Source organism: Enhydra lutris, unplaced genomic scaffold (genome assembly GCF_002288905.1).
Source record: "Enhydra lutris kenyoni isolate GAN:26980312 unplaced genomic scaffold, ASM228890v2 scaffoldscaffold28, whole genome shotgun sequence".
NCBI lineage: Eukaryota > Metazoa > Chordata > Mammalia > Carnivora > Mustelidae > Enhydra > Enhydra lutris.
In genome coordinates this window covers 3086026-3158114 of record NW_019154112.1, presented here as the reverse complement: position 1 = coordinate 3158114, position 72089 = coordinate 3086026, and the positions used below count along the sequence as shown (strand labels likewise).

General features: G+C 38.9%; 4 protein-coding genes across 4 annotated transcripts in view; 2 read left to right on the top strand and 2 right to left on the bottom strand.

The window, feature by feature from the left end:
- LOC111152200 (HLA class II histocompatibility antigen, DR alpha chain) overlaps positions 1-508 on the bottom strand; it is a 4546-nt gene extending 4038 nt beyond the window's left edge. Inside the window, exon 1 of the mRNA XM_022510595.1 lies at positions 339-508. Within this exon, the coding sequence (XP_022366303.1) occupies positions 339-420 (82 nt within the window). The 5' untranslated portion in view covers positions 421-508. The remainder of the gene's footprint in view (positions 1-338) is intronic.
- Positions 509-26903: 26395 nt separating this feature from the next.
- On the top strand, positions 26904-40850 carry LOC111152484 (butyrophilin like 2). Its single transcript, XM_022510960.1, has 6 exons — positions 26904-26982; positions 28705-29052; positions 30647-30928; positions 32316-32336; positions 39187-39534; positions 40561-40850. Exons 1-6 carry the CDS (start codon positions 26904-26906, stop codon positions 40848-40850), a joined length of 1368 nt encoding a protein of 455 aa, XP_022366668.1.
- A 9787-nt stretch (positions 40851-50637) lies between these two features.
- Positions 50638-64160, bottom strand: LOC111152446 (butyrophilin subfamily 1 member A1-like). The gene is made up of 9 exons (XM_022510943.1): positions 64082-64160; positions 63178-63525; positions 54591-54872; positions 54306-54473; positions 53948-53968; positions 53826-53852; positions 52983-53009; positions 52747-52773; positions 50638-51293 (listed from the first exon to the last, which is right to left on the bottom strand). Exons 1-9 carry the CDS (start codon positions 64158-64160, stop codon positions 50638-50640), a joined length of 1635 nt encoding a protein of 544 aa, XP_022366651.1.
- A 6212-nt stretch (positions 64161-70372) lies between these two features.
- Positions 70373-72089, top strand: part of LOC111152445 (butyrophilin-like protein 1) — an 8273-nt gene continuing 6556 nt past the window's right edge. Inside the window, 1 exon segment of the mRNA XM_022510942.1 lies at positions 70373-70454. Coding sequence (XP_022366650.1) covers positions 70373-70454 — 82 coding nt within the window.

The following is a 72089-nucleotide window of genomic DNA, read 5'->3' as shown; positions in this document are numbered from 1 at the left end:
TTTCAAAATTTACTAATTTTCCAGAAAAAGAAATTAAAGCACAGAAAATAGCTTGTTAATGCCTCTCAGAAAACATTTCTACTTTAAGTTAACTTTTCTCAAAGTCAATGGTATTAATCAATACCATTTTCCCCTCTTAACTAAACGTGACTGACTTCAATTTATGAAAAGAGCAGAAATCCTCCAAACTACATTTTAAAAAATACTTTCAGATTTAGACTACATGATGCCTGCCACAATTTTCCTTCACTCCAAAGACTGTCTTGCAAATATTTACAGTTTATTTCTCCAATGCTCTCATAGATTATATCCCAAGTTTTGCTTTGCTCAGGACTTACCTTTGATAGCCCATGATTCTTGGGGACCCATCAGTAAAGTCATGATGAAAAATCCTAGTACTAGGACTCCATTTATGGCCATTTTCTTCTTTGGAGATTTGTTGGGGCTCAGAAGAGCTTAAGAGTAGGGTAGAACTGACAAGAATAAAAGAAAAGAGAATATAGGGTATGGTAGGGCCTGATTGATAAAAATTCAAATAGGTTCAGCTGAAGCCAATCAGAAAAAGTTTTGAGATGACACATCTGTTGCTAAGGGAAGAGCTCTTGTAAAGGGTCAGTAAAGGAAACACTTCATACATTAGATAAATAAGTAAAGTTCTTAATCAATCAATGAATGAATTAAAACAAAAAATAAATCACACACAACCAAACAGAAACAGCAAAAAATCAAGTTTTTGAAAATAACATTCACCCACGGACTGTTTGATTCCAATCCAGGTTCTAGAAAGGGATATACTTGAAGCACATTAGTGAGAATAAAATCAATAGAAACACCCTACATGACAGTTAGTGACCAATTATGCCCTTGTATTGTGACAACTGAGGAGTTTATTTAAGGGACAACAAATCATCTAAAGAAAAGTTGAATTGTCATGCTATGGAGAATGTCTTATTCTTGGCAGCAGTAGATGACAGAGTTTCGTGCCAGAAAATTCTTAACACTCTAGGTTTGTCTTCCAGTGTCCTAGACTCCCAGATGGCCGAATCAGCCCAAGAGCTGGGCATCCCTGGCACTGTGTTATATTGAGAGAACAATAGAGGAGAAACTCTGAATGCCAACACTCCTAAAGCTGGAGAAAGATGGTAGAGATGCCATAGGTAGTGTTTACTGGAAACAGTGGACTACAATCCCTACCATCTTAAAAATGACCAGAGATTGGGGGAGACTGCTGGGGACCCTTATCTGAGGACTCAGATCGATGAATAGGGTGGACTAAATTGGGCAGAGCTCACTTTACTGGGAAGGTTAGAGATAATAACCTGCAGGAGGGCTTTATCATAACTTTCCTCATGTCACAACGTTATGAAAGCTCTCATGTCATTAATTATTGAAGTTTCAATCCTAAGAATTTATTCTAATGTTCACCATTGAGAAAACTGAAAGTTAAGATACTCTGACCCTCATGTTTCTGAAGGTACAGTGCAGTAGAAAGGAAAATTAAACCATACGTAGACAGGCCTGGAATCTGAATACTTCCAATGAAGAGAGACCTGGCAGCGAGGCAGCCCATGAGATGATGAGTTCACTGTTTAATATCAGTCATGACACATATGCTCAGGGTGGATTTTCTGTGCTCTTTTGCTGAGATCTTATCCTGCTCCACAGCTCCCCTCACAAATCATAAGGGAAAAAAACTCTACACATTACCGATTATCTGATCACCTCTAAGAGCTTTGAAGATTCTCTGACACTGACTTCTAGATCACTTGGAAGAGACCCACGCAGCACAGTTTTGCCCTAAGATTGTTAAGGAATACACTTCTTAGAGACAAAGTGTGGGGCAGATGAGAGCTCTACAGTAACACTTCCTGCTGAGAGTCTGGTCCTATGATTTAGGCTTGCCGTCTCCTCTTTCATAGGAAAAAACAAGTATAATTTCTCTATGCTTGCCCTTTGCTTGTTACTATACTGCTTGGTTCTTATAAGTGGCTCATTGAATATATGGTAAACTCAGAGACACTTTACAGAAGAATATTTTACTTGTCATAACAGCACCTTCAACCCAAGGTGTTGCTCAGCAACTTATGATATGGCTTAGTTTTAAAACACTGATTGGTTCTCCTCGTGAGATTACCAAATTTGGGAATCTTTAGAAAATACTTTCATTTCCCTTTCCCTGTGACAGGAGAGAAGTTCCTATCCAGACACTGCTCGTGGTCTCCTGTCCCTATACTCTAGCTTCCTACGTCTGAGGGGATTTCTGAGGGCACCTGAGTGAGGTCTTCTCATTGACATCAAATGGTGAGGAGCCACTGCCTTAGTCAGAGTTTAGTCTGAGAATAGAAGGTCCTATAGACACTCTAAGCAGAATTCTTTACTACAATCTGTCTATATTACAGGGAATTATACCTTTAAAGTGTTAGAAAGCTGGAGGAGCACAGGTCAGTGCAGAACCTTAACTCCAAGAGGTCAGGAGTCTGTAGGAAGGCACTACCGACATCACAGCTCCTCTAGAGCCCCAGGGAAAGGACTGTGTTGGCAACCCAAGGCTGCTGCCAAGAGTCCTTTCTGTGACACCCTTATGTCCACTGCATGAGATGGCTTCAGCCTACCTGCCACCTCCCAAATCTCATAATACTTTCACTGGTAGTGTGTAGGCCACGTCCGGATCCTGAGCAAGAGATTCTGGGGAATGTAATACTCTTAGACTCTATTCCCTGTGGTGTAGACAAGACATAAAAGCTAATGGGAATTTTTGAAATTATTAAATGCAAATATGTATACCTCACTCTTGCTCCTCCCACAGTACCAAACCTAGAACCAGAGGGGTATTTATGGGTGATAGGTTAAGCCTTGGAAATGAGATAGCTTTCACATGGAACCTAAAGCCACAAGTGTGCATGTATGTATGTATGTGTGTTGGGGCAGGGGGAAGTTGGTAATTTGGAATCTACATTTCAGAATATTTTCCTGTTAGCTGACCACAGGTTCCATTGTTATGATCTGAGCAACTATAGTCAGGCTGTTTTATAACTCCCCAAGTTTTTTGTCTGTTCTAAAAGGCACAAGCTGAATTCAATAACTGAGACATTGTGAAGGAATAGATCAGGTTGGAAAATCACCACAGAAGGCCAAGAGCCGTTGCTTCCAATAGCTGTCCCCATCTGGCCAATTAATGGTTTGACTCACTCACTCAGCACCAGTTCCTGTATTTTTACACATACTGGAGACTTCTTTTCAGGGTCACTTCTAACTCCACATATCATCTTTGGGGCTCCAAATCCAGCACAAATACAGGACATTCCATTTGCAATGCAAATGCTGTTTTGCAATGCAAAGTTTTCATCTTCTGAAAATGTGCCTGCTCTCACCTGTGAATCCTCTTTTCAGCTATTCTTCCAGAAATAGGGAGACACAGTCAAGACACGTAAGACAGAGTCAAGAAATGGCAATAGAGTATAATATAATATATATTATATATATAATACAATAAAGCATAATATAGTAATATTATACTCTATTGCATGAGATCTAAAGTGCAGAATCTCATCTAGGTCTGAATGATTTTATAGAACATAGATGATGTGGTTGCATGCATACACCTATATTGTGTGCATCTGTTTGGAGGTGAGGAGAGCTGGAAAAGTCTGCATTTTTGATCAATCACATTTATATAATTTTTGAACAACTAATACTTGAAGATATTTTACTGATGAGTTTGGTCAGCAATCATAGCCAAGGAGTTAGGTTCTAAACATGCAAAACACTCAGAATTTAAGAAGACAGAGTATGAAGGTGAGAAGTTAAGAAATATGAAGAATGAGGGGCCCTTGGGTGGCTCAGTGAGTTAAACTTCTGCCTTCAGCTCAGGTCATGATCCCAGGGTCCTGGGATAGTGCCCCCATCGGGCTCCCTGCCAGCAGGAAGCCTGCTTCTCCTTCTGCCTGCTGTTCCCGGTGCTTGTGTGCAATCTCTCTTTGTCAAATAAATAAATAAAATCTTAAAAAAAAAAAAAAAGGAAATATGAAGAATGAATCATTAGACCCCTGACCTACTGGTTTAGGGGAAAGTGGTAGAAAATGACAAAAAACAAACAAGCTAAACCCAAACAAACAAACAACAACAACAAAACAACTAGTTAAAGCTTCAAGTCTATGTGTTGTGAATGAAAAGAAAAATTTTTACACAAAAATAGAAATAAGAAGGAGGTGGCCCTTGTTAGCCCTGGATGCGGCATGGGTCCAGCACGGAGCGTGAGGGGAGATGTTAGTGAACACAATAGGGTGGGGGATAGCATGAGTGGATAAACGGCATCTCAAGAACAGATCATTTTAAGAGTTAGGATTAATACATGAGAAGTGGTTAATGTTGAATAAGGTGTTAGAAAAACTTAGAGTAATGATAGAGAATAACTTGTATTTTAGATTTCTGAGGGTTTTTTTTAACTTTGAAATTTTTAAAGAGAAAAGAAAGGACAGAAATAGGCCAGAGGATTGTTCATAATTTTACTGGAATTCTTCTTTTTGGTGCACTCTTCCTCACCAATTGAAAATATTACTAATAATAGCTATATTAAATCTTACTATTTTATTTGCTAGATAATAATTATATTTCTAATTTCTTCTGAGAAACCCGAGTTTTAAAGAAATCTAGTCTTTTGCTCAAGGTCCCACTTAGGAAGTAGGCACAGTGCTATTGCACCCTGGGTTTGGATGGATCCAAAGTACACATTCTTCAGTGATACAGCTCCTAAAAAAGGATTAATTAAAGATAAAAATTAAATGTGCAAAAAATAAATTGAGTCTCTAATTGTGTAACAAGTAACGTGTGGCACCAAGAACAAGTCTATTCAAAACACTGAAACCACTTCAACCCCCCAACACAGTCTTGTTGTGGGGGTTCTTTTCTCTTGTACACTGTACTTACAGGTGAATATTTCAAAGGTTCTCAGGAAACATCTTTCCCTGGCTTTTCTAAGCCACGGTAAAAGTGGCTCTAGGCTTCTCTCTTGTGGCCAATGGCATATATTTCTTCATATTAGCATTTGAGTATTCAGGCAGCTTATGAAAGGTCAAAGATAATAATTCTGGATGCTTTAACTTTTATTCCTCATGTACATATTCAAAAATACCCAGGTGTGTTGACCTAATTGAATGCAACTTAATTGCTTAAATGCAACTTTAAAAATTTAAAGTCTGTTTATACTAATTATCACCATGCTTTTTAAAAATTTCATCATTTATTTATTTATTTTATTTATATATTTATTTTAATTTATTTTTTAAATTAGCATATATTATTTGTTTCAGGTGTACAGGTCTGTGATTCATCAGTCTTACACAATTCACAGCACTCACCATAGCACATACCCTCCCCAATGTCCAGCTCCCAGCCACCACCTCACTCCAAAACCCCTCCCCTCCAGCAACCCTCTGTTTCCTGAGATTAAGAGTCTCCTGTGGTTTCTCTCCCTCTCTGGTTTTGTCTTGTTTCGTTTTTCCTTCCCTTCCCCTGTGAATCTCTGTCTTGTTTTTTTTTTTTTTTTTTGAAAAGCACACAAACAATATGGAATATGCTGCTTTCAAATAATTTGAAGAATGAAACAATGTCTAAAAAAGAAAAAAACCAACTGTAAATCACTTTGATTCTTCTGGGTAAATACTCAACACTCTTTCTACTTCTCCATGACAAATTTTACCTTCAGCTAATTTTCTAGCTATTTTCTGGAAATCTGATGAAGGATCAGTGTCAGGTGGTAAAAAGGGACTTTGCTTGGTAAATTGTATCTTGCCTTGGAATTCTTGCTGAACTGCAACGAATGGTGGGAACCCAGAGTCTGAGCATCACTGAATGCAGTGACTGTTGTATTGGGCGTGCCCCTGCAGGGGGATGGAAAGTTATGCCCATGGAGGTGCTATCAGAGGGACTGGCTCCAAGGGAGATAGGGTGCTAAGCCAGGGCAGAATCCACTCCCATAGGTGTAAACTCTAAACTGTCACTTGTGGATGGGTGGGCAGGAACCAGCACCTGGATTGCATTTTGGACTTTCTCAAGAATATCTCCTACCCAAGAGAAACATCTGCTGCTCCCCACCTTGGCATGCTTTGATTCCTGTCTGTCATCCTACTGAGTGAATCTGAGGGCCAAGTATGACCGAGGGTTATCATGTGATCTGAATATTCAATGTAAGAAGATCCCCTGGGTCTTGATATATGAGAGTTTTGAGTTTATTTCTTTTATTTTTGTCCATATATGTGTGTGTGTGTGACACTGATTCTTTATGAGATTTCCAGAAAATAGCTAGAAAATTAACCTCAGGTTAAATGTGTCATGGAGAAGTAGAAAGAATGTTGAGCATTTACCAAGAAGAATCAAAGTGATTTACAGTCATTTTTTTTCTTTTTTAGACATTGTTTCATTCTTCAAATTATTTGAAAGCAGCATATTCCATATTGTTTGTGTGTTTTTCAAAATAAATAAGACAGAGACTCATATTCTTATGATATCCATGAAAATGTATATATATAATATACAAATGATGTTATCTTATAAATAAATATAGTTTCCTATGATATTTTGAAATATGCATATTTTCACAACTTTGACATAATTAATCTCATATCTGCTGTTTTAGATTAGCTTTCTTTTTGTTAATCAACAATTTACATTAAATAAACATAACATACTTATCTAAGGATAAGTGTGTAGAATTTTAACGTATGTTTTAAAAGATGTCAAAATGAAATCTTGCCATTTGCAATGATGTGGATGGAACTAGAGGGTATTATGCTAAGTGAAGTAAGTCAATCAGAGAAAGACAATGACCTCACTGATGTGTGGAAGTTAAGAAACAAGGCGAAGGATCACAGAGGAAGAGAGGGAAAAAATAAAACAAGAAGAAACCAGAGAGGGAGACAAACTGTAAGAGACTCTTAACCATAGGAAACAAACTGAGGGTTGCTGGAAGGGAAGAGGGTGGGAAGATGGGGTAACTGGTTGATGAACATTAAGGAAGGCATGCGATGTAATGAGCACCGGGTATTATATAAGACTGGTAAATCACAGACCTGTACCTCTGAAACCAAATTACATTAAATGTTAATTAATTGAATTAATATAGTTTAAAAAAAGCAACCCCCCCCCCCCAAAAAAAAAAGAAAGAAATCTTACAGAATAGCAAAGGAAGGAGAGCTCCTATCTGGCTGGGTGATCAAAATAAGTTTTATAGAAATGACTGGGGGCGACCTGGGTGGCTCAGTGGGTTAAAGCCTCTGCCTTCAGCTCAAGTCATGATCTCAGGATCTTGGGATCAAGCCCCGCATCAGGCTCTCTGCTCAGCAGGCAGCCTGCTTCCCCCCTCTGTCTCTGCCTGCCCCTCTGTCTACTTGTGATCTCTGTCTGTCAAATGAATAAATAAATTCTTAAAAAAAAAAAAAAGAAATGACTGGGAGTAAAACTATGGATCTACTCTTCTTTTCTGTGGCCATTTTAATAGTAGGATGCCTTCTTCTTTATCACTAGTTTCTCTCTTAGCATTGTAAGTCACTGCGCTATTTTTCTGAAAATGGTATTTGCTTACTGGATGTCTTTTGCTTTTGTGAAGTGTGTTATCTCATGGAGGTTGGACTGTTTCTAATGTTACCTTTTTTCTTCCCCAGGTTGGTGCTTAGTTCATTCCAGCCCTAAAAAGTTTATTTAGGTCTGTTCTAAACTGCCTTGCATTGTGATGTCCAACAACTCAGCTCATCTAGTTTGTGTGTGATACATCAGTCTGGCACTCTAGAGAGTTTGGGGGAATTTTTTTTAGCATATTTATTTATCCCTTGGTATATGGTGCTGTGTTTATGCCTCATGTTGATGGGTTGTGTACCGTTTTTTAATGGGAAAAGCATGACTTTACCAACATTTTCTGAACAACTACATTTACTTATGGCTGGAGAAAAAAATGAAAGATGTCAAAATTTTATGGTGAGAGATTTCTGGTTTTAGGACAAGACAGAGTAGATACAATTTTACCTATTCTTTTTATTAAGTACAGCTAAAGACGAGCAAAAGGAGACTCCAAAAGGTGGAGAGAAGAAGGCAGATTAGCTGTAGTCCTTGGGACTAAGGAATGACATATGGTGAGTTCCTTGGATTTGCTTTTTGCCTAATATATTCAGAAGCAGATGCTGGAGAATGTGGAAACTAAGAAACACCAATAGGCAATACCAACAGACAAAGATATCCTAAGGAAATGATTTTTCTCCCCCCACCCCCCACATATAGGAAAGGGCAGCCTAAAGGCAGAACATGCAGGCAATAACCACACTACTCTACTACAGAAAAATCTGTGTCCCATCCTCCGATTTCAGGTAGCAAAGGCTGAGTGGGGAGCCTAGACTACCACCCATCCTGACCTTACCCATTGGGATTGTGTCAGGGGAAACCTACTTGGAATCTAGGACTTTCACCACTGCCTATCAGTAATGGACCACCTCCACACTGTGGCATTAGTGAAGTCTCTACAGGAGGCCTGGACTTCTACCCAACCCAGTGTTGATGAGGCAGCCCTTGCCTTCTCCAGGGTATTGTCACAAGAAGTCAAGTGGAAATCTTGGACTTTTACCACTACCACCTGCAATGCAGTACTCCTACTGTCCTTGTGTCAGTGGAAGCTGTGTGGGGACAGTGACAAGATGACCCTCATCCACCAGCCAGGGTAGCAGAAGCAGAGGCCTCATGGGGAGCCTGAATTTTTATCCCAACTGTGATGTCACAAGTCATTCCTAACACCTCAGGAATCAGTGGAGCCAGATGGAGAACGTGGAATTTCACACCCATCTGCATGTAATGAGGTGGCATATCTTCTCCTCCTGGCCTGGTATCTGGGGAATGAGGGTAAAATGAGATCTAAATAAGATCCAGAGTCTTTTAACATAATAACAAAATGTCCAAGACATGCTAAAAAACCATTTGTCACGTCAAGAACCAGAAAAATCCTAACAAAAATAGGAAAAGACAATCAACTCACAGCAATGCTGAGATGACAGGCATGTCAGAATTATTTTACAAAGATTTTAAAGCTATCATCATAAAAATGTTTGGATGCATAATTATAAGCAAGCTTTTAAAAAGTGGGAAAACTAGAAAATCAAGCAAAGAATTAGAAGATACAAAGACCAAATGAAAAAGTTTGAACTTAAAATAATGATTGAAAATGAAAATCTTGGGTGCCTGGGTGGCTCAGTTGGTTGAGCAACTGCCTTCGGCTTGGGTCATGATCCTAGGGTCCCAGAATCAAGTCCCAGGATTGAGTCTTGTATTGGGCTCCCAGCTCTGCAGGCAGTCTGCTTCTCCCTCTGACCTTCTCCCCTCTCATGCTCTCTCACTCTCTCCTTCTCTTAAATAAATAAATAAAATCTTAAAAAAAATGAAAATGAAAATCTCACTGGATGGGTTAAACAGCCGGATGAAGATAAGAGAGTCCAGTGAGTTCAAAGACTGAACAACAGAAATTACCCAATCCGAGCAAGAGAGAAAATGGACTGTCGTGAAATCGGTCATGTTAATACTTGTTAAGCAGAGCACAAGTTGCCCTGTTTGGGGTCCAGGTTAGGGGTTTGTCTAGTCCAAATGAGACTCATGGTGCTGGAGGGAACTCCAAGGCACTGATCACTAGGAAGAGCTGCCGGATGATGTGTGGCTGTAGGTCAGTCCCTGTGTGGTGACAGCCCTAGCATCATTCTACTTGCAAAGCCTGGGCGGCTATCTTGGGGTATGTATGAATCTATTTGTCAGGTTGGTTGTGGTATGGGGCAGGGTTGTGTTAGAAAATGGGGAGGGGCTTATGGACAAGATGTAGAGAGAAGTGCAGCTGGTAATTTCAGGTCTGGAGAAGGTGTTGCTGCTGGTGGTGGGAACAAAAAGGGGAATAGAGTATGTTGAAGTGTTAGGAGGAAAACAAAGCTGTAATCTGGTACACTGAACAGTGAAAACAGCATGGAGAGGTCACCAATTATGGAATTGAGCAAATCAAGCTAGGGGTGTGGTGAGGAAGTACTTATGTAAATAGTGCAGTTTAGAATACATTGTTTGGCTTCATTGCCATAAAGGTGAAATGCTGTCTAAGACGTCCTGCCAGGCAGAAGGCAGATGACGGGGGATCTACAGTTTATAGGCATCTTACTAAAGGTTAGCTTTCTGAGGCAAGGGCTTAGCTCTTTTTTTCTTCCTTTTTTTTTTTTTTTTTTAAAGATTTTTATTTATTTGACAGAGAGAGATCACAAGTAGGCAGAGAGGCAGGCAGAGAGAGTGAGAGGGATGCAGGCTCCCCGCGGAGCAGAGAGCCGGATGCGGGACTCATTCCTCTCAGGACCCTGAGATCATTACCTGAGCCGAAGGCAGAGGCTTAACCCACTGAGCCACCCAGGCGCCCCGGGCTTAGCTCTTTCAAGAAAAAAACATCAGAGTCACCTGGGGGGTTCAGCCGTTGATCGTCTGCCTTTGGCTCAGGTCATGATCCCAGGGTCCTGGGATTGAGCCCCACATCGGGCTCCCTGCTCAGCGGGAAGCCTGCTTCTTCCTCTCCTACTCTAGCTGCTTGTTCTCCCTCTCTAGCCATGTCTCTCTCTGTCAAATAAATAAATAAAATCTTAAAAAAAAAAAAAAAAGGAAAAAAAACCCCACAGTACACTATAGGGTCCTTAGTGTCAATCATTTGGAGGCATGTTTGCAAATCAGGCTCCAAGCTGACAATCAATACAGTCATTTCCCTCCTGGTGCAGAGACAATCTGAAGCAACCTGAGGGAAAACATCCCAATGTCCCAGGAAGTTGGGACACATTGTCTTCCTTGTTATTCTCTTGGGTTGTGGTGTCACCATCTGAGGTAAAATTATCTCCAACAATACGCTTTCAGGCTGGGGTGGTGTTGTCTGTGGAGTTGGTGTGCTTGGGGGTGGTGGAAGCCAACCTGGGGATGTGGCTTTCCCAAAAAAGAGATCCATGAAGAGTATGGGTGTCTGGCTGGTGTTTAAATCTGAGTATGTGTGCTAGAGGCTTGGCTCAGGGTGGAACTACAAGGATGGGCTCTACTGCTAGGTGAGCAGTCTCAGTGAGCTCCACCAGATCACGAGGGCGCACCTTACAGAGAAATATGCAGTGTCTATGACCAAGCTTTGTTGTGACTCCATTAATAATGTTTATAGATTCTGGACACATTGATATGCTAATGATAGGGACATTTATGGATGCTAGCTTCACAATCCAGATGGCACCCATTAAAATTATAGTAAACTTTTAGAGCACAAACCTATTGGCCAGATGGGTCTAATTTGGTCACATTGGGAGAGCCTTTCTTCTTGGGATATATTTTGAGACCGGTTTAAGGACAATGTGATTCATTTGAGCATTACTCCTTTTGGTACCATTTAATGTAGAAGGAGGTGAACTCTTGGTCAGAATTCATGGCCAGTGGCACACTGGCTGAAACCCTTCTAACCAGCCCCAGGAGTGCCTTGAGCTCAGCCACCCTGTGGTGCAATTGTATCTCTGGCTGGATTTGCTACAGCATATCCCCGAGAAAGCATGAGGCCCAAGGGGTCTACTAGCAATCTTACTATCCTGCTCTACACAATAAGAGTAATAACCCCATGGCCAAAAAGTGTACTTGCACTTGAGTAGCTTGTGGAGGCCTCCTTCAGGGTGATCAGTGTGGATACTGAATGAGGTCGAGGCATATCTCCTTTGGAGCAAGAGCTCCTTTACCTCTTCCTCTAACGAACCCTAGGGACCTGGCCCACCTCTGCTGAGAGCAGCTGCTAAACACCAAGGTTCTTATACGAAGTTCACTTTCTAATGTGGCTGGCATGCACTAGGTGCTTGTTTTCCTCTCTGAGAACCACACAGTTCCACTAGTGGGTCCTGGAACTATAATTTCAATCTTCTACAAAAATTCCAATGAATTTCGTTTAATTAACTAGCCTTTTAAACCTGAATAGTGAGGCAAACCCAGTGGCCTTAGCCTCATGGCTGGCACTGGACCATCATCTGGGCCAATAAATCTGTATAATCATGATCTCCAACAAATTCGGTAGGGGTTTGTGTCCTTGGATTCTTTATTACAATAGGGTCATACTGCACAATCCACCCTTGATAGGATAGCTAGGATGTTGAAGATGGCAGATGATCAGACAATAAAGGGTAAAGGACACATTCATCTGATGAGCAGATATGAATGATATTTTTGATGTCATAGGAGTAGGAGTTTACAAGGAATTGGTATAATTTCATATTATGTGTGAAAATAGGCACCATTATAAGAATTTTTTGAAAATCATTAAACATGAGAATTGTTTTATTTTATTCCCCATTCCCTTTCTTTCTCTTTTTGATTCCTTTTACTTTTCCTCCCTTCCTCATTTCTCCTCCCTTCCCCCTTCCTTCCTTCCTTCCTTCCCTCCCTCACCCCTTCCTCCCTCTTTTCTCCCTCTTTCCTTTCCCTTCCTTCCTTCTTCCTTTCCTTCTTCCTTTCCTCCCTTCCTTCCTCCCTTCCTCCTTTCCTTCCCTTCTCTCTACTTCTCTTCTTTCTTTTACTCTACACATTCTTTTCTATACTTGCTTCATTTTTTAAATTAAAGGTCTTGTCTAGATAACGATTTCAGAAGGCAGGGGGAATGTACATGACACTTAGAAACTGAGAGAGCTGCACTCACCCATTAATTCAGTGTGGAAAGAAAAAGGGAAGCATCCAGCCTAAATCCAAAACAACTTGCTATAAAAAATAAATATTCCCTCTAGAGGCCAGTGATCTCTTTATTCCATAACCTGCTTTTCCTAAAATCTCCATCTCTTTAATTCATTACCTACAAATAAATAGCAGGTGGAAAATATTGTGTATGACATAATTCACACAGGATGAGTTTTTGTTAATGATAATTAAAACTCAATCACACAAATTTGTTTGTCAACATGGAATGGAAATTTTTCTACAGACAAGGAAAGTTTACAGCTCACTTCCTAGGCAGGGCTCAAATTCAGCTGATGACTCTTGTCATGGATTCATGCATGGCAGCCTGGGGATGGCACCAATTGTGGGCACAGACCACCATCTGAGTCACATTTGGGGATCCCCACAGAATCTTCTTCCCTACCCCATCTTTATCCTGGCCAGAGAATTGAAATGGTCCAACAATGGATAGTACAGACTGAGAAGTAAAGCTCTTAGACCAATGGAAGAGAGACCATCCTTAAATAGCCTTAGTATCAGAAGGAACAGGAAAGAGAGGGGGAGTGGTGGAGACATGCAGTAGTATGAAACAACAGAAAACTTCAGCTAAATGGGCTAAAAGGACTGATTTTAAACAAGTTACAAGTGTTTCGATTAAAGGGGAATTGGAGGATGTCTCAGAAATGACCATGTTACTCCCATATTTCTAGAGCAAAAATACCTGATTTAGTGCAGGGCTTACCAACCTCTGTTTACTGCCTCAAGAGACAATGTCATTTTCTGTCACCATCTATTCCTAACGGAAACCTTTTTTCTAGTATTTGTTCCTAGACTGAGGCATTACGAGATGCTTACTGGACAGGTCTCAGTTCCAGAAGCAGGTCACCTCTCAGAGTATCCATACATGCAGGGAACTACACTCAGGGTCTAAGATATAGGGGTTCACGGCCTGGAGCCCGGGGGCCCCAGAGCTATGATGGTCTTGTCAGCTGGAGGGACATGACTTTGTCTGGACAGGGAATTAGCTTTTGTTTAAGCTGTAAATCCCCATCCTGCCAACCTTCAGTGATTTCAGCCTCCCTGCAGATACTAGCAAAGGAAAATCAATAACATCTGAGGCCAGTAGTATAAGAAAGTTCCTTGTTCCCCTTTAGTAGAAGGGTTGCAAGTGCTGTGACATCCGTGTGTCACTTGAAGACACCCAAGTCTATGTCTCCAGCTCTAAACTTCCCCTGTGCTCTCTGTGACTGGATTGGTTCTGTCATGCCTTCCAAATGGCTTCTGGTCTCACTATCTAGATTTTCAATGTCATTAAAAGGCTCCCTAAAGTGTCTGTTTCCACATTTACATAAATAAAGAGTATACTAATGTCCCTCTTACTTTGATCACTTTTTCCTCATTTTCCCATAGTAAGATCGTAACCAAAGGCAAGTCTCCTTATCACCACCATTTGGTGATTCATCAAAGTGACAGTAAATTTGGGGGTGGCTAGTTCCCCCGTATGTTCATAATTAAGTCCAACAATCGATGGGTTTAACTTCCATGTGTCATTTAATATTTGTATTTCTTCTGACTTATCCCAATCTCTATTACAGAAAACATGGAAAGAGAGAGAGAGAGAGAGAGAGAGAGAGAGAGAGAGAGAGAGAAAGAGAATTAGTTGTTAAAAATCCATGTAATGGCCTTAGGGTGATATTTCTAGTCTTTAAACTGTCTTATAAATTTTATTTCTTTGCTGAAAGTCACTCCTACTGCCTATAAATGTTACTTTTGGAATCAAGAAGTCCTACTACTTTGTTTTGCTCCTGACTGGATGGGTAATTTAGGTTTTCAATATATGTGGATTGAAGAAACATTGATTGTCTTTACTCTGTAAGTGCTCATAACACCTGCTCCTCTGGTGCTATCCTGTCTGTAATGTTTTGAGGCCCAGTGCCAGGGAGATGTGCTCCTGCAGCCTCTTATCCCAGTACAAAGCTATGAGTTTCCCTAAAGGGCCCTCTGGACTTCAGCTAGCAAGACATTGGCAAAAGGGACCCCCACGTCTTACATGGCTTGATCCTCACTTGGGCTCTGTGGCTATTCCTGAGATTCTGGGGAAAGAGGTAAGGATTTAGAGAGCAGTGAGTCTTCTATGAAAAAGTGAGAGAAGGGTTAACATCTTATCCCTTTGGGCACATGTTGTCCATCATTCAGAAGGTCTAGTCTTGAGAGGATCTTCAGTAGCATCAGGAGTCCCTGATGGTGACCTCACATGAATGGTGGAGATGTGTTCAATTTATTTCTGCTCGCATCATGTGACACATGGATCATGCAGAAGTGTACTCATTAAACAACAAGTGCATCATTGAACAATCAGGCACCGGATGATAACACTGTCCCCATGCGTGCCAGACACTCCTTTTCCTGTCTCATTTAGGCAGACTTTCTGTCAGGCTTCTGTGAGACTGATGTCATGTGTGGTAAAATAAGCCAACACATCCAGCTACAACACCATGTTTTGCAATGGATGAGACAGCAAAGCAATGGATGGTCACGGCCAGCAGCTAGAAACCCATACCTGCTTTTATGCAGAGCTTTGTATCTGTGTCTGGAGACCAAAAGGGAAAGCCGATGGTGAAAATCAGGTCCTTAATCAAACTGCACAGAGTCAGAGTGTCTGCTTTATGCTGGCTCCCACCTAGTCAAGGTGTAAAGATAAGCTTTCAACCAGGATGAATGTGCAGTGACTGGTGGTGAAATGAGGATGGAGGGTAGGTGATAAGGTTGCCAGTGGCCCCATCCTTACCAGAGGTCCAGTACCACAATGCAAGAGACACTGGAGAAGAGGTAGGAGACTCGGACATATATTCTTTTTTTTTTTTTTCTTTTGTGAAGCATTTGGTATTTTATGGTGAGTTTCCCCGAGAGAGAATCCTGTTCTTTGGATAGTATTCAAGTTCTAGAAGCATCTCTCACCCTTGAAAATCTGAGAAGGAAGGTGGCACTACTCACATGCTCAGCAACATTAAGGTGAAGGGCTTTGGCAAGTTGGAGCAATACTGGTACAGAAAGTCAGTCTATAAATCCATAAAAAAATGGCTCTAAGATTGTCTCCAATGTGCTAGGGTGCATGCTAGGGTTTGAGGGGGCTCCAGTATTTTCTTGACGAAAATTTCTGCAATACTTCTTCCTTATTTTGTTTTATTGCTTCTCAGCCTACCACAGTGAAAGCTGCCCAAGGTGTACGTGGAGCTATTCATGCAAAATTATGTGTAACAGGAAAAGACTGAAAACAGTCTGGATGCCCATTACAAGTGACTGGCTGAGCAAATGTAGCCCCACAATGCAGCATAGTGCAGCTGTTAAAGTAACCAATAAAGGAAGGGAGGGGAAGCAGAGAGGTCTTCAAATAGAAGACTTTGGGCCGGGCTGTGCAGCTACTGGTAATTGGAGCAGCAGAAGCTGCAACAGAAGTCAGAAGCTAGAACTGGTTCCAGAAAGAAAGTCTGACTGGGCACTGGAGCAAAATATATATTACTGTGGAGAGCTGCCTAATTTCTCCAGCCATTCTTGGATTTCTGTCCATTGTTAATCTCTGCTAATCTAGATGTTTCTTCCTGATCCTTATCCTCATCTCCAGGTTGCCAATTCTGCTGAGACTGAAGCATATTGGACAGCAGAAATTCTCCTATACTTGCCCCATTCCTCACAATATATGAAAATAAGAGTTTGGAAGTGAAGATCTGGGACATTTTAGGACACAACTTTGTTCCTTACCATCACTTTGAAGTCATTGTGCCTACTTGAAACCTAGTGCATGTTCTTGGCAAGCTCGCCATCTACTGGTCATATGAGGAACTGCAATAGCCCGCTTGGACGTGGCGTAGAGGGTAGAGCGCTGAAACCTAGGAAGTTTGGCAGGGCAAGTGGGTGCAAATTCGAGGGATTTGGTAGGTTGATGTGCTTTTCTTAGCCCTCTTTCTCTCAGTCTTCAGAAGGTTCTCCTCTTTCCAGTGGAGGACATGCCTCGCTATCTCTGGGGATGCATTCTCTGGGTGCAGGAAGGGGTGGAAAGGCATTAACACACATTCATGATTTTCCTAATTCCCCAAGTGAGGCATCTGTGCTGCTTTGGTAGTTGACTGGTGTGAATTTCATCCATACTTGTATCTCTTCTCAGGACCTGACTCCTACAGGCTAAAACCCACAGTGGAATCCATTTATTTTAATTTTGCCATTTTCAAAAAAATCATGGTTTTTATATTAGTGATTTTTTTTAAAACTTCTGCCACTTTTTCATAAAAGTAAAATTAGAAGTAAAATTTTAACTTAAAAGTATATAAAAATTTTTAAATTTGAGAGGAATTGGTTTGTCAGAGATGTTTTGGATTCTGAGCAGTGATGGCTGGGACAGTACTTCTTTTCAGACTGTAGGTCTGTCAGAACAAGGATATATCTCAGTCCCCCATCCCTAAATGTCTTTCAAGTACCACTATGCAGAAGTTCTATTGCCTTTTTGAGAAATTCTACTGACTTCTCAAATGAAGATGAAAACATGACAGTTCAAAACCTTTGGGATGCAGCAAAGGCCGTCCTAAGAGGGATGCATATAGCAATACAGCCCTTTCTCAAGAAACAAGAAAGGTCTCAAATATACAAGCTAAATGTACACCTGGAGGAGCTAGGAAGAGAACTGCAAATAAAACCTAATCCCAGCGGAAGAAGAGAAATAATAAAGATTAGAGCAGAAGTCAGTGACTGTAGAAATTAAAAAACAAAAACAGAACAGATCAATGAAAGTAGGAGCTGATTCTTTGAAAGAATAAAATTGATAAAGACTTACCCAGACTTATCAAAAATAAATGACCCAGATAAATGCAATCATGAATGAAAGAGGAGAGATCACAACCAACACTGACAAAATACAATCATTAAGAGAATATTATGAGTATTATATGCCAACAAATTTAGGCAATCTGGAAGAAATGGATGCATTCTTAGAGACATATAAACTACCAAAACTGAAACAGGGAGAAATAGAAAAGCTTAACAGACCCATAACCAGAAAAGAAATTGAATCAGTAATCAAAAATCTCCCAACAAACAAGAGTTCAGGGCTGGTTGGCTTCCTAGGGGAATTTTACCAAACATTTAAAGAAGAATTAATACCTAGTCTTCTGAAACTTTTCCAAAAAATAAAAATAGAAGGAAAATTTCCAAACTGTTTCTATGAAGCCAGCATTACCTTGATTCCAAAACCAAAGACCCCACTTAAAAGGAGAAATACAGACCAATATCCCTGATGAACATGGGTGCCAAAATTCTAGTAAGATACTAGCCAGTAGGATCCAACTGTACATTAGAGGGATTATTGAGGCATTTGTGTGGCTCAGTGAGTTAAGCGTTTGTCTTTGGCTCAGGTCATGATCCCATAGTCCAGAGAATGAGCCCTGCATCGGGATTAGTGCAGGATCAGTGGGGAACCTGCTGCTCCCTCTCCTTCTTCCTGCGGCTCCCCATTTGTGCTCTCTGTCAAATAAGTTAAAAAAATCTCAAAAAAAAAAAAAAAAGAAAAAAGGATGATCCACGACAGCCAAGTGGGATTTATTCTTGGGCTGTAGCAATAATCAACATTTGCAAATCAATCAATGTGATATACCACATTAACAAAAGAAAAGACAAGAACCATGTAATCCTCTCAATAGATACAGAACAAGCATGTGACAAAATCTGGAATCATTTTTAAATAAAAATCCTCCAGCATGTAAGGATAAAGGGAACAGGTCTCAACATCATAAAATATGTCCATTGACAGATGAATGGATTAAGAAGATGTGATACACTCACACACACACACACACACACGCACGCACGCACACACATACACACAGTAGAATATTACTCAGCCATCATAAAGAATGAAACTTTGCCACTTATAGCAACATGGATGGGACTAGAGGGTCTTATGCTAAGTGAAATAAGTCAGTCAGAGAAAGACAAATACCATGTGATTTCACTCATATGTGGAATTTTAGAAATGAAACAGATGAACATAGGGGAAGGGAAGAAAAAAAAAAGATGAAGTCAGAGAGGGAGACAGACCATAAGAGACTCTTAACTCTAGGAAACAAATTGAGGGTTGCCAGAGGGCAGGTGAGTGGGAGGATGGGGTAACTGGGCGTTAAGGAGAACATGTGATGTGATGAGCACTGGATGTCATATGCAACTGATGAATCACTAAATTCTACCTCTGAAACTAATAATACACTATATGTTAATTAAACTGAATTTAAATAAAAAATTTAGAAAGAATTCTACTGATTTCTAGTAACAAATCTATAATGTGGGGAGATTTGCTAAGAAAGCTAAGTCTGGGGACGCCTGGGTGGCTCAGTTGGTTGGGCGGCTGCCTTCGGCTCAGGTCATGATCCCAGCGTCCTGGGATCGAGTCCCACATCGGGCTCCTTGCTTGGCAGGGAGCCTGCTTCTCCCTCTGCCTCTACCTGCCACTCTGTCTGCCTGTGCTCACTCTTGCTTCTCTCTCTATGTCAAATAAATAAATAAAATATTTAAAAAAAAAAAAAAAAGAAAGCTAAGTCTGGAGGAGTGTCCTTGAGGACACTGCAGTTACCCTATTTTTCTGGCATGAACTTTAGAAATCACAATCTTCATTCCTCTCTTAATGCTTCCTCAGTCCAAAGGATGTCATTTTGTCACTGACTCTTTGTCTTCCTTGGCCAGATGGCAATGCTGTGCTTCCCTTTGATCTGAAGGAACATTGTCATAGTCTTTTATTTTATTTTATTTTATTTTTTTAAATTTATTTGACAGCTAGAGATCACAAGTAGGTAGAAAGGCAGGCAGAGAGAGAGGAGGAAGCAGGCGTCCTGCGGAGCAGAGAGCCTGATGCAGGGTTCGATCCCAGAACCCCGAGATCATGACCCGAGCCTAAGGCAGAGACTTAACCCACTGAACCACCCAGGTGCCCCACATTGTCACAGTCTTAAGCCCTGGAGGTCTCAGGAGGGGAAGCCCAGTTCCATGTCCATTGTGTCCCCTGATGAGGCCAAGGTGACACTGGGTAAGGTAGGTAGGAGGAGGAGATGTACACAACAAGGAGACCTCATAGCTCTTTCCCAAGAGTTTATTCTCAGATCACCCCCATCTTGGTGGCCCGGAGATATCACAGAGGGTCTCCAATATAGTCATGAACACAAAAGAACTTGTTTCTATCCCAGCAGTGCTTGAGTTGATCTTCAGGCTCTTTATATCTTGGAACACAGTGCTTTGGGGTGTAAGCTGCCCAGAGGTCAGGGTTGTTGACTGGATTCAGTCATTCTCCTGCACCCTAACCCCAACCCTAACCCTAATTTGACCTCTGTCCTTGCTGATCCTATAATGGGCAGCCTGAACTCATCATTTAAGCCTCAAATATTACTTTAAAGTGAGGGAATCATTCCCTTTCTCAAAGCCAACTATCTTCTATCCTGTGTCAGAAAAAATACACTTGCAAGAGGAACAAATATAAGAAATATTTTTAAACAGTATTTCAAAGCCTCAGACTTCTAAATAGCAACAATGAGAGTCAGGCTTTCTTGTCTGTTGCTGTTCCAAAGTATAAAGGGTGGTGGAGGAGGGAGAAAGAGAAGGGCATGATCCCCTTCCCAAAGTGCGCACTGAACTGCAGTGGGTGCACATTGAACTGCGGTGGTACTTGTGAAGAGAAGCCATCATCCAATTCCCAGCAGCAGCCCTCCCTCAGTTTTCCTGAGTGCTCCCTCAGGGAACCCAGCATCTGGGTGGGATCTCAGGGCTCTGCCAGTGCTGTCTCTCCTCCTGTCAGAAAACAAACCAAGAAGACTATGAAATGACATATTGCTGTATCACCAGGATATGAGAGTTGATCATTTTTCTTTCTTTTCCCTGAGAGAACTCTACAGTTATAAGACCCATTGTTATGGGACGCCATGAAATAAATAATTATTATCTTTCTGGTGAATTGAACTGACAATTCTCAAAAAAGATTTCTATCAGGCCATCACCTAAATTTCTCCAAATTTTTAACAAGACTCCGTACTTCTCTTGCATTACTGTTTTCTTGTCATTTCTTAACTCATCTGTTGTCTTATTCTCCCTTCTTTCCACAACGCCACTCCCAATAATAAAATCTATACCTAAATAGGAATTTTGTGTCATGATTATATTCTCACACTACCCTTTTAGAAATGTTTTAATATGAGGAGCGCATATATTATCCTTATTCTTATCTTAAAGCTAAGGAAATTGAAACCCCAGAAATAGACTTATTCAAAATAAAACTTATCCAAATTTATAGCAAAATTATAAATATATACAATCTCAGACATCATAATCTCAGAGTTCCTTTTGTCATACTGGCTGAGGAAGTCATTAATGTGGGTCCCACATGACAGCAGCATTTGAAGGAGGAAACGTTTGAGTGAATAATGCCTTGAAGAAAAGCCTGTGAAGGTGGAATGGAGAGCATATCTCTGCTGCCCTCTGGTGACCATGTAGATGCATGACTTGCCTTCCCTTCTGTTCTCCCCCTGCCTTCTCTGAGATCCTTGTTCTGCCTTGTCTTCTCAGTGTTTCCTGCATTTTTCCCCCCACATGTCAACATGTCCCTACAAAAAAATGGACATCCGTAATTCATAGCATAATTCAGGACAAAGTTCTTATTTCCAAAATAGAAGACCATTGAGAAAGTAGATGTAAGGGCTTTTTGAGAAGAGATGTACAAAAATTGAAAGGAGCTTCCTTAAGTGGACATTTGCTACTACTGTGACTGACCACAAACAAAATGCGAAAATGGGTATTAAAGACTCCCAGGGGAATCCCAACATGTTTTATAATTGAGGTGATGCAGAATATCTGCAATGGGTAGAATATTTTCACACCACAAATTTGGGTGTAAAAATAATTCTGTAGTTTCCTATTATTGGTTCCAATTTTTACAGCAAGCACTGTAATGTCTTACAGAAGAGGAATTAAGCTAGTAACTGCTGGGGAAGCTCAGTGGCATTCACAACAATTAATAATTTAGAAACAGCCCTCTGCCTAGGATTATTTCTAAGTCCTGAGGTAGAGATGATTCAGGGTTGGTATGGACGGCTGTCCTCGTATTTCCACCATGATGCCATACATCTTGGTCACATCTTGCGTCCTGGTGGTCATTGTCCATCCCACACTGGTGATGGCTATTTTTTTCACAACATCACTCCCTTCTTGCCGTATCATTCCACACCAGCGTTCTAATTAGCAAACTTTCCCTCCATATTTGAACCTTATAAGGCCCATGTCTTCTTGCCTTGGGTGCCTTTCCTTTGCTGCTTCCATGTTATTATGGGAAAGGGAAGTGTGTGGCACTGCAGCCATTCTGGGAACCAGAGGTAAAGTGGGCCACTTCTCCCATCTACCTAATTGAGAGAGAGAAAGTGTAAAGAGACAAAGTCCTCTTTCTCCACAGTGGGAAGGGACTTTGTCTACGTTGAAGGATAAAGGGTAAAAAATCTTACATCAAGAATAGCAATTTCAAGTTAGGTGCCCAATAATGGGCTTATCATAACAGGGGAGGGAAGACACTTTAGGGAAAAAAAAATCAGCTGAAGCCATATCACATTATAATATCACAAATGCTTATATTTTATATTGAAATGGACATCTAAATTAAATTTTATTTTATTATTTTTTAAGATTTTATTTATTTATTTGAGAGATACAGAGAGAGAGAGCCAGAGTGGGGAAAGGGGCAGAGAGAAGCAGACTCCCTGCTGAGCAGGAAGCTTGACTCTGGACTCAATCCCAAGACTCTGGGATCATGACCTGAGTTGAAAGCAGACACTTAACCGACAGAGACTCCCAGGCCCTCTAACATTAAATTTTAAATTATTCTGGAGAACTCTTGAATCCCTGAGAGTATCTCTGCAGAACCTCAGGGGGATGTGCTCTCTGATTCAAGAAAATTGACTTAAGGAGAATTTAAGGGTAAATCTAACCTAAACAAGAACCCCCCCCCCCCCCAAAAAAAGTGCCTATAGCCTTAATCATTATAATTTTTGTGCCCAGTTTGTTAAGAAGCATATTAAATTTCCATAGTATCTGAGAGTCGATATCTAAGTCAGCAAAGGGGGATAAAGAACCAAGATAAAAAGAACAATTAACTTGCACATATGAGACCTTGACTGGGTGCCATGCTGGGAGGGTAATCTTTTTCTCTGGCCTCTGTTTTCTCACTAGTAAAACTAGGGATGGGGCATTTGCTTTTCAATCTTGCTTCCAACTCTGAGCAAGCAAACAGCATTCAGATGCAAACTTGACAGTAGATGGAGGGGATCCTTGATGTGTAAGAGGTGGAGAGAAGGGTGAGGACAGATCTCCAGTACCAGGTGCTCTGTGAGGACCTGACTGGAGATGGCACAAACTGGGTGTCAAATGGAGCCCAGCAGTAGTGCCCTGGCTTTCTGAGGTTGGTGAGGAGTGCTAATGTCACAAGTTTGTCTGCAAGCCTGAAGATTACTCATAACTAAGCCCAATCAAAGTCCACTTCTCGGAGTTTCACTTTTCTGAAGATTACAGCTGGTGGGTGGTGAGTGTGCTATTCTGCCTGGAATCTCATGTTTAGGGTGGTCCTCCAGGACTAGGCTGTCCCTTCAGTTTGGGTGAAGCAGCACAATCTCCCTTCACCCAAAGCTGGGGGCCCCAGGGGGCTATCTCATACTGTCGGGCTGTCCCACAGTTCTCACTCCAGTCAGCACCCCAGGACTCTGACCTGCCTTTGGACGCCTGCTGTGTGCATGAAGGGTACACCTGAGACCCACTGAGGAGAAGACCCAGCAGCCCCCAGTTTTACGCTGAAGGAGAAAGGAGACACGTGAGTGGCTTGACGAGTCCCTGGTGGAGGATGACCAGGGAAGTTAGGGATGTCGACTAAGATGAGGAGGTGGGGCATGTGGACAGTTGGCATCCACAGGGAAACTCTGCCACTTGCCATAATGCCTTCCACTTGCCTCTGATACTCGTACCCTACTCCATGTTTTTCAAGGTCTACCATAGCTTATGTGATCCTCATAGTATTGCTGTGCAATGGGCCGGGTGAGAGTCCTAGATTACAGCGCAGAGCAGCAGGATCACGTTACTCGTTTGTCGTGTGTGATGTTGTGCTTGTGTCTCTGGGCCTCGCTAGTCTGTCATGTGGTGATGATGCAGCTGAAAAAATGTTAGAGATGAGTGTTTCTGTCAGAGAAGAGAGACAGGAGAGGTTTCAGAAAACAGAGTGAGATTCTTGGGGTCCCAGAAGTAAACACAAAGTTACCTTGTCTCCTAGAATTTTTAGTTTATGTTGCTTTCTGTCTATAAAAATGTGTTAACCTATGATCAGTTATATCTGTTTTTTTAAATTAATATAGATTTATCAACTTCAAACTTTGTGACCTGAATAAATTTATTCTCAATTTATTCTCACCAGTTAATTACTGTGGTCACTTGGCATTTTGAGAATTTAACATTCGAGGGTTTTTACTGAAAAAAAAAAACAAAACAAAACCTCTAATGACCTGTGAAATGTAGTAATTTGTAATTTTTTTTATTAACATATAATGTATTATTAGCCCCAGGGGTACAGGTCTGTGAATCGCCAGGTGCACACACTTCACAGCACTCACCATAGCACATACCCTCCCCAAAGTCCATAACCCCACCCCCCTCTCCCTCCCCCCTCCCCCCAGCAACCCGCAGTTTGTTTTGTGAGATTAAGAGTCTATTACGGTTTGTCTCCCTCCAGATCCCATCTTGTTTCATTTATTCCTTTCCTACCCCCAACCCAAAGCTCCCACATCGCCTCTCAACTTCCTAATATCAGGGAGATCTTATGATAATTGTCTTTCTCTGATTGACTTATTTTGCTAAGCATAATACCCTCTAGTTCCATCCACAAGTAATTTGTAATTTTTCTTTGCTGTGAATTTTAACAGTGCATGCATAGACCTTGGAATTCAGAATTGTTATTCACCTAATACCTCAACACAAATCACCACTTATCACTCATTTATCATCCTATCTTAAGATGTACATTTTATCCAGAAGATTAAATGAAATGTGGGTTTTTGAGTATTCGATAGTGCATATATATATGAGGTCACATCTCTTGACGACACCAAAGTTTACCATATTTAGTAGCAATGGCAGTTTCAGAAGAGTCTAGGCCTATGTTCAAATGGTAAAACAAGGATGTCAAAAATCTGATAATGAAAATGTTTTCAAGTTTGCAATGTAAGTTCAGTTGTTTATTTAGTAAAAATCTGCCAAGCATTTTCAGCATACTGACAGCAGATGGTCTATGGTAGTGTTTTCCCTTGGCATTAATGACACTTTAAGCTGGATAATTCTTTGCTGTAGAGGCTCTCCTGTGAATTGTACGATGTGTTACAACTCATCGGATGTCCCCTTTCCCCAATTGTGACCACCGAAAATTTCTGCAGACATTGCCAAATATCCCCCAGGGGCAAGATTCTCCCTTTCCCCTTTCAGAACCCTAGTCTAAGGCAGTTATTCTCCCTGTTTATACTAGCTCACGAATTTCTCTGAGCACCAGTGAGGGTTAATATGCATTTTCACAACTTTCTTCAAAACCTTCATTAATTTGAGCAATTTTTTTCTAGTTGCATTTGAAGGTTCTCCCTCTGCTTTAAAATGAAAGACCTAAAGGAACACGTATCTGTAAACTGTTTATAGCAAATGTGAGTCCTTTTAGTTCACAGGACTGAAGGATGCTGCTTGGCATGGGTTTTACCGCTTGTTATTTGCTCTTACTGGTTCAAACAAAATGTTTCTGCTTTTCACAAGAGGAGGCATCTGCAACCTTCTTCATTCAGAAGGGAAGTGACTGATACGTCTTCATTGGTGAGCTGTGGATTGTCGATGCTGTCTGTTAATGCTCAGCCCCATTTTCATATTGATTTTTGAGTCTCATGTATATCTACGTGTTGTGACTGGGTTTGTATCATTTTCCTAGGGCATTTTAGATGAAAGTATGCATCATTTTAAAAAGCAGTTATAATAGAATATAAATCATCTCCTGAACCATTTGGTTTATAATCTGTATTTCAGTGACTGTTGCTTCCCCCTACCCTATAGAATCTTACTGGTATTAGTTTCTGGGGAAAAAGAAGCAATCGCCAGCTTATCATTGCTCCCAAACAGGTTCTTCTAGTTGGTGGGAAGCAGTAAGAAGCTGGACACATTAGATGGAATGAGTCTTGGGCTTCTTTCACTCTGAATTTTTCAGTTTTCATTTCTTTTTTTTTTTTTTAAGATTTTATTTATTTATTTGATAGACAGAGGTCACAAGTAGGCAGAGAGGCAGGCAGAGAGAGAGAGAGGAGGAAGCAGGCTCCCTGCAGAGCAGAAAGCCCGATGCGGGGCTCGATCCCAGGACCATGGGATCATGACCTGAGCCGAAGGCAGAGGCTTTAACCCACTGAGCCACCCAGGCGTCCCTGGAAGCATTTTTATAATGCTGGTATAATGGGCATGTTGGGTTTGCCGATCTCTGTAGTTGGGCTATTTCTTTTACTCAACCCTTTGTGTTTCAAAATGACACTGAAAGGCAATTCACGGTGGTTTCCTTGGCGGTCTCTTCCTGTAGCACCATTTCCACCACTCTTCCATTCACTTTCCAAGGTGTGCCCTGGGCTTTGGGTTCTCCCAAGGCACTTGCGATGGCTTCCTGGCTGAAGAGTGAGGATGCAGAACCTTCCTGCTCTTTCCTGTACACCTAGGAGAATGTGGTGATGAAGAAATTTGCAGGAGGGGCTGGGAGGAGGGCAAGAAATAATATTTGAATACTACTATAAAATTTCTGCATGCTCTGAATTAATGGACCTTAGGAGATTTTTAAAAATAAAAGAATACTATTGTTCCTTTAACTCAAGAGGACTTTTCATTTCATTCAGAAATCTTCCCTCAGGCCTAAAAAAAAAATAGCTTGAAGTACAACACATGAGGTAAGGGGTCAGAAATGATCAGAGAAACTGTGGAGAAATTGAGCCAAGGCCATTTCCTTGTTTGATTGTGGAGGGGTTGATGTTGATTCCTTCTTGTAACTATGTACCTGTTGGAAACCACAGAGTGACTTGCTCCATTACAGTATCGGTTGGGTGTACTCATATTTTTCTTTTGTATTGCTTGCAGGGAGAATGCTGGATTTTCCAGGATACAGTGTGTCTGGTGCAGTTGCCTCTTTCTTCTTTGTACTGCTCACCATAAGGGAGCCAGGTAGGGTGCCCTTCCTTCTCCCCTTTACTGTACACCTAATGTCTCAGTGATAGAGTCCACAGGCAGAACTCTAAATCAATAGTACTAGGACAATAGTAGAACTGGGGGACCAGGAACCAATGCATCTGTGTTCCGGAAAGGGTCCTCCACTTCCAGCTGGCTTACCTTTGAAAAGCTACTTGAGTGCCTTCTGCCTTATAGTTGTCTCATCTTTATGATAATAACAACATACCTATGTCTTAAAGTCTAGGACAGGCTTTAGAATTAAATGAGGCTGCCCAGGAAGAAGTACCTAGAACACATGAAGTTATTTATCCATTTTCCTGCTTCCACACAGGACAGCACTTTGGGTGCAAGAAAAATGGTTGTTTCTTACCACAAATTAAACATCATAAAAACACTTGGAAACTAAGAAATTAGAAGATTTCCAATAAATGGATTTGGAAATCTCAGTGGCTGAATTGCACCTTAAAAAGGGATATGAAAATTCAGTGTCAGGGAGAAATTCCAAAGTCCCGAGGAGAATACAGCATACAAAAGTGGAAAACAAAACCAAACCAAACAAAACAAAACAAAAAACATTGGACAGGGTGCCAGAAGGCTCAGGCTCCAGACCAAGGGCTGTAGAAACTATGTGACGTGATGTGCAGCTGTTCTGACCTCTGTATAATGCAATTTCCTAACCTGTAAAAGAAGTCAGCCAGATGGAATGTCTTCGTATTTGGATTCCATAAATGAAGAATGTGAGCAGATCTCCACTTAAGCTCTGCAGTGAGCTTTTGATTGGCATCTATTTGATATTCATCAGCAAGTGAGCAAGTTGAGGTTTCTTCCTTCTTGGGATGATTGGATGTGACAGAGAAAGTACAAATGGCCCTGGAGCATTTTAGGATAAGGAAGAATGTAATATATATAACTTATGAGATTATTAAACATAATAACATGTGGAATTATTAAATATCCCTTTGATTTGCAGAAAATGACAAGAGGTCAAATGTGATTCAAAATTTGATTAAAAGTCTCAGACTCTTTAGACACACCACTGCCCTTAATCCACCACAAAATGTCCTTGCACAGAAGTGCATTGTACATACAAAGCTCCAGTTATTGGAGTCTTGCCCACTCCAGACCAAAAATATTTTAAAGTTAAAAAGTAATCCCGGTTGCTTACCTCGAACCAGAGAAATCCTGAAAAGCTGAAAAATCTAATGAATTAATTTATTACCTAAATTTTAGGAAAAATGATTATGAAATCAGTCACTAAGAATTTAAAATGGGATCACTAACTATAAAATGAATTACTATAAAATACAAAACAAGTCACTAGCAAAGTTCCCAGTGTAAAAAATCAACTTACACATTAACTTATTTGAAAATAAAAACAACCCATTAATGGTGGCTTTAGTATCTTAAAGATGAAGAACTTGAGATTCCAAATCTCAAATCTCATTGAAAATAATGAGTTTGCCCCCCAAATCACACAGTGGTGATAGATTTAGCACTAACACTCAAATTTTTGAATTGCATCTTATTTTCAGTACACAGAACTCTCTTTTGAACAGCCAAATGTGCAAACCATCATGTCAGATTTCTCTAAATTATTAAAAATAAAGCCTTCCCTCCTCCAGGTGCCTCCATTTTGATAGACTGGACATCCCAAAACAAGTATATTAGTCTACTAATTGGCATTTCCTGGTTCTTCTTTTTCACTCTGTTTTGTAGATACCTGGAGAGTGATTGGTCCTACATACCCTATACTAGCCAGGATTGGGGAAGATGCCCTACTAAACTGTCAGCTCCTCCCCAAGAGGACCATAATGCACATGAAAGTGATATGGTACTCCTCGGAGCCCAGCACACCTGTGTTTGCACACTGGGATGGAGCCGATGTGACCAAGATGCAGATGGAAAAGTACAGAGGCCGGGTAGAGTGGATAAAGGATGGCAATCATGAGGGAAATGTGACTCTGAAGATAAACAACATCCAACCATCTGATAATGGGCAATACTGGTGCCGTTTCCAAGGGAATAACTACTGTGGAGAAAAAAGCTTGCTGCTTCAAGTAGCAGGTGAATATTTTGGAATATCAGAGTCTTGGAGAGAGAAGTATATTAATTCGTGGTAAGCCTATCGCCAGTTGAAAAATTCCTTTCTAATCCTCAAGGCAGTTCCTAAATGCCGGTCCTGTATCCTGACTCATCCGAAGGCAAGTAAACCTGAAGTCTTCAAAGCAAGCTCACTTAAAAAATCTTTTCAAATTTAACTTACCCAGTTTTGACTATTTGTGACCACTAATTGCAATCCATGACATCTGGTCATTAACAATTTCATTGAGGCACAAATGAGGCTGGTGTATCAGGCTGGTGTGATACAACAAGCCAATCACTGTGTCTAGCCGACTGCCCAGCAGCCATATCTCAGTGGAATGTATTGTCCTCTACCCAACCTCCAACATGCAATAAGTAAATATGAAAATTTTGTTTCTTTGTGGAGTGCCTCCAGTTAGAAAGCTAGTGCTAGGAAGAAAGAGGATAAGAACTGTGCTTTTATGGAGATTATGAAATATTAGTGTTCAATGATGTGGGGACTCCAGATGCATTTGTGAATGACAGGGATTTGCCTGATGCTTTTGTAGGGACAAAGTGAGGAACAGTTGAGAAAAGGGGATCTGTCTTAGGGAAAAAACATGTATCTGTAAAGTAAATTATCATCTATTTCCCTGGCAAGAATAACTCCCCCCATATGCCAAAGACAAAATCAGGCAAATCCACTTACCTTCTCAGGGACATAGTTCTCTGGAGATGTCACCATCTCTGACTCACACTAAGGCTGTTTCCTAACATCATTTTTTCTTAATACCCATGACTATGATTATTATTATTATGTTATAGGTAATCGAAGATGGATGAAAGAATCTGTATTTCTGAGATATGGAGAGAGGAAGGCAGCTGTTCACTATCTGGAACCTTTGAAAATAAGTCACACGTTTTCTAAGGCTGTAGGTGAAGGGAGTGAGTCTCTTTCTTCACCAAATGATAGAGAATTATCATCTATGGGAAACAGAGTCCCTTTGTTTTGGTTTGAGAGCAGTGTTGGTTGAAGAAAGAATTTCATGACTACATAAAACTAGGATTTCTCAAAAACATTTTCCCATTGACTGTAAGGAATGTTTAGAAACCAGAGCTCTTCATTCTATATACCCAGGTTATCTACTTGCTCCCCCAAGGTCATAACCACCAACCGAAAGAATGTGAAGAGTAGTTCCTGGAGATGATTTATGGCTTATATTAAACTTTTTAATTAATCAGAGTCTAGATACCATCTAAATTGTCAGACAGAGTTTGTGGTCTGGGGAAGCTCAATGAATAAATTATAACACATCTTTGTTGGCAGCACTAGTGACATAAGCAAAATGTCACTATGTCCCTTTCTCTTATTTTCCTCCTGTCTGGATCTGAAGAAAAATACTGCTCATATGCTAAAGTTTAAAGATCCAGAATGAGGAACAAGCAAAATGTGTATGAACTCCAATTTGAAGGGGAAGAGGACTTTGGACCCACGAAATTCTGCCTTCTCCCTACATGCAATGTCACTGGGATCTTGGTTTCTATGGTTTGTGCCTCCATGGGATCCAGGCCTTAGGGATGTGTCTTCCCTCCACAGGTCTGGGGTCTGCCCCTTACATCCACGTGGGGGGAGTTGTGGAAAGTGGAGTCCAGCTTGTGTGCACTGCAAAAGGCTGGTTCCCAGAGCCCCAGGTTTATTGGACAGATATCACAGGAGAGAAGTTGCTGGCTGTCTCTGAGCATTTCATCCAAGATGCCAATGGCCTGTTCTATGTGGAAGCCACTCTTGTGGTCAGGAATGATTCTGTGCAAACTGTGTCCTGCTTCATCCACAACCCCATCCTCAATGAGGAGAAGAGCTCTGTCATCTCCATTCCAGGTCAGAGCTCTGCTTCTAGGACCAATATGCTAATACGCAATGTGATTAACAGGAAAGGTTCAAAGGACTGTTCCATAGCACCTAATATTTTTTTTATTAAGTAAAATATCTAAAATTTAGTCCTATGTACTAAAAAGTATAAACTATTTATGTCTGGAAATATATACTATATTTTGATTAAGTAGCTATTGTTAATGGTATTCCAGTTATTTTCAAGTTACACCTTTAATTCTTTCTGTACTAATTTTCTTTACTCACAAGTATGCATCACATGATAAAGAAAATAAAACTATATTCTTTCAATTAAAATGTTGTCCTATACCACATTGTGCCAGTTGCTTCTAGCAACCTGCATTGTGAAGATAATCAGAGATGGAGACAACTATTTATATAATAGCATCTTAATTATAGCCTCATTTATAAATAGTAATAAAACAACAGTAAAAAAGGGCACAATACAACAGTGGAGTGAGTGTTAAGTACCTAATGTGACTATAAATTATAGCATTGATGAAAAATGATATCTCTAAATTATTTTAATGGCTGAAAAAATCCTTATGATGGGCTATTTTATAAAGATTACATCTATCTACCCACCTACCTATGTATTTATCTATCTATAAACATTTCCAATCATGTAAAGAATAATGGCTTTAAATAACTTAAAATTGTACTAAGATTTTTGGGACACCTTCTATATTTAGATATAAGAATATAGGTATTCTTATATAAATTGATATATGAAAGAATTTAAAGTAAATGTTACATGTGAATGCTAAAAGGAGCTGAATATATATTATATAGTATGAATATATATTATGTAATATATGTCTGAATGCATATTATAAATGCTTTATATATGTTTTACCTCTCAGTTTGGGATTATAGGTGATAATTGCCTATGTCCATATATTTTTATACTTACAATGCACTTATAAGAAGAATATATATAATTTTTACAAGATGTTAAATATCAGTATGTTAAATATCAGCATAAATAAGCTATCATGAGGTAAAGAACTGGGAGACTTTTTGTTGTGCAAACAAAAGGAAAAACAGTTGGATCACTGGGTGATCTACAGGAAGGAATATTTTTCTGTATTTAATTTCTTTTTTATGAATTGAGATTTATTTATTTGTTTGTTTATTTATTTTTATTATATTAGTCCCATACAGTACATCATTAGTTCTTGATATAGTGTTCCATGATTCATTTTTTTCTGTATAACACACAGTGCTCCATGCTATACATGCCCTCCTTAGTACCCATAGCCTGGTGATGAATTGAGTTTTTAATAACATATAGAGCTTTCTTTTCTTTTTAAATATTTTCTCTCATTTTCTTTAGATCAAATTCCTTAATATATTATTCTTTTTCTTTTTCCAGAGAAACTCCAGAGTGAGCTAGGTAAGTAGACATTGGATGCACTAATATAAAAGAGATACTGCTTGCCGCAAAGGGAATTGGTAATCCCTGGACAAAGCCAGTGGGAGCTAACATGACAATTCGTAATCCAGATGAGAAACAGAGGCATGACTTTACCAAGTCTCAAGTTCAGTTAGTACTAGAGGGGACTGGCTAAGCACAGCCTCCTTCAGGCACGTTCGCACTGTGTAGCCTATGACTTTAAGTGTTCACAGGGATCCCACTGAACCTCAGATGGATGCCTGTGAGGGGTGAAGGCAATCTCTGCTCTCTCTGGCTGGAGAAAAGAGTGCTGCCTTTGTGTGTAAGAGATGGTATAGGACAGATGGTGGGTCTCTGGAGGCCTCTTTAAAATCTTTCCAGCATGAAGACAGTATCATGGTAACTGGAGGTCACCACCCATCATCTCAACCCTCTGGCCTTGCTGTGGTTTCTGCACCTTCTCCTCATGCCAGTGGATCCTAACCGCATCACCACTGGGCAGGAGCCATTACTTTTCCAGATGTACCCTGGGATACTGTCTGGGTAGATCAACCATTTTCCTGTTTTTCTTCTTTTTCTTTCTTTCGTTCTTTTCTTTCTTTCGTTCTTTTCTTTCTTTCTTTCTTTCTTTCTTTCTTTCTTTCTTTCTTTCTTTTCCTTCCTTCCTTCCTTTCTTCCTTCCTTCCTTCCTTCCTTCCTTCCTTTTATTAACAGTTGAACTATAGTATTATTTTATTGTACCTAAGATATAGATAAATGGTTTAAAAAGTAACCAACTGATATTTGAGCCACTTTGAGTTTCTCCTTTACTCCCTTACCATCTTCCTCTTTTCTGTGACCTCTTCTCCCAGCCCATGATAACCAGCCTGCTCCCTGCCCAGGTGCATATGACCTTGCATCATTCATTTTCCATCAATATCCTTCTCACCCTCAAGACACTGGTTACAGGAATGTGTGTGTACACCTGCCTATTGCAGATTAGGTGAGACTGAGCATACTTTTCAGCTTGTGTAGGAATTTTTGAGGAAAATCAGGGTGGAAAACATACCCCAATCTAGTCTAGTCTAGCCAGGGTCTAGTGTGACACTTTCAACCCCATCAGGCCATAAAGATAAAGGGAACAGCCTCAGGAAGGTCAAAGGTAAATCCATAAGCTGAGGAGGCCTATACCCTGTAAACCATACCTTCCAAGTCAGATTCCCTTCTGCCTGCGCAGCATCTGCTTATGATCAGACAGAAACCTTTGCTGCTTCCAGTCGGCAAACGGGAAAAGAATTAGGCACAAACAAGTCAGCTGCAAGAGATTGGGAGCAGGGGACAACCGTCAAAAAGACTGCAGCCCCGAGCAACTCCACAGTCTCACTTTTATTAGATAGAAACAGTAACCAACAGAAGAGTCGATGAAGGTCAAACGTTGGTCATATGTCATGTAGATAAACAAGAAGGAGGGCAGAGTATGTCTGTACAAGTAGTATAAAGTTTATAGTTGAACAAGCACATTCAAAGGCCTTATCTAAGTAGCCACAGGTGCTCTCCAGTGAGAAAGGGGAGTTAAGGGAAAAATGAAGCAGGTGGCGTTCAGCCCTGAGCGAGCTAGGCATCCCCAGCTGTTCAGCTTCAAGGCCATATATCGTCCTCTCCCCCAGAGGCCTGTTGCAGAATCTGTTTTTCTTAAGGCTATATCTAAATGTGCTTGGTAACTAGTAAAATTTCCTGGGGGTTATATTTTAAGTAATACATTGTTCTGAGGGGCAGTTGCAAACCTTAACCGGCAGAACTTATTAGTTACATGTCAGAAAGTCAATCCAGTGTTTTGGGCAGGTTGACACATGTCTCTGTCCCTCGGGAAGACTTTGTATTTTTAAATTTTTATTTATTTATTATTATTTTTTTACTTTTAAAATCCCTTTATTTTTTGTATTGTTTTTCATGCAAAATGTTTCCCCTACTTTTAAAAATTATTAACATACAATGTGCTATTTGTTTCAAGGGTACAGGTCTGTGATTCATCACTCTTACACAATTCACAGTGCTCATCACAACACATACCCTCCTCAATGTCCATCACCCAGCCACTCCATCTTTCACCCCACTCCATTTCAGCAACCCTCACTTTGTTTCCTGAGATTAAGAATCTCGTATGGTTTGTCTACCTCTCTGGTTTCATCTTGTTTCATTTTTTTCCTCTCTTCCCCTATGATCTTCTGCCTTGTTTCTCAAATTCCACATGTCAGTGAGATCATAGAATTGTCTTTCCCTCGTTGACTTATTTCACTTAGCATAACACCCTCTAGTTCCACCCACATTGTTAAAAATTGCAAGATTTCAAATTTTTTGATGGCTGCATAACATTCCATTGTATGTACATTACAACATCTTCTTTATCCATTCATCTGTTGATGGACATCTGGGCTCTTTCCATAGTTTGGCTATTGTAGACTTTGCTGCTATAAACATTGGGGAGCAGGTGCCATTCAGATCACTACATTTGCATCTTTGGAGTAAATACCTAGCAGGGTAACTGCTGGGTCGTAGAGTAGCTCTATTTTCAACTCTTTGAGGAGCATCCATACTGTTTTCCAGAGCGGCCATACCCATTTGCATTCCCACCAACAGTGTAGGAGGGTTCCCCTTTCTCTGGATCCTGGCCAACATCTTGTCATTTCCTGGCTTATTAATTTTAGCCATTCTGACTGGTGTGAGGTGCTATCTCATTGTGGTTTTGATTTGTATTTTCCTGAAACTGAGTGATGTTGAACACTTTTTCATGGGTCTGTTGGCCATTTAGATGTCTTCTTTGCAGAAATGTCTGTTCATATCTTCTGCCCATTTCTTGACTGGAATATTTGTTCTTTGGGTGTTGAGTTTGAGAAGTTCTTTATAGATTTTGGATACCAGCCTTTTATCTGATATGTCATTTGCAAATATCTTCTCTCATTCTGTTGGCTGTCTTTTGGTTTTGTTGAGTGTTTCCTTTGTTGTACAAAAGCTCTCCAACAAAAAGGAGAATTACAGACCAATATCCCTGATAAATGTGGATGCAAAAATTCTCACCAAAATCCTAGCCAATAGGATCCAACAGTACATTAAAAGGATTATTGACCACAACCAAGTGAGATTTATTCCTGGGCTACAAGGTTGGTTCGACATCTGTAAATTAATCAATGTGATACACTACATAATAAAAGAAAGGACAAGAACTATATGATCCTCTCAGTAGGTGCAAAAAAAGCATTTGACAAAATATAGCATCATTTCTTGATTAAAACTCTTCACAGGGGCATCTGGGTGGCTCAGTTGTTAAGTGTCTGCCTTTGGCGTCTGATCCCAGAGTCCTGGGATCAAGGCCTACATTGGGATCCATGTTTAGCGGGAAGCCTACTTTTCCCTTTCCTACTCTCCCTGCTTGTGTTCTCATTCTCACTGTGTCTCTCTTTGTCAAACAAATAAATAAAATCTTAAAACAATAACAACAACAAAAAACCTTCGTCACAGCGTAGGGATAGAGAGTACATACCTCAATAGCATAGAAGCCATCTATGAAAAACCCACAGTAAATATCATCTTTAGGAAGACTTTGGGTGATAGTCACTCCTGAGTTATTTGAACCATGTTGACATGTCCATTGGAGACCCAGTGCACAGAATGCAATCTGGTGTTGTGCTGTTCCTAGTTGTGCTGACCTTCTGGGCCCACAGTAACACATGATGAAAATATGGAGCTCTGCCTGGCTCCCTGTTAGGTGGCGTTTAGAGGTCTGCACCCCTAGGAGCTTTGAGGGCTGTTGATTGAGGATACCAGAAGTTTCACAGCTACCTCTATATTTTCCTCATGAATTAGAACTCAGAGACAAGGACCCACTGCAGTTGGCTGTAGAAGTCCTAGGCCTGGAATTCCAGTTCCCACTCTGGCAAATAATTTTTTTTTTAAATAATTTAAATTTTAGTTAGTTAACATACAGTGCAATATTGATTTCTGGAGTAGAATTCAGTGATTCATCACTTACATACAACACCCAGTGCTCATCACAACAAGTGCCCTCTTTAATACCCATCACTCATTTAGCCCAACCTCCACCATCCCCCCCTCATCAAATAATCTTATAAAAGTAATGACTAGTTTTCATGCATCTGAATGTTTATAGCAGCAATATGCACAATAGCCAAAATATGGAAAGAACCTAAATGTTCATCAACAGATGAATGGATAAAGAAGATGTGGTATGTATACCACATCTAATGGAATATATATATATATACCACATATAATAGAATACTATGTAGGAATCAAAAGAACCAAAATCTTGCCATTTTCAGTGAGGAACTAGAGGGTATTAAGCTAAGTGAAATAAGTCAATCAGAGAAAGACAATTATCATATGATCTCTCTGATATGAGGAATTTGAGAGGCAGGGCAGGGGTTTATGGGGGAAGGGAGGGAAAAATGAAACAAGATGTGACTGTGGAGGGACACAAACTATAAGAGACTCTCAATCTCAGGAAACAAACTAAGGGCTTCTGGGAGAGGAAGAAGAGATAGGACTGGGTGATGGACATTGGAGAGGGTATGTGCTATGGTGAGTGCTGTGAATTGTATAAGACTGATGATTCACACAAATAATACATTATATGTTAATAATATTTAAAAAAGCATTCTGAAGTTGCAAAAATAAACAGAAAAATAAAAAAATAAAAATGAGTAGTTTTTAAAAATATTAATTATACACCAAGTCTGATGCTAAATGCTTTACAGAGATTATGTATGCCCAAATTGTGTAGAAGGCACACAGTGTATATAAAAGTATATAAAGAAAGGGGATTATGCAGAGCGTATCTCAAGGAGCTTGTATTCTAGAAGAATATCACTTATTAACAGATTGGGCTGCATGATTTTTTCCCTGTACTTTCAACTTTATTTTTTACTTGGATTCTGGAATAACAGGGGTTTCATATATCTATCACGCACCTACTCATATGGATAATGGAGATAAGGAAATTGTCTGTTTTATTAAGTAATTTACTGTAAAATACGTGGAAGAAGAAATAGCAGCAGACAAATCCCTAGTTCATTTTTTCTGACTTGCCGCTTCCAGTCGGCGAACGGGAAAAGAATCAGGCACAAACAAGTCAGCTGCAAGAGATTGGGAGCAGGGGACAACAGTCAAAAAGACTGCTGCCCGGAGCAACTCCTCAGTCTCGCTTTTATTAAATAGAAACAGTAACCAACAGAAGAGTCGATGAAGGTCAAACGTTAGTCATATGTCATGTAGATAAACAAGAAGGAGGGCAGAATATGTCTGTAAAAGTAGTATAAAGTTTATAGTTGAACAAGCACATTCAAAGGCCTTATCTAAGTAGCCACAGGCGCTCTCCGCTCTCCGGTGAGAAAGGGGAGATAAGGGAAAAATGAAGCAGGTGGCATTCAGCCCTCAGTGGGCTGGGCGTTCCCAGCTGCTTGGCTTCCATGAAGCAGGCTGCGGTTCCGCCCTGAGCGAGCAGGGCATCCCCAGCTGCTCAGCTTCAAGGCCGTATATTGTCCTCTCCCCCAGAGGCCTGTTGCAGTATCTGTTTTTCTTAAGGCTGTATCTAAATGTGCTTGGTAACTAGTAAAATTTCCCAGGGGTTATATTTTAAGTAATACATTGTTCTGAGGGGAGGTTGCACTGACTCCTACTTTTGTCTTCATATTTTAACAGATACATAAGTACTGGAGATATTATTTTAGGTAAAATTGAAGGATAAAGCAAACAAAATGCTAGAGATAATTGGGAGTCAAATTTTAGCTAGAATAGGAGGTAATAATCTAAAAATTAGGATCATGTTGATTGATAGTAAGTTTCCTTTCTAAAGAAATACCTAGCAGATTTTAGCTAATTACATAATGACATTTTTGCCTTTGATCATTGACTCTCATCCAACAATATACAAATTTATGCCTTTATTTCTATTATAAAGGACCATAACCTATGTGAAAGTATTTTTGCCATTTGATAGGAAAGGATGATTCTCGATTTAGAACAGAGAAAAACTGGCATGGCTAGAGCCTGATGAACTGGCAGTGAAACATAGCTTGTGTCCAGGAAAGCCATCAGATAAAATCTCCAATTTTTCACAATGGGAGAATTAGACTTTTTGTGTATCCATTTTTTGGTGTGTTTTGCATTTTGCCAACCTCCCCAATTCTTGGTCTTATAACGTTTCTTAAAATAATCTGAGGATATTGAACCTGGTGGGTGTTTAGAGCTCCACATATGTTGGACCTCACAGAACTAAAATATGGTGGTTGGATCTGACTTATAAGGTGTTATAAAAATCAAACCAGGGGAAGCTTTCTTCACATTTCATCGCTAAAAATCCACCTGAAACTCATTTTTATCCCTTATCATTATCAAGGCAAAGGGATTGGCTTCAGTGTCCTCAAGTTTCACAGTCTGCATGCCTCCACTCACAGTGCATAGTCAGAGCAATCTTAGGATTTTGATTGTGATATATTTATTTCACAGTTTAAGAAACTGAAGGCATACACAAATTGCGAAGTAGTTTAAGGAGTTCATACATATATGGAGTGACAAAATATTTTTATTCCAGGAGTATTTATTACAAAATTATTTTTTGAGTTATAATCTGAATAAAATAGGTTGAGACGGGTGTGGGTTCCATTAATTGTTCTTTTTTTCCAGGGACAAGCACTATCCTGATTCCACCAAACCTCCCCCTCTCTAAAGGATGACCTTGTGCCTCACAGCTCCCCTGAGATGCCCATGGGTTCTAAACCCACTGGAGATTTTCCTACTGATGACATTATTTGCTCCATTTTTTGTCTTTCATTGTGTTTTGTCTATTGTTTCACAGCTTCCTTAAAAGTGATTGGACCGTCCCAGCCCATTCTTGTCAGAGTGGGAGAAGACATACAATTAACCTGTTACCTGTCCCCCAAGACTAATGCACAGAGCATGGAGGTGAGATGGGTCCAATCATGCCGTTATCCTGCTGTTTACACATATGTGGATGGGGAACATGTGACTGAAGAGCAGATGGCAGAATATAGAGGGAGGACATTGTTGGTGAGTGACGCCGTTGATGAAGGGAGACTGACCCTGCAGATACACAATGCTACAACATCAGATAATGGGCAGTACCGGTGTCTTTTTGAAAAAGATGGTGTGTATCAGGAGGCCAGTTTGGATCTGAAGATAGTAGGTAAGGATTCCAGATGTTTTGGATTCAACCTCTGTTCCTACTGCTTTAACATTCTAGTTCCTGGAAATTTTCCCAGGGACCTGAAATTTTTGGAATGTCCATTCACTTGTCAAATTTATACTCAACCCTCTGATGGATAAGAACTGCAGTACATACTTAAAGTTCACAAACTCAAATGGACCAGATATAATTCTCTGGGTGTAAAAACTATATACTTCCCATGATCTCTGTAAAATGACCACACATTTAGTGAAATTTGAGAATTTTACTCCACAACTATACACAAAGCTCATGGTTTCATAGAGTGTTCTTAAAATTCTGAACAATGTATAGTTACTGGGAAATACAGTTATGTGAAGACTAAACTGTATCCATATAAAAGAAAAAGTAATAAGCATCAACAGAACTGGCAGGATGGAAGAAGAAAGACAAAATCATTCCTTGCATCATAATTTCCCACTGTTTATATTTGTGAGTAAGAATTGATTTTTCAAGGTCAGCAAATGCCATTGAAGGCACAGGCCAACATCTTGGATAATTGATTTGTTTCTCCCATTGATTTTGGGTCTTAAATCATAAACATAATCATAAAATATCCACAGGGGTACATATTGAGAAATTAAATGTACTCTATTATTTTCTGCCACTGGATGAACATGTTTATAAAATGCTGATATTTGAGGATATTCTTTTACTCACTTTCTTTAATCCTGTCCATGTGATTCATATCTTGGTCAAAGCTATTTTGTTTTCAGATACAGAAGAGAAAAGACTGGATTTAAAATTTATCGTTCCTGTGACTTTAACTGAGGATGACTTTAGGAATACAAAAAATAAAAATAAGCCTAACATAACAAAACTAGAAGCCATTCCAGCTAGTCTCTCTCATCCCTAGATGGAGTATAATTCCACTATAAACATTGTTCTCTCAGCCAAGCCTTTCCCATCTTTCCTCTCAGTGAAGTTACTGACGATATAACCACTTGCAGATGCTCTAGGTTTTGTTTCTTGATCTCTATTCTCCAGGTCTGGGATCTTCCCCACTCATCACTGTAAAGGAACAGAAGGATGGAGAAATAGAACTGATATGCCGTTCAGAAGGGTGGTTCCCAGAGCCCCATGTGCAATGGAAGGACATGGAAGGAAAGATAATACCATCATTTTCAGAGGTTCTGACTAAAGGCAGCCATGGACTGTTCCATGTGGAGACATCTCTATTGGTCACGAACAGCTCTATTGTGAACATAACTTGTTCCATTCGCAACCCCCTTCTTGATGAGGAAAAAATGGCAACTTTTTCTCTCTCAGGTTGGTGACTCCATGTGTTCCTCTCAACTTTGGGAAATACATATGAAGGTAAACCAAGAATTACTTATTTTATCACTCTATTATTTTTAAATTTTTATTTTCTTCTTTCTTATAAAAGCACCTGCTATCATTTCAGGACACCTGGAGATCCTACTGACATCCCTTGACTAAAGCCCTAAGGTTATATTGTTGCATATACACTAACTTCTAAGACTTGACTCTACCATCACTGCAAGGACAAACTCTCTTCTTCTGATGTGAAACCAGTATCACTTTTTTTTTCCTTATTGTGGATTGTCTTTGTGATTCGAAACTAGTTTTCCTTAACACCATCTTCATGCCTGTGGATTAAATAATTTTATCCTTTTCCTACCCTTGTTATTTCAGTGATGGCAGTGATATAATTGGAAAAGAGACAAGAAAGAAATGTGTGTGTGTGTGTGTGTGTGTGTGTGTGTGTGTGTTTCTGACAGGAGCAAACAATAAAGTTAGCATAAACTTTGGGTCACCCCTCAGCTTCTGCAGAGTAGAGAGGAACAGATCAGCTTCTTCCTTAAGAGACCCACTTCTCACTGTCCTCTCTACTCAAGAGCTGCTTAGATAAAAAGAATGATCTTGGAATTTTCCCAGTTTCATGATTTAATGGGATTCTGGGTTTTCCGTTTTAGAGCCCATGATGAGTTTTTCATGGAAGATAGTGCTTATTTTGGTATTACTTCTTGCTACAACTGTAGGCCTGGTCAAGAGGAAGAGCTGTAAAAAAGGTAAGTCAGGTCAATAGTCAGGTATGGAGCATCCTTTGTAGGGGGAGCCTTGCTGTGCATCTTCTCTAGCCTTTTTTTTGAGCAGTCACATGGGGGAGGCATGCAGTGAACATTCAGTCATTAATGAAACATGAGATTCCATGGCTTACATTCATGTAATGGAGGATCTGTGCTGAATGATACCAGAATTTATAGTGATAAAAGGAGCAAAAGGATTAAAAGACAGAAATTTCTTCCTCCTGTGAACATTCCCAAGTTATCTACTTAAAGGGGAAGAAGAAAAAGGTAGCAGAGCCATCCATGCTTTCTCAGCTGAGAGCTGAGACCTGACTGAGATTCTGTTGGCATGAACATTTCACTAAGATCTTTAAAAATATGGTGACTTGCTTATTGGTGATTCTTGCTCTGTGGATGAAGGACTTCTATGTGTCAATAGGTTGTTTTGTGTGCCCTATAAACTCCCTTCACTTCAAATTTCTTATGTCCACCAAAAACTTTGGTTTGCCTGTTTGGATGTTGATATCATGGAATTTATATTTTAAAATGCTCCACACATTGGTTATGATCAGAATTTATTTTTTTCTCTATAGCAAATGTGACATTGGATCCAAAAACAGCTCACCCAGGACTTATCCTTTCTGAGGGATACAAGCATGTGAACCATGAACATTCGTACAGCCATACATCTGATGGTGATTCAACAGCTTGCTCAAAGGACCAGGCCAGGAGGGGCTCATATGAGGGATATGGTGCTGAGAAATGGAGGTCGGGGACAAGACAGTATAGGTCCCAGGTGTTGCCAAGAGCAATATAGGGAGGGAGGGAGTCATCCCTCTGTCACCTGAGAATGTGTTCAGACAATGAGTTGCTATAGAAGCCAGTACTGGGCCACTACATTTCCTCCAAGCCTCCTTTCCCTAATGATGACTCCAGAAAGGGTCAAAATCTTCCTTGACTAACCTCCGGACACCTCTCCTTATAATATGACCAACAAGTGCTCTATCTATACTTTTCTTCTCTGAAAATCTTTATGCCTTCTTCATTCTTTAATGTGGGTTCTCCTGATATCTTTCCTACACCCAGGATATTTTACAACACCTACAAGGGAAAAAACAACTTTGGATTCTGGAAACAAAGATTATATTCCAACTCTGAGTCTTCTTTACCCAGCTGCTTGAAGGGGCTCACACTATCATCCAGCTACCAAATCAAGATGCTTTAATGTCACTCTGGCTTCAAATTTGATCTGAAGGCTGATCCCTTCAGAGAACTCTTATCCCAAGTTCTCTATTATCCTGCCACTGATCACAACCTGATATGTGAGACCAAAGAAAATCCAATGGGAAATGAAATTAGGCATAGAGAAGGAAATGCAAGGAAGTTTATTTATAAGTTTCTTCATGAAAGTGATAATCTTCCAAGTGGGGCTGAGGAAATAAGAAATACAGTTAAAGAGTAAAAGAAAATACAGCTGAATAGAAGAATGAAATCTGATTACTGAGATATCTTGAATATCATATGAAATGTGGAATTCCTATTCCAGTCCTTTTTAAGAAAGTGGGTATTTAGAGTGGAAAAAAAATTAGAAATTCTATTCCAAGACAAATACCATATGATCTCATTCATATGTGGAACCTACAAGCAAAACAAATGAATAAACAAACAAAAACCAGAATCAGACCTATAAGTACAGAGAACAAATTGATGGTTGCCAGAAGGGAGAGGGTAGGGGTATGGGCAAAATGGGTGAAGGGGTGAAGGTTTCACGTTATGGAATGAATAAGTCATGAGAATAAAAGTACAGCATAGGGAATATAATCAATAACATTGTAATAATGTTGTATGGTAACAGATGGTAGCTACTCTTGTGAGCACTACATAACCTATAGACTTGTCAAATCACCACGTTGCACACCTGAAACTAATGTAACATTGTGTGTTGACTTCACTCATATGAAAAAATTTAAAGAAAAAGAAATTCTGGTCCCAGAAGAAAATTAATTTCTTTACATTGTATCTATATGAGATGATAGATGTTAACTAAATGGATTGTGGTAATCAATTCACAATATATACAAATTGAACCATCATGCTATATACCTTAAATTTACATAGTGATTATATATGTCAATTGTTTCACAATAAAACTGGAAAAAAGAGAAAAAATAACTTATATTGTATATATGAAGATGTCAATTTTATTTTTAAAACAAAAAAGTACATTAAAATCAATAATTACAAGATAAATAAATAGAAGCAATAAATACAACATATGGTAAAAATATATATATATTTTAAAGATTTTATTTATTTACCTGACAGACAGAGATCACAAGTAGGCAGAGAGGCAGGCAGAGAGAGAGGGGAAGCAGGCTCCCCACCGAGCAGAGAACCTGATGCGGGGCTCGATCCCAGGACCCTGGGATCATGACCTGAGCTGAAGGCAGAGGCTTAACCCACTGAGCCACCCAGGCGCCCCTATGGTAAAAATATTTTAAAGCTATAACTAATTAAGAGAAACTATAAGTGGAAGAAGAAAGAATATGGGAAAAGAAAGACTTGGAAAAAGTCTTGAAGTATTTTGAATGAGAATGAGGAATACCTACTAATGACAATCTGCTACTTTCTAGGACGGCAGCCATCATAGTCACTCATATATCACATCCTGGAGTGTCTCTTTTGGCTCCTAGTATTTTTTCTTTTTTAAAGACTCATATGTTTATGTTTGAAACTAAGTATTATTTTCCCACTAGTATTTACATATTTATTTTACTTAGTTTTTAAATTTTTAAACATAATGCGTAAAACTCATTATTATAGCCATTTATTTATTTATTTATATTGTTTTTTTAATTGTGTTATGTTAGTCACCATACATCATTAGTTTTTGATGTAGTGTTGCAAGATTCATTGTTTATGTGTAACACCCAGTGCTCCATGCAATACATGCCCTCCTTAATATCTACCACCAGGCTCACCCATCCCCCCACCCCACTCCCCTCTAAAACTCTCAGTTTCTCAGAGTCCACAGTCTCTCACGGTTCATCTCTCCCCATGATTTACCCCAATTATTTTTCCTTCCCTTCTCCTAATGTCCTCCATGTTATTTCTTATGTTCCACAAGTAAGTGAAACCATATGATAATTGATTTTCTCTGCTTGACTTATTTCACTCAGCATAATCTCCTCCAGTCCAATCCATGTTGATGCAAATTTGGGCATTCATCCTTTCTGATGGTTGAGTAATTAATATTCCATTGTATATATGGCCCTCATCTTTATCCATTCATCTGTTGAAGAGCATTTCGGCTCTTTCCACAGTTTGACTATTGTGGACATTGCTGTTATGAACCTTGGGGTGCATGTGGCCCTTCTTTTCACTGCATCTGTATCTTTGGGGTAAATACCCAGTAGTGCAATTGCTGGGTCATATGGTAGCTCTATTTTTAATTTTTTGAGGAATCTCCACACTGTTTTCCAAAGTGGCTACACCAACTTGGATTCCCACCAACAGTTTAAGAGGGTTCCCCTTTGTCCACATCCTCTCCAACGTTTGTTGTTTCTTGCTTTGTTAATTTTTGCCCTTCTAACTGGTGTAAGGTGGTATCTCGATGTGGTTTTGATTTGAATTTCCCTCATGGCTAATGATGAACAGCACCCTCCCAGTGCCCCCTCCCCCAAAAAACCAAGAAACAAAAAAACAGATAATCAAGTTAAAAAATGGGTATTTTAGCCATCTTAAAGTATACAATTAAGTGGTATTTATACCTTCACAATATTGTCCAAACATCATCAGCATGCAGTTCTAGATTATTACTCTGGAAGAAAACTCCATACTATTAATCAGTCACTACTCATTTTTTTTTCTTTCCCCCAGCTCCTGGCAATCACTAATCTATTTTCTGTCTCTATGAATTTTCCTATGCTAGATATTTCATATATTTCATTCCATATGTCACAAAACATATGGGGTTTTTAGTATCTGGCTTTTTTTTTTTTTTTACTTAATATAGTATTTTTAGGGTTCATCCATGTTATAGAATGTACCAATACTTCATTCTTTTTTTTAATTGACAATTTTTTTAAGAGCTGTGTTAGATTCATGTAAAATTGAGTGAAAAATCCAGAGCATTCCCATGTCCCTCCTCTCTCTCCCCATAATTTCCTATTAACACTTTGCATTGGTTTATTACATTTGTTACAGCAGATGAACCAATAATGATGCATTATTTTCAAATACAATCTCTATATGGGGTCCACATTAGGGTTCATTTTTTGTGTTGTACATCCTGTTGGGTTTGACAAATGTTTTCTGTTTTTGATACTTAATATACCCTTTATAATTTTGAAGTCAAATTTATTAGTAGATATTCTGGCTTTGCCTTAAAATATGTTTTATTTTACTCTATTTTGACTTAATGCAATTAAAAATATTTTATTTAATAAACTCTGAAGGTTAGCTATCCCCCTCCTTTTTTTTTCTTCCTCCCTGATCAGTCTAATTTTTTGCTTGTTATTTTTATCTGCTTGTGCAGGCCTAATATATAATTTATAGGTTTTCCCTTAGAAGATCTCATGAAAATGTGTTTTTTATCAGTCAAATTCTTTCACGATGTATTAAGAAACATGTTTTTCTTTAGCTCACCAAATTGGGGTTTAATTTATTTTCTCAGCTCCAATGCCAGTTTGAAAAACCATGGGGAAAGAGAATGATTGGTGGTTTGATTAAGACACCGCAATCACTGATGCAGTTGCTGTGGCTGATGGATGAGTGACTGGATTGCCCCATCAAGGATCCAGTTCCCTGTCACTCCTGATGTACTTGGAGCTGGTCGTAGTCATGCAAAGCATGGTAATTCTCAGAAGAGGTGTATGGATTTGACAGATCTCAGTTTAAGGGAGAGGACCAGAGGAAATCAGAAACCAAATTTTTTATCCCCTCTGCAGGACTTTTTCCTTATTGTCAGTAGACTTTAAGTTCCATTAGAGCAGTGATTTTTTCCTTTTTTTGTGTGTCCTCACAAAGTAGAAAAGTGTAATATATTAGGAATATTATGAAGTAGAGGAATAGATTCATAAATAGGATATTTAATATCTTATCTGTAGAATACACTGTGCTGGGCTGTAGAGATAAAATGTTTAGTAAGGCATAATTCCTGCCTTAAGATAGTTCTTTATTCTAGTAAAGTCTCTTTGTTTTTCGAATGTCTTATCATTCCCTCATAAAGTCTACTCAGAATGGGATTGCCAGAACAGTCTGGCAACAAATATTTAATTGATGGTGTCAGATGGTGAATTCAAGGTCACTACTTTGTCAGGAACTATGGGCTACTCGGAGACCCTTCATTGCTTGTGGATTTGCCCAACCTTAGAGATGAAGATATGATGTATGATATTATCCCTGACATTTCTACAACTGTGATTCCAATAGAACATCACCCTTCACATTTTCTTTCATTGCCCACCTCTAGCCTTTGATCCTGAATCTCTAAGTTTAAAAGGACAAAATCCATTAAAATAAGTGGAGGAGCAGCAGCAGCTTGCTGGCTCAGTTGGTGGAGCATGCGGCTCTTGATCTCTGAGTCCTGACTTCAAGCCAATACTCAGCATTGAGCTTACTTAAAACAACAACAATTTTTGAAAGCCAGAGAACCGCCCCCGGTCACCTGTTGATCAGCCTGCCTGACTAGCATTTGTCATAGTAGCTGTCATGGGAGTGCAGGGGAGACCATCTCCCTGGAGTTGGATTCACTTTCCCCAAGTGTGGTCAGACCTACAAGGTGCACTATCTGGGGATACCTGAAGATGGAAAGAAACTTGATTATCTCAGGGACAGAAACAAGCTCTTCTGAGAAGAAGGGGTTGTCCACAAGAATATGGATCAGATAGCCAAACTATCTCTCCAGACTACATTTTTGGTGTGGTGCCATTGGGCATCCAGTCATCATCCAAATGACACTCTCCTTTTTGACTCAGAGCTTCTGAAACTGGAATAACAGGAATGGCCTCCTCCCTGAGCTCCCCATTCTCAGGTGTGTCATGGAAGGATCTTGTACGCCAAGATGCACATGTGAATCCTATGGCACTTTTCCTGACTTTCCACTATACTCTTTGTATAAACATGACCCATGAATGTGTTCTGGAACTCAACTTCACTCTTTCCTTCTCTCCTTCTATGTGTGTTGGCTTAAATTATATGCCATAAATCTCAAGTTACTCATTTTATTTTGTTTTTGTTTTGGGGTAAAGGTTCAGTTTCAGTCTTTTGGATCTAGATTTCTAGATCCAAATCCATCTAATACTTAAGTATTAGTAAAGTATAAATAGCACAAGTAATGGGTTAACTTTATTTTTAAAAAAATTTAAAAGATTTTATTTATTTACTTGAGAGAGAGAGTGCACACACAAACAGTGAGGAGGGGCAGAGAGAGAGGGAGAAGCAGACTCACCTCTTAGGAGGGAGCCTGATGTGGATGGGGCTTGAGCCCAGGACCCTGAGATCATGACCTGAACCTAAGGCAGACACTTTACCGACTGAGCCACCCAGGTGTCCCATGGTTTGATTAGTGTGGGAGGGAATGCAAGAATCTTTATTTTGTTATTATTTTTTTGGATGAAATTTTCATCTATTACAAATTAAACATTTTTGCTGTTGCACTGAAAGCTATAGCAGATTTGAGGTTCTGTTGAGGGCTGAATTACTCTCCAAGTTGAGAGATGTCCTTGGGTCAAATTACAAGCCCTACCTGAAACTGAAGTGGGGAGAAGAAGAACCTTTGCATCCACTGCCCAGCCCTAGCCTCACCTTAAACTCTCTGCCTAATGAAAGCAGATTATTCTCACTGTGATGTCAGACACTACAGGTATCTGTCCCCAGACCAGCAGTGATCACTGAAGACTTCTTTGTGGCCTAGTTTTATTATTGTTTTCCATCCTGTCGTTTTTCTAATGGATATTCAGGACTTTTGTAATCTCATAGCTATCCAAGTTCCACTTCCCAAGTTTTAGGAACTTAATCAAAAGCTTAAATTGAACGTGCTGTTCATAGACACCCAATGAAAAGTCCAGCCATCATGACAAACCCTAGGGTATTGTCTTGAGGAAATGATGCTGGTCATCACAGCTTCAACATCACCTGGTTTTGACGTTCAGCTCCCCATGCTGAGCTCAGTTTCCTGGCTTTTCCTCCCTCTCCCACCCCTCTGCTGTCCTGTATAGTGAATTGGTGAGAGAAAATTATTGCTGTGTACCCCACCTCCACCACCTCACACTACATAAGGATTTTGAGTTTTATGATTGCAATAAAAGTGCTTTATGCTGACTTTTCTAAAAAAAAAAAAAAAGAGTGGAGAAGTGACAGCGGAAGGAATCCCCTTGTAGAACAAAATATGAATTTAGTTTCTTCAGGTGAGATGCTTAAAAACTCATTTGGAAATCTCATGCTGATTGCTCTGAGTATATAAAAAAGTGACATATCCCTAACTGAACCCATTATCCTTCCTGTTCTATATCATAGTTCCAATCCCCTTTGTTCCTATTTTGTGGTTATCTCCATGTAAAGGGTTCTCATGTCCAGAAATCCCTTCTCATCTACCATGTCCATTTGATTATAGCTATTAACATTTGTCTACCATTCATTTACCTCTCTCCTCCCTTAATTTTTGCTTGCTTTTGATATAAGTATTCTCTTTACTGTCAGTAATGTTAATATTCTGGGCTCTGGCTTCATTCTTCCTGGTTCCACTACTGGTTTTACCTCTTAGTGTGTCAGTGAAATTTTGCTAAGAAGATATATCTTCCCAGAGAGGTGGTTAATGGGACTTACGGTTTAAAAATTGGTTAATAGGGTGCCTGGGTGGCTCAGTGGGTTAAGCCGCTGCCTTCGGCTCAGGTCATGATCTCAGGGTCCTGGGGATCGAGTCCCACATCGGGCTCTCTGCTCAGCAGGGAGCCTGCTTCCCTCTCTCTCTCTCTGCCTGCCTATCTGTCTACTTGTGATCTCTGTCTGTCAAATAAATAAATAAAATCTTTAAAAAAAAAATAAAAATAAAAATTGGTTAATAGTGTGGAAAATCTAAGTGGATTCTTCTATCTCCAGGAAGAGGGGGCTCATTTAACAGGAGAGACTCATATTTTATATCTTGAAGACATAAGCTTATTGAAGACTTAGTTGCACTAAAGGCAAAGAAACCCTCAATAGTGGTAAGAAGATGATCAGAACAGGAAAAAAAAAATATGCCAGTGTTAGCAGTGCCTTTCTCCATGAAGCCTCCAGATGTTTCTTCATTCTTATTTGAAAATTTTTCTCTGAAAGCGTAAAGTGCAACATCAATTCTTTTTTCATTCACATATTCACATATGACACAATTCAAGACTTGCTAACCAGTGAGAATTTGTTAAAAAAAAAAGTGTGTGTGTGTGTGTGTGTGTGTGTGTGTGTCTTTCATCACAGAAGCATTGGGCTCCTGCTCAAATGGTTTATAGCTCTACATCAGTCCTCCCCACTGCATGGCAAACTCCAGGTTTCAAGGTCAGTGGACATGAACCTGAAGAAAGGGCAAGCCAAACTATTAACTTTCACGAGGCTTGAACAAATTTGTGTATCTACAATAGTAGTAATATGCATTAAGGATCCACTCAACTGTGATTCTTCCCTTCAAACGCCACCGCTCCTTCATATTTGATAACAAAAATAACAGGAAGAGAGATTTTTCTTTTTAATGTAGTTTTAAAAATATTCACTTCAATACACAGTACCAGAACAGAAGAGAGGCCATGCATTTTTTTGAATTTTCTTATGACAAATTGTTGCTGCTCAAAAAGACACTGTATTTCCCCAAAAATAACACAAGAGGAAATTCCCCCAGATATTTTTCAGTAGTCCCATTTCTCTTTCTGCCTTTGCCTCTCAGAAAGGGGCTGAAATCACACCTAGTGAAGCTGACCTACTCTCCACACAAGAACAGCTTTCTTGGAGAACATACCAGTAAGAAGCCTGAGCAAAAGCAGCAGAGGTGCTGACATTTCACTTCTTATGCAGGTAATAGACGGTTAGCTTCTTGGGGGACACCCATGTCACCACTCCTTAAATGAGTTACAGAGGTATTTGGAGAAGAATCAGGACAATTTTCAGTGTCATCTGAAGTTGAGCAGATGGTCACAGATGTGCCAGCACCCTGAAGGCTAAAATAAGGACGCAGGGTCTTAGGTAAGGTGACTCCAATAAAAGAAAAGATGTGAGACCCATCAAGCATGTTGTAAAATGACAAATCTCCGTCTTCCTGGTCCAAGAAAACTCCTATCCTTTGATGATGCTGTCTCGGTGACAGTGACTCTGAGGCGATGGGAACCTTGAATTCTCCTTCCTTGTATGCTAACACCCAGAAACCCTTCTCTGGACTTTCTACAAAACACCCCTCTCTTGTTACTGAATTTAAACAAACACCCACAGCCCATTTAGTTTCAGGTACAGCTTCTGTCTCAATATTGACTTCTACCTCCCAGTAATATCTCCCTGTTTCAAAGGAATTCTGGCCCAGAACACTGAAGACATCTTCAGATTCATCTTGTCCTTGGTATACTGAGGCATCACCGTCCTGAGGAACATTTCCCGTTAAAGAAACTTGTTTTCTATTCTCAGATATGATGAGACTTTTATGAGCATTGTCTCCATCCAGAGTAACAGCAACTGCAGGTATAGGGGGGAAATAGGTCATTCCACAGTGAAGACCAATTGGCCTTAGGAAAAATGCAAATACAGGGAAAAGAGAATGAAGGAAAATAAGAGGGAGAGCCACAGAAGAGGAGGTAAGACAATTTATGGTTTGTTCTGTGTCCTTCCTCAGGAGATATGTGTATATATCATAGAAAGCCAAGGCTGGATGACCTTGAGTAACCATTTGTTCCAGATGGGTTGAAACTATCTAACTGAGACGGCTGTCTGCCTGGTTTGAAGAGCCCCAGAGTCAGGTATTTCAAGATGGGGTCCCTCTAGCTGCTCTCTAATGCTTGACATAATAAGAAAGCCCTGTCAGAGTCCAATCACAGTGTATCTACTTTCATTAAGCTTCTTTGGTATCATTTTCATTTGATATAATTTATTATGTAATTATTAAGTCACCTACTTCTCATGTATTTTTATTAGATTTCTAATGGTTGAAATTGTAGACTTTGTAGTCAGACAGTTATGAATTTTTATAATTAATTTATCTTTAGTAAGTGTGATCTTGAAGCTACTTTGCTTCTCTTGTCCTTAATTTACCTTCATAATAATATATGCAATTTTGATACTTCAGCATAGGACTGTTGTGAGAAATAAACAAGATAATGTGTAGAGAACTTACAACTATGTCTTGCCCATAATGAACACTTGGTAAATTCTTTAAGCTTCCAATAGTTATAGTAACACTAATACCAGCAGTAATAGCAGCAATAGTACTAATACCTGCAGTAATTAATTTGTTTCTTCTCAAATAAAATATCTTCAGCAGTTAGAATTTTTTCTCATAAGAATTTGTATGTGGGGATAGTAGAATGTACTTTAGTTTTTGGAGAATTAAATTGACTAGGAAATATTCGTGGATGCAGGGATATTCAGAGTAAACCAGCATGCACTAGAAACTGATAATCAACTGATAATTCTGGAAAGATTCTAAGATGGTTTTCCACTTACACTGAGATACAACAAGCTCCTCTGCTTCAGGCCAGTGTAACAGACTTCCTTCTGACCAAGTTGCTCTTACACTGTTATTCCCATGAATAAATCTACCATATCACTTAAGTCTCAGATTAAAAATCAGTTCCTCGGGGAAATTCCTTAAATATACCATTTTTTTTTCTCATGGAAATTTATTATTCCTTCATAAACTTCATCACAATTTGTACATGTACTTCTCCATGAAGTCAGAGATCAGATCTGCTTTATTTATTTGGCATTGAATAAATAGTTCTATAAATTAATCCTGGATGAATGAATGATATCAGAAAAATAAGAAATCTGTTCACAGTTCAGCATGAGATTGAGACTGAACTGAAAGTCATGAAATGAATAACCAACCAGGTTTTACTGGGAGTTTATATAAATGTAAGAGTTTCTCATTTGTGTAAAAGATTATGTGGGATAAAATAATAAAGTCGCTCACCTGCTTTGAATTGTTCCTTTCTCCAGTCTAAAAAGAAAAAAAAAATCATATGGGAAAATACATAAAGAACATGTCTTCTCAACCAGTGGGATGCTTAACCCTTATTCCTTTATTCTTTTGGACTCCCACATTCAAAATAAAATTTCTGGAATATACCACATCTCTGAAAAATGCTCTTGAAATGCCTCATGAAATTTTGGGGTACCTGAAGTCCCAAGACAACATGAGTTACTCACCAGCATACAATTTTGCTTTTCTCCAGTCTGAAATAAAACAAAAGAATTAGATTTTCCCATTCACAAGACCTTCACTCCAGAGTATTAAATTGCTGCAACCATGTGAAATTTGCGTGAAATCAACCACATGAAGTTTTATGATAGTGCTATATTTCTGTGTTCATCGCTTCAATGACAATTCTAGGGTATTTGCCTTCTTTGATCTCCTCTTTTATTTCTCATATTTCCCACATCCCACTAACATATTGTGATAAAATATGAGGTTCTGATTTTTTTGGGAGAGGAGAAGTGTACTGTAAAGCCTAAAATTTCATGTGCTGTCTGATGACTTTGAGCTTCAAAGGTCTCTAAATACCTGTAAGCACCCCTGCTCTCACCAGATATGCCTCCACCCAGTAGAAGAAACTCCACACTCAACTAATTTTCCTACCAGTTGAGCCAGCTGAACCCCACCTGGTCTTCAACCTAATGGCCTTCAGCTCCCTATCAGCCTGCAAAATCACTCAAAAAAAGCCAATCACATACTTCCATAGAAACCAGTAGCACCTCATCTTATGGTTACTAAAAAGCTTGCCTTCCTCAGCCCCTGCTGGTTCACTCTGTTCCCAAGTGCAACATGTGATCCTGCATGGCTTATGTTGTCCTCCTCCCCCAGGATGTGAGTATAGGTGATTAATAAACTGCTGTCAAGCTCATATGTCCAGTGGTGGGTGTCATGTGTCTAAATATCTTATTCTATTTAGGGTGGAGAAGCCCTCCCTCACTAACAAGGTGAACAGGAGATGATCAGAACAGAGGGACAGACAAGATGCTTGGTCCAACTATAACATTGATATTACTCACCTCGTTGATATAACTGCTTCCTTCTGTCTGAAATGGAACAACAACCTGTGAGATGCAAAGTACATAGCATGGAGGAAGGACTCTATTTCATCTATTACAACAAAGAAAAATGGAACACTTACCAAGCTCTTTTTTAAGAAGCTCTAAAAAGGAAAGAAAACAAGTCTAAGGTTTATTTTCTAGACTATATTACCTAGGCCCAGATCCTGAATGCACTTCCACATACCTAGATCAAAAAATTCACCCTGAGAATTACTACAACCATTTTTTCTAACTCCATGTTTATACCAATGAATTTTCTCTCTCCATTGGACTCTATTATATTTTTCTCATAAAGGCTCTTGACTCCATGTCTTACTGGAGGTTGTGAGGTTCTAACTAAATGCACTCATGTCTCTCTATTCCAACAGATTCCATCCATATGCTCAGCTAGAAGCCCATAAGTTCACAGATTCCACCTAGCCTGATTCACAGTTTTACCTTTGGCTTCACTTTCTTTCTCTTTTTCCTTCTGAACTTTCTGTACTCTTTTCTTCTCCTGTTGTTCTTTCCAGGCCAAAAACACAACAGCACCGAGGAAAATCCCAAGTAAGAGGAAAGTCACAGCAAATGCTCCCTTCCAAGGAGAGGTCCTAGGGAAGAAAGATTCTGATACAGAAACCCCCAAAACCTAATTAAGAACATTACCAAGCAATCCTATCCCATCCCAAATCCTAAATATCCCCTCCTCACAACTATCCTGTCCCCCAAATGAGCAACACTGACCTGGAATAGAAATGGTTTCCACCTGCTCTTGTCCAAAGAAGGGGTTCTTCATGGAACAAGACACTTCTGTCTTTGAACTGTCTCTCACAATGAGAGATGCCTCTATTTGAAACAACCCATCATCGTCTTGGTTCTCATCCTCAGAGAGAGATGGTATCTTCTCTCCTCTTGCATCTGTCCATTGTACCTCAGGTTGGGGAAACCACCCCTTGCCTGTGCATGTCAGCCTTATTCCTTTATCTTCTGGACCTACCATAAAAACACGAGGACCAGAACCCAGGCCTGGAGAGGAGAAAGTCATTTGAGACCTAGACACCTTTGATCCAGAGTCCTTAATTTTACACAATAACACCAATGTGGGGACATGGACAAAGCACCATCATTCTTGGTGGGAAGAGAGGGTAGGGTTTCTTTTCTTATCTCATGAAAAAATGGGTAATTGTGGCTAAATCTCAAGAAATTTGAAGCTGATACTAGGACTACTGATGCCTACCACATCTGCTCTACCCAGGGATATCTGCAATTGGCCATAGAAGGAAAAGAGCAGAGTAAATTTTACAAATGTTAAGTTCTTTCAGAAAAACACCAGGGGTGCCTGGGTGGCTCAGTGGGTTAAAGCCTCTGCCTTCGGCTCAGGTCATGATCCCGGGGTTTTGGGATTGAGCCCTTCATCCAGCTCTCTGCTCAGCAGGGAGCCTGCTTCCTCCTCTCTCTCTGCCTGCTTCTCTGCCTACTTGTGATCTCTGTCTGTCACATAAATAAGTAAAATCTGAAAAAAAAGAAAAAAAAAGAAAAACACCAATACTTCTATATCTATCCTATATCTATCTGTTTCACTTATTGAAGTCTTAAGGAAGGCTATCTTTGATTAAATTGATTCTTCCTGTAATGACTTCTTTAAACAATATCATTTTGTAATGTTTCCAAATTTTCTTTCTTCCCCTGAGTGGAGAATATCTAAAAGATGAAGGTTGCCTTATTCCATGAAGGAGTTGATTTATTTTTATTTTTTTAACTTTTCCACTCTCATTTATTTCTTTTCTCTCTACCACCTCTCCTCTTTAACTTTGTACATGGGCCCACTAGGAGATCCATATCACCAGCACATATTAAAACATTACATTACCAGAATGTTAGAAAAATCCATTGTCTCTTTGAGAATAATGGCTATCCTGGCTTCTAAGGCTATATATTATTTTATCCTTTTAAAATTTAATATTCATGGTATGGATCCTCTGACACCTAGCTCAGTCCTACTCTGATTCCTCAGATATAGGAAATATATTAGAAACCTCAGAGATCTTATCTTTTTTGGCTAAAAATAATGCAGCTAATAATTTTTACTACCAAATCCTGACCTGCCTGGGAAGGCCACACTTCTAAATAACAGAAAGCAATCTGAAAGACAATTTTCAGAATTGTTTGAGAGAGCTGCCAACTGTCCTGAACAAAGGAAATTAATAGAAGTGAGTAAAACTGGTCATAAACAAAACAGACTCAACTATAGAACACAAACTGATAGTTACCAGAGGTTGTGTGTGTTGGGGGGTGGGGTGGGGGGGTGAAATAGATGAAGATTACCATGATGCACACTGAATAATGTATAGAATTGTTGAGTCACAATATTGTATACCTGAAACTAATGTATGTTAACTACACTTGAATTAAAATAAAAAGCTTAATTAAAAAAAAGAAGTTAAGAGGAAATAGAAAACAGAAGACATCAGAGAGGAAAAAAAGAAACTGGTCATGAGCAAAATGCAACAGTCAAGGCCTAAGAAGAAAATACTAACAAAAATAGATCTTGTGTCTCCTGGAAGAATATAACCAATGAAGCTCTAAGCTGAAATAAACAAAAACTATACCTATGTTGAGAAAGAGGAACAGGACACCTGGGTGGCTCAGTCAGTGTCAGCCTTCAGCTCAGATCATAATCCCAGGGTCTGGGATCAAGTCCCACATTACACTCCTTGCTCAATGGCGATCTTGATTCTTCCTCTGCCTACTGCTGCCTGTGTTTGTGGTCTGTCTCTCTCTGACAAATGAATAAATAGTTCTTCAAAAAAAAAAAGAGAGAGAGAGAGAGAAAGGAGAACAGAAAGGGATGCCAATTCCTGAGCATAGAAGCAGCTGTACTAGGTAGGCAAAGTTTAACTAACAGAAGATAAGTGCAGATATATAATCAATCAAGTGCTTCTAAAGATTGGATTTATGTACATCAGCCAATGAACAGACATAGGAAAGGTACTGAAAAAAAATGACATGATGTACGTGAGGTTAGTTTTGGAACAGAAAAACTTTGACTTCCTACTTAGAAGATACTAGAGTGGTGGGTATTAAGGAGGGCACATATTGCATGGAGCACTGGGTATGGTGCATAAACAATGAATCTTGAAACACTGAAAAAATAAATTAAAAAAGGAGATACTAGAGTGGGATCACAGTACAAGGCTCAGAAGAGTTTGTCACTCTTTCCTTCAAGACCTAATGGATTTGGATTCTTATTAAAGTGATACATAAAGAAGATGGATAAAATAAGTCTACAGATATCTTGTTGGAAAAATAAAATAAAAAGTATTAATTTAAGATAGACCTAACACATGCAAAAATGAATAAAAACATTACAATTAAGAAATTTGGGCAGAGAATAAGGTTTAGAAATAGAAACACTATGATATTGTCATTATAAGTGCAAAGTATTTATAATTTGCCCTGGTGTTATGAGTTTATGGAAAATATGCATTTGTAAATTGGTACAGATTTTCTACATCATTTGCTAATAGTATAGAAATAAGTGATATAATTAGGAACAAATATTTTAAGCGTTCTATAAACTCTAATACCAAAATAATACTCATATAGATTAAAAATATAAATGTAAAAAGCAAAGCAATAGAACAGAGATAGGAATGAACTACAACCATATGCATTTAACCACATAGAAAAATCTCACAAAAACAAAAAACAAGCAAAATAAAAACAGACAAAAGAGTCCATCCACATATGTGAAATTCATAAACATATAAAAAGTAATCTGTGAGATTAGAAATCGTAATAGTGATTACTCCTGAGAAAATCATAACTGAAAAGGAAAAAAAATGGATTTTCCTGGATTCTAATTAAGCTCTGTTTCTTGATTTGAGTGCTGATTTCTCAGGTGTATTCACTTTGTGAATATTCATTATATGGCATTTAAAATCAGTAGTAAATTCTCTGTGTATGTTATATTTCAATATATTTTACAGAAAAGATATTAGAAGGAAGGAAGGTGAAATATTTTTTTTGATGTTGGTATAAAGGTGTACATCTAAGAGCACTAAAAAACTAAAAAGACATAGATAATGTTGACAGATCAGACTACGTAATACTTCTGAATTTCTATAATCATGATCATGATCATGAAATCATGATCACATGATTTCACTTATATGTAGAAACTAAAAATAAAACAAATGAACAAACAAACAAAACACCAAAAACAAATTCATAAATACAGGAAACAAACTGGCAGTTGCCAGAGGGGAAGGGAGTGTGGGATGGAAGAAATAAGTAAAGGAGATTAAGAGGTACAAACTTTCATTGGAAAGAAGATAGCAGAGGAATAGGAGGACCCTAGGCTCACCTCATCCCATGAACACAATTATATAACTATCAAATCACCCTAAATGTCCCCCAAATTGACCTGAAGATGTATGGAACAAACTCCATAACCAAAGGGAGAGAAGAGCCACATAGAAAAATGTAGGAGGTGGGAGATGTGGTTTAGGGGAGAAAGGGATTATGGGTGCTATGACGGGAAGGGAGCCATAGTTATGGAGAATGGCAAGAGAGAGGGAGGAGCACACAGGACAACACACAAGGAGAACATTTCTCCAAAGCCATCAACTTAGAAAACAAGAATGGCTGAATTTCATTAGTTCTTTCAATCCTATAAATTGAAAGTGACAGAATGGAGACACATTTAACATGCAGTTGGATGTCAAAAGAAAGCCCAAGTAGCAATATTTACGTGGGACAAACTAGACTTTAAAATAAAGACTATAACAAGAGATAAAGAAGAGCACTATATCATATTAAAAGGGAAAATCTGATCAGAAGGTCTAACAATTGTAAATATCTATGCACCCAAAATGGGAGCACTCAAATATATAAGACAATAACCAACATGAAGGAACTAATTGATAATAATATAATAATAGTAGGGGACAGATTATTTAAACAGAAAATCAACAAGGAAACAATGGCTTTGATCGATACACAGGTCCAGATGGACTTTACAGATATATTCAGAACATTTTATTCTAAAACAACAGAATAAACATTCTTTTTAAGTGCATATGGAACATTCTTCAGAATAGATCACATATAGATCACAGATCAGGCCTCAACGTGATTTTTCTGATCACAATGCTATGAAACATGAAGTAAATCACACACACACACACACACACACACACACACACACACACAAAGTCTGGAAAGACCACAAATCCATGGAGGTTAAACAACATGCTACTAGCCAATGAATGGGTCAACCAAGAAATCAAATCAAAGAATAAAAACACACATGGAAACAAATGAAAATGAAAACACAGTGGTTTAAAACCTGTGGGTTGCAGCAAAAGCTGTACTAAGAGGTAAGTGTATACCAATACTGGCCTACCTCGTGAAGCAAGAAAAATCTCAATAAATAACCTAACCATACACATTAAGGAACTAGATAAAAGAACAACAACTGAAGCCTAAAGTCAGTAAAAGGAGGGCAATAATGAAGATTAGAGCAGGGGCGCCTGGGTGGCTCAGTGGGGTAAGCGTCCAGCTCTTGATTTTGGCTCTGGTCATGATCTGAGGATCATGAGATCAAACCCTGCACTGGGAGTGGAGCCTGCTTCAGATCCTCTCTCCCCGTTCTCCATATCCTCACCAACACCTGTTGTTTCTTGTGTTGTTAATGTTAGCCCTCCTGACAGGTTTAAAATGGTATCTCATTGTGGTTTTATTTTATATATCCCCGATGTTGGGTGATGTTGAGCATCCTTCAATGTGTCTGTTGGCCCTCTGGATGTCTTCTTTGGAAAAGTGTCTTCTGCCCATTTCTTAACTGGATCTCTGTTTTTTGAGGGTTTAGTTTGATAAGTTCTTTGTAGATTTTGGATACTAACCATTTATCAGATGTCTTGTTTACATAGTTTCTTCTATGCTTTTTTTGAGCCCAGCTGGTATCCTTATAATTAAATTCTAGTTCAGACACCTTACTTATATCTGTATTAATTAAATCCCTGGTTGTGAGTTCTGTCACATGTTCTTTCTTTTGGGATGAAGTCCTCTCTCTCATCATTTTGTTCAGAAAAGAAAAGAAGAAAGAAAAAAGAACACCAACAACAAAAAACAAAAATCAAAGAGAAAGAAAACACACACACACACACACACACACACATGCCACCAACAACAAGAAAAACAAAAATAAAAAACAAGAAAACCAAATAAAAACAAAACTAGATCCTGGGTGTATTTTGGTCTACTTGCTAAAAGAATCTAGATCCCAAAATAAATAATAATAATAATAATAATAATAATGTAGAATACATTAAATTAGATAAATGTAAACTATATATATATATATTAAAATTTAAAAAATAAAAAATAAATTGGAAAATGTAAAAAAAATAAGTGAAAAAATAATTTCAAAGTAAAGAATGAAAGTGAAACAGAAATTAGATCTTATTTCCCCTAGAGCTGAAACTTTGTAGCAATCTGTGATCAATAAACTTGGTGTGACTAGTTATTTGTGCTGGTCTTCTGGGGGATGGACCAGCTGCGTTGATTCTCAGGATAACTTGTTTTAGTAGAAATGCGTTTCCAGGGTGGAAGAGGGTAGAGCTTGGTGTACACAGCTCCAGCCTCCAATTAGTGGTGCTATTTTGCCCCCTGAAGTCTTTCAGCACTGTTGAGCCTATGAAAATGGCTGTAACCTGCTCTCTGGCCTCAGAGCTGAAAGTTTGGACCCCTACTCTTCAGTGAACCTTCAGAGAAGAGCAATCAATCACCCTATTTGTGTCCTCAGTTTCCCTCTGAACCCTGGATTCACCCTGCCTGTGTTTGAGCCTTTTTATCTCAGGTGTGCCTCAGAGTTTGCAAACTCTAAATTTCAGAGACTGCCAGATGGGGACACATGTTGTTTCTCTAGGGGAGGTTTTCACTAGGCTTGCTGGCCTATCCCAGGAAAGCGGTCAGACAACAGCCTGGTGATTTGCAGTTCATAGCAGAAATCTGGCACCAGGACCTGCTACTCTCCACTGGATTCCCAGATCCTATGCCTGGGAACAGCACAGCATCTTGATCTTGGTGCCATCCATTCTTCCTGTGACCCAGGGAATCCTCAGACCATACTGTCCCTCCTGGGATTCTGCCCCTCTTCACCACGTGGGCACCTGTAAGCCAGTCAAGGCCCCCATGATAGCAGACCAAATTATGGAAGAAGCCCAAGTATCCATCAACTGATAAGTGGATAAAGAAGTAGTATATATATAATGGAATATAATTCAGCCATAAAAAATAAAACAATGAAATCTTGCCACTTGCAATGACATGGGTGGACCTAGAGAGTATACTGCTAAGCAAAATAAGTCAGAGAAAGAAAAATACCATATGATTTTACTCACATGTGGAATTTAAGAAACAAAACAAAGGAGCAAAGTAGGAAAAAAAGGAGAGAGAGAGAAAGAAATAGTCTTTTAATTATGGAGAACAACCTGATGGTTACCAGAGGGGATAGGGGTAGGGAATGGCTAAGTGTATGTGTATACGGTATATATGGCATATATATATACGTATATATATATATACATATATATATATATTTGTGTATATGGAGCAGAAAATTACTTGACATTTTAATGTGTTGTTAACTGTGCTGAATTAACTATTGCTTGAGTTTTCCTCTAAACTTTCCCCTCTCTGATTCTGATTGTAATATTTCAGCTTCAGAAATATATGGCTTAAAGTAGGACTGCATGAATAAGACTCTTTAGCTACATTGTTGAGTACACAAATTAGTGAGAGCAATTGTGTAATATAGGTGGGAAAAAGAATGTCAATGAAGGAAACCTTGATAGAGTGATTGGGACGTTTCCCAAAACCTAACAAAGAGAGATCTTTAGGTGCTTCTTATAGTGTTGCATCAAGAGTCTTTAATAGGATCACTTGAATGGCTCAGTCAGTTAAGCATAAGATTCTTGATTTCAGCTTAGGTCGTGGTCTCAGTTCATGAGATCAAGCTCCATGAGGAGTTCTGCATGGAGCTCTGTCCTCAGCAGAGAGTCTGCTTGAGATTCTCTTTTTCCCTCTGCCCTCTCTTTCTAAGTAAATAAATAAAATCTTTTTAAAAATTCTTTAATAATATCTGTGACTTAATCACTGGAGTCAAGGGGAGAGATGTAACGAAACCTGAGATGATGAGTATCCTAGCACTAACAAGGCAGGGCCCAAGACTGGAACTCTCCTCTGAATGCTTTGGGCCACACAGGACCTTTGTGTAATTACTACTCGAGGGAAAGAGGGACAGAAGCTCCAGTAAGAACTAAGACAAAACTTTATACTAGCATGATTGGCTGAGGGCTCGAAGTTTCAATATTGTTTTTAAACGAGTTAATGTAAACATCTTAAAGATTAATTTAGGAACAGAGATTAAGGTCTGCTATATAAATATATGTTATTATAATTACAAATTATATTATGTATTTTATTTTATTATCATATATAATTATTGATATCTTTATATAAATATATAAAAAAGAGATAAAGAACATAGAACAATCCGGTATTAATAGTTACTTTGGAGGAGAAAAAGGAACATTGAAGGGAAAGGAAGGATTATCAATTTGTATTTTATATTGTTCTGAATTATTTGAGTTTGATACAATAAATTATAATTTTATTATAATTAAAAATGAAACAGCACTGATGACGATAAAATTTACAGTGGTCAATTCAATATCCTGTGGACCAATCTCAGTCCATCTCAGCTTTTCACACTAAGCCCTCTCTTCAGGATTTTTATTCCTCAAAAGCTACTCCTGCTTCACTTAGTCACTGCACATTGATTAATTTCTGGCCTCAATCCTGTGATGACAAATTTAATTTTCTGCAATACCAGTCCACCCTGTCACAATCCCCACAGTTACTTCCTCCAAACTGTGCATTCAAGACTCAACCACTGACATTCCCAGCTGAACCTCTGTCCATCATAGCAGCCAACTGGGATTCTGGTCTCTGCCAGTAATGGTACATTTTGGTAGTCATGATGCCTTCCTTCAAAATGTGTGAAAATACACAAACCAGGGAAATAAATGATCTATTTGTATAGTAGATATTTATGGAAGTCATTAAATTTTAAAGTACAGCACAATATATGTATGAAAAGATTAAGAAAACTTCAGGTTAAATCCAGTGTCTAAGATGTTGACCAGCTCCAAGAATATCTGCCTTTTTGTCTGTGTTCTGTTCATCATCCCCCCGACCCACCAAAATCAAATGCAGAACACTTAGATTCCCGTAGAGTGATCTGTAGTCTCAGATAATTACTCACCGATCACCTTCAGCTCCAAAGTGGCTTCTTCATAGTCACTGCCTTTTTGAAAAAAACACTTGTATATTCCATTGTCTGAGATCCGGAGACCATAGATTCTCACAGCGACTCTTCCCTCGGTGATGTAATCTTTCACCAACTCTGCTCTCCCTTTGAAATCTACCATCTGTTCTCCCGCCTGCTCCATTCCATCCTTATACACATACACAGCCTCTGAGAACTGGGAGCGGAACCACCTCAGCTCCATGCTCTCCACATTCATGGCCGGGGACACACGGCAGGGCAGCACTGTGTCTGTACCCAGCATGGCAACAATTGGCTCTGATGGACCAATGACCAAGAATGAATCTGTGGAATAGAGCCACCGTGAAAAGAATATCAATGACCTGCCTGGGCATTTTGGAACACAGCATTATTACTGGCCTAGTAGAATCCCATAGATATTCTGCTATTCACATATCAGTTCTCTGCAGCAAACATTCAGACTGAAGATGGCAGTGAAAAAAAAGGGCATCTCTACCCAGTCAACAGGCTAATCTCTTATTAAACAAATGATTTTTAAGATTGCAATGGTGATAAATTCTATGAAGAAGGAGGGAAGAGCGCTGGGAAATCATGAAACCAGAGTTTTTAATTAGGTCTTGGCCATCAGAAAATGCATTTTTCATGAAGGAGAGGTCTGAATGAATTAGAAAAAATAATTAGTGAAATAATTCTACCTGATTCTTCTCTCTCATTCATATAATGATTTAATTGCCCTCATGTATGAGGAGATAAACCACTATATTGAAATAAAGGATTTAGAATTAACCCAGGTATATATTGAGTAGTGATGGAGTAATTTAATCCTTCTGTTCAGATAATAAAACAATCTAAGCATATAAAATAAAAAAAATATTGTTACCTGAGCCCCACATGGACACCTGGAGAAGTAGGATAGAGAAGAGGTCTCTTAGCTCAGAGAAGTCCAGGGAACCCACCATCTTTCTCAGAGCAGACAACAGTATGACACACAGTAAGGTCCTGAAAGTAGCTGAATTAAGGAAAAAAGTGGAATCCATAAGGTAAAAATAATCATGATAGCTAAGGCAGTTCACAGTGATTCTAAGAAATTACCTCCAGAAACTCTCAAACAACTGTAGTATGTCTCTCTGGGAACATCAGAGAAGACTTTAACACTCACAAAAAAGAACTTTTGTTTCCCTTCCCCAAGGAAACAGTCTTTGTCTTTTTTTTTTTTTAAAGATTATTTAATTTATTTGACAGAGAGAGAGATCACAAGCAGGCAGAGAGAGAGGGGGAAGCAGGCTCCCCACTGAGCAGAGAGCCCGATGTGGGGCTTGATCCCAGGACCCTGAGATCATGACCCGAGCCAAAGGCAGAGGCTTAACACACTGAGCCACCCAGGCGCCCCAACAGTCTTCATCTTAACAACCATGTTCTGCAGTGAAAAATCTGTCCACAATCTCTCTAATCTCTTTTCTAACTCAAGAACATTTTGTCCAGTGGACAAAGAGACACAGAAGAGGCAATGAGCAACCACAGAAAGAGATGGGTTTAGCACAAACATTAATTTGGCCTCAATGAATTCCACCCCCTCCCCACATTCCTATATGATGGAGGAGCATTTGTAACTTGGCCTGTCCTCTGACAACCCCTAGGATCCTTGCCCAAATGCTCTCAGTTCTCTCTCTCTTGCCCATCACCCACAAAATACAAAACTCACATTTTTTATGTTCTTACAGAGATGAAGGCATCTGGAAACTTCTCAGACTCATGGCCACAGGCACCAGGAATAAATACTCTCTGCCATTCCTCTCAGTTACCTGTTCTTGGCTGACCACAGGTCTCTCCTAGGAGAGTTTCTCCAAAATGCCAAGAAGATATTAGACTTTACAAATCATGGGGCCAGGTTTTTTTATGGGAGTTCAGACAACTGAGAAAAAGATGGCCCCTGCACGGAATCCCTCAGCGGTACACTTCCCTTTGGCCACCCTGACACACTCAAAACCGAAAGTAAAATAAGGTAAAAAAAACAAACTTTGACCTGTCACTTATAATAAGTCTATCTAATGAGTACATACTTACAAAGTATAGAGGAGTTCAAAAACAAGTGATTTCTTTCTTTCTGAGAAGTATATTGTCTAGGTTAGTAGCATAGATATTAGAACTTGATGACCTGATGAGGCTATTTATAGCTTATCATTTTGAATGAGTTATACAACCTCCATGTGCCTCAGTTTCCTCATGTGACAGTGTGTTCAATAATAGTATCTATCCTAAGTTTGGGGTGAAAGGTACATGAATGTATTTAAAGCACTTAGAAGAGTGTCAATAACTTATAATTTAAGTATAGCTTGTTAGCAATTTTTATTATATTATTATTATTAAAATATTATATGTTTTTATTTTAATGTCTTGCTCAGTCACCACAATATATCTGCTTTGATGATGAATTTTCATCTTCCTGTTGGACCCCTCATTCCATTAGGCAGGAAACTGAGAAGACCTGGGCACAGTCACACTCTCTGAATCTTCTTGCAGACAGAAATTTTCTCCACTGATATCTGGATTTTATCCATCTCAACCAGGATAAAAGAAAAATAGTATAAAATTCCCCAAATGATTCTCTGAGACTTTGATCTTCCTTCAATGCTATAAATAATGGAAGTGATAAGGATGAGATTTCTATCCCTTACCTACCTAACTCATTTTAGTTTTGAAGATCCTTCAAGTTCCATGAATTCTAGAATAATTGTTTCTTGCTTAGGATCACAGAAAGAAATTCTGAACTAGAGATTGGAAAAATTTTAAAAACTTGAATCTACATCTTTGAAATTCTATATCTAAGATTGAACATCTATATATGGTTTATAAGATACATAGCAAAAGAGGAAATAAATTATTACAAACCAGACATATTCTAACACAATTGTAGATATTGCACCATTATTTTAAAATAAAAACATTCAGGGAGAAATCATTCAAAGAAGCAAAAATATCTTTTCAAATAGATACATTCATTAACAACATGGACTTTCAAGTATTGCATGGTGCTAATAACATACAGCTGGATTTTAAAAGAGCAAAATCAGTTGGGAACTCAAAAAAAGAAATTTGTAGTCATAGTCAGAAGAGAACAAAGCTGTTATAGAACATATAAATGAAGTTATAGAAGTTTTAAATTATATAGACTGTGCTATACCAAATCTTTATGACTTTGTGAGATCCACTAATTTCTCTTTATTTTTTATTAATATAAATCCACTGCAGGCAGTTAAGATGGATTAGTAGAAATGACCCGGTGTGACACTTATGGAGTCCCTTTCTCCACTGCGCTGGGAGTTTCAGATCTTTCCCAGGTGTTCTTATATAAACAAACACCAGAATATCTGCTTATTTAAGTATTCTTTTTGAAACTTGTTCAAATATTTAATCTCAGTAGAGATTTGGATTTACATTTTCTAAGCAGTCAGGGTTTTGACATGCGTGTGAATGATACTTGAATTTAAGTTTATGAAATAAGTCACTGCCACAGGAAGACCACAGTCTCCCTTGAGGCACCTAATCTATTGGGAGAGGTTAGCAGAAAAAGAGAAACACAGATAAAGACAGCATATGGCTCTTCCATTCCTAGGTAGCTAACTTCAACAGACAACATGTACCAAACCTACCCTTTCCCTTACTCCAACTTAAATAACAGTGGCTACCCAAAGTGGAATAAACAGAACTTGGAATGTATCTCCAAACCTTCTCCCTGCTCCAAGCCCCTGTGTTCAAAACCTGCAACCTTCACTCTTTACATAAGATAAGTTTTGTGAGGCAGAAATTTCTGATTCTTTGTCCAGAAATTTCTTCCTTTTGTCCTTACATTTAGATGTTCATTTTATCACTTAGATTATTCTAATAATCTAAGGAATGTAAAGGCTATTTACTCAGGAATGTAAAGGCTATTTGCTGAGTAAATAGTAAATTTCTGAGTAAAGGCTATTTACTCAGGAATGTAAAGGCTATATTTGTAGTAATGAATCCAAAGTGACAGATGTGTGATGGAAGCTGATTATTCTTCTTTTGTACATAATGGGTTTTCTGGACTGTAGACACGTTGGGCTTTTTTTTTGTTTGTATGTAGTTCTAAAACTTCAAAAAATTTTATATATAAATGGCATTTTTTCTCCATTAATTTAACTCTTTCTGAAGTGTCCTTTTTCTGATTCTGGCCCCTAATCTGCTTCCCAGTTCAGAAAACCTGTTAAATGACTGTTGAAGCTCTGGATCTAGTATGCTTAATTAAACTTATTTTATCTCTTTGATTTAAAGTATCATATTCTGGAAGCACCCAGTAACCCCATTTTTCTAGCCCAATATATTTTTTCAAGTTTTAATTTACAGTCCACTTAGTTAACATACAGTGCAGTATGAGTTTCAGGTGTACAATTTTGTGATTCAACACTCTGATGCAACACCCAGTGCTCTAGACCAATATTTTGACCTGTAGAGGTGTCTACTCTGGTATCTAACCCTTCTAGTTGGTTATTATTTTAAGTTAGCTTTCCACTCCCAAGAATGTGAATTATTTCTTTAGTCCTGAATTTCCTACAAATGAATCCTTCTTATTGTGCTTCACATTTGCATTAAAAAAATCTTCATATTTATATTATTTACATTTTCATGTGAGAGAAATCTGATAATTTGAGATAAGCAAAATCAAAAAAATAGAAACACCATTTATATCACTCAGATATAAGTTCCCTATCATTTTTCTATGATTTTAAAGTTCAACCTCTTATATTTTTAAGCATATAAGACCATACTGTTTATGCTATTTTAAAACTGCTTTTTGAAGTCAATAATATCTTATAGAGCTCCTTTTCCTTCTCCCCTCACCTTTCTCCTTAAACACAAGAATGCTCTTATGATGTAATTCCCTTGAAATACTCTCCACAGATTAACTGATTTTCCTTAATTCTCTATTATTGGGAAAGATATCTATGCCAATTTTTCACATTTATTTTTCTAGCTCTGTTGGAATGCATGTTAATCTATTTACACTTTAGAATAGAATATACACACAAGCATATTCATAAAATTCAAAGTAAACAAGAGGCAAGTGGTAACTTTAACACTTACATTACTGTTTCAGTGTTCCACTCCCATTCCCAAATACTTCAGACCTAAACTATTAGGTGGATGTCAGAGCCCCAGTGAAACAAAAGGGCCTCAGTAGGGAGGGCTGCCAAGCATGGTGGGAGAGGGCTTGAGTGGGCCAGCAGGGCATGAGTGAGGTGGGGAGGTAGCCATGAAGAGAACTGCAGAAGAATATATTGTATTAGAGTTGAACAATGTCATATTATCCAGCAATGAAAATTTTAAAATTTACTGATAAATAGAATATGGTTGAATCTCAAAAAACATTTTGTTTATCCAAGGAAGCCAAACACAGAAGTGCACATACTGTATAATTTATTTTTTATTGTTTTTGAAGTTTCAGAATAGGCAAGATTAAGCTATTGTGATTTATGTCAGAATACTGTTTGTTTTTCCTGGAATGAATTGACTGAAAATGAAGAGGAGGGAAATTTTCAAGAGGCAGACAGACATGGTCCATATTTTGAGGGAGGTGGTGGTTATGTGAGTATAAACATTTGTAAACTTCATTGAAATGTACATTTCAAAACAATACATTCCATTGTATGCAAATCATATTTTCATAAATATGATTTCTAAAAAGTCAAATGTACCTCATTGTCTCTAGAGAATATTTATTTAAGATTTTAGTATCCCTTCAACCAGACTATTAGTGACTTATATGCTAATATTTATGCAATTGCTATTTGTGTCCTTAATTATCTGTAAACCTTGTGTGACATGCAAAAACATGTCTTGGACTTGGAAAAAATCTGAAGTGGAAAGAAATCCCTTTTGAGCACATTCTATGTCTGGGACTGTACTGTTGTGTTATTATTCCCATTTTACTTTTAGGAGCCCTAAGATTTTGGAAATACAGCCCTAATCTTCTCATAGCACAGAACCCTCCATTTCTGACCTCTTATTTTCTCCTGCACAGTTTCCAATGCCAGTTAGGGTGTGGTAGGAGAAATTTCTTGTATCTCTTGTTCTTGTTCTCTAAATGGTTTAACTTTGTAAGTTAAACATTGGGATGACCAACATCCTTGAATATCAGACAAAAAGCGGATTCTCCCTCTCTGAATTATGTGATTTCAGCCCTTTGCAGGTAGGAGGAGGAAGCTACACTGAGCAATTTTGACCAAAGTGTGCTTTGGTTCCTATCATTCCAGAGCTGAACCCAGCCCAAAGTCCCCCAAGATGACTTTTATTACCTCCACTTTCACAGTAACTGCAAGAGCTGCAGGCTGGTTGTAACTTTCTTACTGGACTCATTCTAGGATAGGCATTCACTTGTCAGTGTCTTCTGGTAGCCCTGTTTGTCCCCCTCCTAAGAATATTTTTACAGTACAGGGATGGGTTAGAAACCTACTATTCCCAGCTCCTGCAGCCACTCCTTTGGATTCTGACCATGAGAACAACCAGGTACCCATGTCTCTGGAGCTGGGACTTGTAGTTTAACTGAGGAAATAAAGAGGTTCCAGGAAGCCTCCTGGCTCAATCTGGATGGTGAGAGAGAAATGTGTGGTGATGTGGAGGTGTGTCTGTGGAAGTTGTGGGTCCTAAAATCAAAAGGGTTTGAGCTCTGGTCACATAGTGAGAAAACTCTCTTCTCTTGCTGGAGTTAAGCCACAAGAGTGTTTATAGTAAAAATAAATAAGTAAATGTATGAATGAATCAATGAACAAAGTCAAGAAGGAAGAAGCTAGATTGGCCAATAGGAGTGGTCTAATTTTGTGTCTGCTTTCCTTTCTCAAAATGAATTCCTTTTCAATTTCAAGAAAGCCCACAGGACACAAGAGAGTGGTTTATGGTTTTCTACACCTACTGGGAAAATGGTTTTCAGAAAGAAGAGAGAGAGGGAAAATCCATTGGGGGAGGGTTGGAGTTGGTGGCGCTCTGTGAAGAAGCACAGCTAAAAAACTGTATAAAAGTAAATCTTTGAATGTGGCTTTTTTTTTGTTTTCCCTGAAAGTTTTCACTCTGGTGTCTTTCTCACCACCTTCTCTTACAGACTACTTCCTTGTCAGAGTGACATTTCGTGCTTTCACTTTCTGCTCTGAAGAAGATGGTGGTTTCTTCAGACTATTCTCCTGCTGGTTTCCTCCTCCTTCTCCTCCTTCTCCAGGTGTCTACATGGTACTCAGCAGGTCAGTGTTCTCTCTCCTTCTCTTTATATATTCACTTGTTTTTAAAGGCTCTTCTCAGATGATAAAAAATCTTGATCATTCATCAGTTGTCATTGTACCTCCTCTCAAAGGCAGTTATACTGGGAGTTTCTGGCTAAGAATGTGACTGATCTTTATATACACAACCCTTACTACTTTGGGTAGATTTTATAAAACTATAGCTGTAATATTTAGCTAAATCTTTATTGACTATGGGTGATTTTAGCATGCTTAATTTCAGTGAAACAGTATCAGTGAAAATACACTTTATAATGTTCACATTACCAAGAAAACCTAAGTATGAGTACAACAAATTTGGAATCCCTGGTTATGATCTTTGACAAATCATTTTTTCCCCCCTCTGGCACTTGAGTCCTTCTTTCATAAAATAGAAAGGGCTCTCAGGATAAAGTTTTCAGACTCAAGGTTTGGAGAGAAACCAGCTATGAGATTACAATAATGACATTTTTCATTAAAATCTCTTTAATTTGATGTCAGTTAGGCAGGAAGTACTAAAATGTTTGATTTCCACCCATGTTGACTCAGAAATTCCACAAGAATTTATCATAAAGAAAATCTCTCCCATGTGTATATATATAATGTATTAAATGTTTATTGTGGGACTGTTTGTAGTAATAATAAATTGGAAGCAATATAAATATTACCCTGATACAGGAAAAGCTTAAACATAATGGTATAGGCAGTGTCAAAAACAATAGATAGAGCTAAATTATATGTACTAAAATGGTTGGATGTTTCTTATTACAGAAATTGATATGTAGTGATTCTATTTATGTGAAATAGAGTAACTTTTATACAACATTGTGGATATAAGCAATGTCAAATACCTTTTCCTAAATTAAATGACTCATAGAACATGTATAGCCATTAGCCATGTATCAGTTAACTAAGAACACGTATCTGTTGAGTACTCTGGGTTTTACACAGAAATAGAAAAGAAGGGACACCACAGCCTTCATCCAGCCTAATGGCCAGTGTCATGCTTCTTGCCCAGGACTGCCTGATCCACATTCTCTGGGACAGTCTGGCCATGGGATTTTTCCTTTAAGCCCACGTGGCCTTGCCATTTGTATGCAACACTCCTGGGCCCCTTCACATCCCTGCCTTTTTGAATTCTTCCCACTCCAGGGTCACTACATTTGTGGGCCCTTAAGCTCTGACCATTCAAAAGAGCCACAATATCTTTGGCCTCTGCCAGTGCAAGTTTTGCCCAGGGGGCATCAGTCACCTTTTAGTTATTGATTTCTATACTAAAGTAAGTTGCAAACAGATGGTTTAAGTGACTTGACAAAGGAGATTAGCAAAGCTAAGCAAAGTCCCCATTTTTGACTTGCAGCATCTTCCTTCTCTGACCCAGGAAAACAACCATCTTCTCTGATAAATACTGCCCTGCTCTTATGCCCTGGAACCACTGACTTCTAAGTCCTCTCAAGAAAATATTTTTTATGAAAAACTATTCTTTATGATTCTAAGGATTCAGAGTTATTTAAAAAAAATTAAAAAGCAACCTAACCTTATAAATTCTACATTTCACTTTGATATAAAACACTGTTAATCCTTTTCCTCACCCCTCAACACAGAGGAACCTAAATCTTT

Bases quoted from the DNA above. Each gene is read 5' to 3' on its own strand.
- LOC111152484 (XM_022510960.1), top strand. From the start codon at position 26,904: ATGCTGGATTTTCCAGGATACAGTGTGTCTGGTGCAGTTGCCTCTTTC. The intron at 29,053-30,646 runs GTGAATATTTTG...TTCCCTCCACAG, and splicing joins CTTGCTGCTTCAAGTAGCAG to GTCTGGGGTCTGCCCCTTAC. The intron at 39,535-40,560 runs GTAAGGATTCCA...TCTATTCTCCAG, and splicing joins TTTGGATCTGAAGATAGTAG to GTCTGGGATCTTCCCCACTC.
- LOC111152446 (XM_022510943.1), bottom strand. From the start codon at position 64,160: ATGGTGGGTTCCCTGGACTTCTCTGAGCTAAGAGACCTCTTCTCTATC. The intron at 53,010-53,825 runs GTGAGTAATATC...GTTTTATTTCAG, and splicing joins GAAGCAGTTATATCAACGAG to ACTGGAGAAAAGCAAAATTG. The intron at 51,294-52,746 runs GTGAGCGACTTT...CTATACCTGCAG, and splicing joins AAAGGAACAATTCAAAGCAG to TTGCTGTTACTCTGGATGGA.